At 42.3% G+C, this 72089-nt stretch overlaps 1 long non-coding RNA gene across 1 annotated transcript; it reads left to right on the top strand.

The window, feature by feature from the left end:
* The first annotated feature begins 17596 nt into the window (after positions 1-17596).
* LOC112448000 (uncharacterized) lies at positions 17597-44376 on the top strand. Its single transcript, XR_003036220.2, has 3 exons — positions 17597-18026; positions 38424-38522; positions 39132-44376. It is a non-coding gene; the product is annotated as an uncharacterized lncRNA (long non-coding RNA).
* Positions 44377-72089: the final 27713 nt, after the last annotated feature.

The following is a 72089-nucleotide window of genomic DNA, read 5'->3' as shown; positions in this document are numbered from 1 at the left end:
TTTTCCAATGAGTCAACTCTTTGCATGAGGTGGCCAAAATATTGGAGTTTCAGCTTCAGCATCAGTCCCTCCAATGAACACCCAGGACTGATATCCTTTAGGATGGACTGGTTGGATCTCCTTGGAGTCCAAGGGACTCTCAAGAGTCTTCTCGAACACCACAGTTCAAAAACATCAATTCTTTGATGCTCAGCTCAGTATACATATATCTCCTGCCTTTTGAACCTCCCTCCCATCTCCCTCCCCATCCAACCCCTCTAGGTTGATACAGAGTCCCTGTATGAGATTCCTGATCCATACAGCAAATTCCTGTTGGCTATCTATTTTACATATGGCAATGTAAGTTTCCATTTTAATCTCTCCTTACATCTCACCCTCTCCACCCCTCTCCCCATGTCCATAAGTCTATTCTCTGCGTCTGTTTCTCCATTGCTGCTCTGTAAATAAATTCTTCAGTACTATTTTTCTAGATTCCATGTATATGCATTAGAATACAATATTTATCTTTCTCTTTCTGACTCACTTCACTCTGTATAATAGGTTCTAGGTTCATCCATCTCATTAGAACTGACTCAAATGCGGTCCTTTTAATGGCTGAGTAATATTCCATTGTGTGTAGGTACCACAACTTCTTTATCCATTCGTCTGTTGATGGACATCTAGGTTGCTTCCATGTTCTAGCTATTGTAAATAGTGCTTCAATGAACAATGGGATACATGTGTCTTTTTCAGTTTTTGTTCCCTCAAGGTATAGAGGAGTGGGATTTCTGGGTCATATGGTGGTTTTATTCCTAGTTTTTTAAGGAATCTCCATACCATCTTCCATAGTGGCTGTATCAGTTTATACTCCTACCAACAGTGAAAGAGCATTCCCTTTTTCCACACCCTCTCCAGTATTTGTTGTTCATAGACTTTTTCATGATTGCCATTCTGACTGGTATGATGTGATATCTCATGGTAGTTTTGATCTGCATTTCTCTAATAATGAGCGATGCTGAGCATCTTTTCAATGTTTGTTTGTCATCTGTATGTCTTCTTTGGAGAAATGACTATTTAGGTCTTTTCCCCACTTTTTGATTGGGTTATTTGTTTTTCTGGCATTGAGTTGTATGAGCTGCTTGTATATTTTGGAAATTAACCCTTTGTCAATTGTATCATTTACTATTACTTTCTGCCATTCTGAGGGTTGTCTTTTCACCTTGCTTATAGTTTCCTTTGTTGTCCAAAAGGTTTTAAGTTTAATCAGGTCCCACTTGTTTACTTTTGTTATTATTTCTGTTACTGTAGGAGGTAGGTCATAGAGGATCTTGCTTTGATTTATGTAATCGAGTGTTCTACTTATGTTTTCCTCTAAGAGTTTTATGGTTTCTGGTCTTACATTTAGGTCTTTAGTCCATTTTGAGTTTATCTTTGTGTATGGTATTAGGAAATGTTCTAATTTAATTCTTTTACATGTAGCTGTCCAGTTTTCCCAGCACCATTTATTGAAGAATCTGTCTTTGCCCCATTGTATATTCTTGCCTCCTTTGTCAAAAATAAGGTACCCATAGGTGCATGGGTTTATTTCTGGGCTTTCTGTCTTGTTCCATTTGTCTATAGTTCTGTTTTTGTGCCGGTACCATACTCTCTTGATGACTGTAGCTTTGTAGTATAATCTGAAGTCAGGAAGGTTGATTTTTCCAGGTCCATTCTTCTTTCTCTAGACTGTTTTGGCTATTCAGGGTCTTTTGTGTTTCCATATGAATTGTGAAATTTTTTGTTTTGTTCTGTGAAAAATGCCATTGGTAATTTGACAGGGATCACATTGAATCTATAGATTGTGTTTGGTAGTATAGTCATTTTCACAATATTGATTCTTCCTACCCAGGAACATGAAATATCTCTCCATCTGTTTATGTTGCCTTTGATTTCTTTCACTAGTGTCATAATTTTCTGTGTATAGCAGCTCTTTTGTCTCCTTAGGTAAGTTTATCTTAGACATTTAATTCTTTTTGTTGTGATGGTTAATGGGATTGATTCCTTAATTTCTCTTTCTGATTTTTCATTGTTGGTATATAGAAGTGCAAATGATTTCCATGCATTGATTTTGTATCCTGCAACTTTGCTAAATTCACAAATTAGCTCTAGTAATTTTCTGATGCCATCTTTAGGGTTTTCTATGTACAGTATCATGTCATCTGCAAACAGTGATGCACATTTCTTGTTTTCTTTTTCTGGTGTATCAATTGAACATATGCTACACCTTTCAAATTGTCTCACCATTTGCGGATGCTCTGCTTCCCCCCCCCTCCCCCGCCAAATGTTTTTCTCTCTGTATTTCAGTTTAAGAAGCTTTTATTTACCTGTCTTCAAGTTCACTAGTACCTTTGCTATGTAGCACCAATGGATGAGCCCATCAAAATGGCTTTAATATCTCTTACGGTGCTCTGAATTTCTATCATTTTTCTTTTGATTCTTTCTTAGGGTTTCCAACTCTGCTCGCATTACTAATCTTTTCTTACTTGTCTCCCATTTCTCTTAGAGACATTAACATAGGAGTCATAGTTATTTTAAATTTGTGGTCTGACAGTTCCAACATTTATGTCATATATAGTTATTCTTTGGTATCCATTGTGTGCCAAAGTTGTTCTTTGGTATCCAAAAGGCTCCACAGATACCAAAATCTCTGGGTGCTCACTTCCTTATATATTGGGCTGGCCAAAAGTTCATTTGGATTATTAGTAAGATGTTATGGAAAAAATCCAAACGGAATTTTTGGCCAACCCTAGAAAATGGTATAATACTGTAAATACAGTTGGTCCTTTATATTCACGGGTTTGGAATCCGCAGACGCAGAGGGCCAACTATACACCTCTGGTTGTGATGCTTGCTTTGTCTTTTCAGGTTTTGCTTTTTCATGCTTTTTTGAATGCTTTGCAATTTTTTGTTGAAGGCTGGATGTTCCCAGTCAACAGGAACTATAGTAAACAGGACTATGATGCTGGGTTTTGCATTCATCTGGGCAGAAGTTAGATGATACTTGCTCTTGCTGTCAGGGCCAGAGGCTTCCTATTCCTTCTGCATCATTTGTTTTCTTCTCCCCTGTTGTCTTTGGATACCTGTACCCCCACCACACATATAAAATCTGCATTCCGCACCTCTTTTAGCTGTAATCCAGTGATTTTCATACTAGAGCACTGGTGGTAATGAGGGGGAAAGTGTAAGTCATTCAGCCATGTCCAACTCTTTGCAACCGCTTAGATTGTAGCCTGCCAGGCTCCTCTGTCCATGGATTTCTCCAGGCAAGAATCAACTGGACTGGGTTACCATTCCCTTCTCCAGGTGATCTTCCCAACCCAGGGATCAAACCTCGGTCTCCTGCAATGCAGGTGGATTCTTACCATCTGAACCAGCAGGGAAGCCCAGTGAAGAGGAAGGGGAAGCATTTTATTACCTTGTGATTAACTCTCAGTGTTTTAGTGAGTCATGTCTCAGGCTGTGAACTTCACAAAAGTTTTTGCATTAGCTTAGCTTTTTTGTTGTTAGCTTAGTTGTTCTTGCTTCCCACTCTCTTCCTTGTATGAAGCATTGCTAACTACTTCTTTGAAGCTTTGACCCCTGATAAGGGCATCGTTTTCCCCATAGATGAGACTGGAAGTGTACATGAGACTTAATTAGATGGATTGGCCTTTCTGCTGCTGGGATAAGGTTCTGGGAAGTTCTTCTGTACTGGAGAGTAGCCCTCTGCTGTGGAGAAGAGACTTACTGTATTTCACAATGACTGATGCTGAAGCTGAAGCTGAAGCTCCAGCACTTCGGCCACCTGATGTGAAGAACTGACTCATTAGAGATGACCCTGATGCTGGGAAAATTTGAAGGCAGGAGGAGAAGGGGACAACAGAGGACAAGATGACTGGATGGCATCACCAACTCAATGGACATGAATTTGAGCAAACTCCAGGAGATGGTGAATGACTGGGACCCTGGTGTGCTGCAGTCCATGGGGTCACAAAGAGTCAGGCATGACTGAGTGACTGAACAACAGCAACCTTTCCCCTGCCAGAGCTGGGAACACTTTCCTCAAATCCTCACCACAGTAATGACTTGTGATTTCTAGAAGCAAAGCCCATGAGTGTCTGGGGCCTCCTTCTGGAGTTTCTCATTCTTGTGCTGGCTTACACTGAAGCCTCTAGCAATTTATTAGAATTCACATTTAAACTTCTTAGCAGTTTAGGGCTCTGGTGGCTTCTGCCCCAGATAAGCAGATATTAACAATGATTCTCTGTATTTGGCTGTTTCTCCAAATTCTGTGGTGATGTTTTATCCTGTGACCTCAATTTTCTGAGACATTCAAGTAAATTTATTAATTTTTACTATGTTCAGATTTTTCCCAGACTTCCAAGCTCTTTACATGTGAGAGCTGAAATCAAACACCTCTAATTTTTAAATAACCTGTTTTTGGTTATTGATCAAAATAGATGTTTAATGATATTTTTATATATCCCAGGCTTTGCATATAAATAAATCAAATGGTCTAGATAAAATTTTTCATCAGTGAGGGTCTCCTCTCTCTTGTGGTCATATAGGATGAGGGGCTGATCACCTCAATCCAACTGAGATTATCTTGGTCTGCATGGGTGCTCAGCCATGTCTGACTCTTTGTGACCCCAGGGACTGTAGCCCACCTGGCTCCTCTGTCCATGGTGTTTCCCAGGAAAGAATACTGGAGAGGGCTGCTGTTTCGTCCTCAGGAGATCTTCCCAACCCAGGAATCAACCTGAGTCTCTTTTGTCTCCTGCATTGGGAGGTGGGTTCTTTACCACTAGCCACCAAGGAAGCCTATCTTGGTCTCTGAATTTCAATTTTAGCAAGATTTGTTTTGCATGTGGTAATTCCGTTTTTTAGTGTGAATATCCTAGAGTTTTGCTTTGTCTCTTCATGCCAGAATGTTCTGTTCTTCAGAGTGTGAGTTTACTTCTTGTGTATTTCACTTTAAGTGAAGTCACTCAGTCATGTCCGACTCTTTGCGACCCCATGGACTGTAGCCTACCAGGCTCCTCTGTCCATGGGATTTTCTAGGCAAGAGTACTGGAGTGGGTTGCCATTTCCTTCTCCAGGGGATCTTCCTGACCCAGGGATCGAACCCAGTTCTCCCACATTGCAGGCAAACGCTTTACCATCTGAGCCACCAGGGAAGCCCTATTTCACTTTATACAAGGTCAAAACACTACCTATTGTTTTGACCTATCATTGGGGCTTAACAGGTGATGCTAGCGGCAAAGAACCCACCTGCCAATGCAAGAGGTTTAAGAGATGTCTGTTCAACCCCTGGGTTGGGAATATCCCCTAGAGGAGGGCATGGCAACCCACTCCAGTATTCTTGCCTGGAGAAGGCCATGAACAGAGGAGCCTGTCAGGCTACATTCATGGAGCCACAGAGAGTCAGACACTACGGAAGCAACTTAGCATGCACACACATCTTTTTGCAGGCCTCCTCCTTCTCATAGGATGTTGTCTCCTAAGGGAGCCTCAGGGAGAATTCATTCTGCGTTAATGCCAAGCTCCCTTATCAGGTATGCCTTTCTTAGATGTGTAACTGGGAACTCTCTGTTTTCTCAGCTCTGGATGCTTTGCTCTTCAGAGTTTTTGAGCATAACCCTCCTCTTGCCCAGGTTGAAACATGGTTAATGCCTTGAGAGAGATACTAGATTTGTGTTCGTTTCAAAGCTTCCCTTCCTTGGACTTCTCTGGGGGTTCAGTGGTTAAGAATCTGCCTGCCAATGAAGAGAATGCATTTGATCCCTGATCCAGGCAGATCCCACAGGAGCAACTAAGCCTATGTGGCACAACTACTGAGCTGGAGCTTTAGAGCCTGGGAGCTACAACTGCTGAAGCCTGTGTGCTTAGAGCCCATACTCTGCAACAAGAGAAGCCACTGCATAGAGAAGCCTGAGCACAGCAACTAGAGAGTAGCCCTTGCTTGCCGCAACTAGAGAAAGCCCGAGGGCAACAACCAAGACCCAGCACAACCAGAAATAGATAAATAAAAGACTTTTTTTTTTAAAGCTTCTCCTTCTAATGGGACTTGGGTCTCTTGAGCATATACGCAACTTATATGAAGTTGAAGCCTGTCTCTGTGTCTAGGTTCCCCAGTTTCCAGCAGAGTTCAGCAAATGTCTTATGGGGAAGATGTTCTTGTTTGAAATTTCTCCTATATTCGAATCCATCATTCCATCCCCAAGTGACTTTCTAAAGTCTACCAGTAACATCCCTCAATTTGGGCCAAGCCTGATCCTCAACTCATGTCTAGAACTGGCAAATAGGCAAAGAGATGCTAGAGTCAGTAATAACCATCTTATCAAGGAAGAACTATGCCTCTGGTGGGACTTTACTTCTTTTAGTCTTCAGTACTTCCTTAGCTCAGTTCAGTTCACTTCAGTTTCTCAGTCGTGTCCAACTCTTTGCGACCCCATGGACTGCAGCACATCCGGCCTCCCTGTCCATTACCAACTCCCGGAATCTACCCAAACTCATGTTCATTGAGTCGGTGATGCCATCCAATCAGCTCATCCTCTGGCGTCCCCTTCTCCTCCTGCCCTCAATCCCTCCCAGCATCAGGGTCTTTTCCAATGAGTCATCTCTTTGAATCAGGTGGCCAAAGTATTGGGGTTTCAGCTTCAGCATCAGTCCTTCCAATGAACACCTAGGACTGATCTCCTTTAGAATGGACTGGTTGTATCTCCTTGCAGTCCAAGGGACCCTCAAGAGTCTTCTACAACACCACAGTTCAAAAGCATCAATTCTTTGTTGCTCAGCTTTCTTTATGGTTCAACTCTCACATCCATACATGACTACTGGAAAAACCATAGCCTTGACTAGATGGACCTTTGTTGGCAAAGTAATGTCTCTACTTTTTAATATGCTGTCTAGGTGGGTCATAACTTTCCTTCCAAAGAGCAAGCATCTTTTAATTTCATGGCTGCAGTCACCCTCTGCAGTGATTTTGGAGCCCAAAAATATAAAGTCTGACACTGTTTCCGCAGTTTCCCCATCTATTTCCCATTAAGTGATGGGATGGGATGCCATGATCTTAGTTTTCTGAATGTTGAGCTTTAAACCAACATTCTCACTCTTCTCTTTCACTTTTATCAAGAGGCTCTTTAGTTCTTCACTTTCTGCCATAAGCGTGGTGTCATCTGCATATCTGAGGTTATTGAGATTTCTCCCAGCAATCTTGATTCCACCTTGTGCTTCATCCAGCGCAGTATTTCTCATGATGTACTCTGCATATAAGTTAAATAAGCAGGGTGACAATACACAGCCTTGACGTGCTCCTTTCCCAATTTGGAATCAGTCTGTTGTTCCATGTCTGGTTCTAACTGTTGTTTCTTGACTTGCATACAGATTTCTCAGAAGCCAGGTCAGGTTGTTTGGTACTCCCATCTCTTGAAAAATATTCCACAGTTTCTTGTGATCCACACAGTCAAAGGCTTGGGCATAGTCAATAAAGCAGAAATAGAGGGTTTTTTGTTTGTTTGTTTGTTTGTTTGTTTTCTGGAACTCTCTTGCTTTTTCGATGATACAGTAAATGTTGGCAATTTGATCTCTGGTTCCTCTGCCTTTTCTAAAACCAACTTGAACATCTGGAAGTTCACAGTTCATGTATTATTGAAGCCTGGCTTAGAGAATTTTGAGCATTACTTTCCTAGCGGGTGAGATGAGTACAATTGTGTGGTAGGTTGAGCATTCTTTGGCATTGCCTTTCTTTGGTATTGGAATGAAAACTGACCTTTTCCAGTCCTGTAGCCACTGCTGAGTTTTCCAAATCTGCTGGCATATTGAGTGCAGCACTTTCACAACATCATTTTTTAGGATTTGAAATAGCTCAACTAGAATTCCATCACTTGACTTCACACTCCAGGATGTCTGGCTCTAGGTGAGTGATCACATCTTCGTGATTATCTGGGTTGTGAAGATCGTTTTTGTACAGTTCTTCTGTGTATTCTTGCCACCTCTTCTAAATATCTTCTGCTTCTGTTAGGTCCATACCATTTCTGTCCTTTATTGCTTAGCTCACTGATCCCTTAAAAATATAAGCTGGATAACTTATCTAGCTTTAAAAAATTGTATTGGTAGTATAGTTCCATCATGTCTCACTATATTTACCTAGAATCAGAAGCCATAGAACGTCACTTTTAACAAGAACAATTAGAGTTCTTTTATTTTGCCTTTGCCTGCAATGTATCATCTCTAGTAGAAGATCTCAGAAAAGCTGATGAATCCTCAGCTATTGGCTCATCAGGTTAGCAGGGGATACACAATTATCCCACATGTTTGGTGTTGGATTGTCAAAAAAAGAGGAATCCAATATTTGTGTTTCAAACTTTGAAAAATTTAATAAACATCCACATGGCTATGGTTCTTATGGGCATTTAAGGAGACACAGTAGAGGGGAATTTGGCATCCATAAAGAGGAGAAGGAAACATGACAGAAAAAATTACACAATATAACATGGAGCAGAAGAAAACTGGGGTATCCTGTGGGGTGCTTTAATTAGAGCCCAGAAAATTGCAATTTCTTTAGAAACAACACAGAGAACAGAAAGCATCCAGGGTAGATTCACGAAGGACCACTTAGAGGTATGCCAAAAATGTTATACTGGAAATGGTAAACAGGGGAGAGAAACAAAAAATAAAAGGAAAAAGAAAAATTTACTTCAAAGAAAAAACCCTCAAAATATTTTAACTTTCAATAATGCCAATTAGGTCAGCATGCTGCAGAAGACCCAGAAGACCATCACACTAATTTCTCAACATCTGTGGCAAGGATGTGAATTGTCAGGGACTTGTGAAAACAGAAACAGTCTGTGTGGATTCAGCTTGGTTGGATGATAAGTTAGATAGTGAGGGAGGGGATGGGGAAGGATGGTAGGAGTCTTTGACTGCAAACAGATCTTTGTGCATTTTGGGTTGAACTGACTGCCTCTTCAAAATATGGAGGTGTGTTATACACATGCATTTGTGGGGTGTGTGTGTGTGTGTGCGTGCACTAAGGCAAAGGCTAAAGAATTGTGTGCCACTAAGTGTTACCTGTAGATACAGAAACTGTCTTTCCAAACACAAATGAGAACAGATCATCTGACATATGTGTTTGTATATTAAGGGGTCCCAAGGGACAGAGCATCTGAAGTCAACAAAGTCCTGGAAAAGTCAAGGCATGGGGGCTGCCATGTTGGAACAGTATAGAGAAAGTGGATTCTGATATCAGAAGTGAAAGTGTTAGTTGCTCAGTTGTGTCTGACTCTTTGCAACCCCATGGACTGTAGCCTGCCCGCCCCCCCACCATGACACCTCCTCCCAGGGTCCTCTGTCCATGGGTTTCTCCAGGCAAGAATGCTGGAGTGGGTAGACATTCCCTTCTTCAGGGGATCTTCTTGACCCAGGGATGGAACCTGGGTCTCCTGCATTGACAGGTAGATTCTTTACCATCTGAACCACCAGAGAAGGCCTTGTGGGTTCATATTCAGACACCACACTTAACTGATGGATAAACATGAGGATGTACCTAACCTTTCTGAGATGCAGCCTCCTTGTGTGTAGAGTGAAGATAACATCCTCACTTGTCTGCAAAACAGAAACAGGCTCATAGGCATAAAGAATAGACCTGTGGCCAACAAGGAGTGGATTGGGGAGGAAAGGATGGGAGAGAGGAATTAGCTGGTGTAAACCATTATATATAAAATGGATAAACAGCAAGGTCCTACTGTATAGCCCAAGGAATTGTATTCAATATCCTGTGATAAACTGTAATGGAAAATAAGATAAAAAAGAATGTATATATGTGTATAACTGAGTTACTTTGCTGTACAGCAGAGATTGGCACAACCTTTTAAGTCAACTATGCTTCAGTGAAAAAAATGAAATAAAAAAAAACAATTTATGATGTCTTGGTGCAGTGGCAAATATTCTACCTGCAGGAGATACAGAAGATGCAGGTTCAATTCCTGGATCAGGAAGATCCCCTGGAGTAGAAAAGGGCAACTCACTCCAGTACTCTTGCCTGGAACATTCCATGGACAGAGGAGCCTGGCGAGTCCATGGGGTCATAAAGAGTCAGACATGACTGAGTAACTGAACACACACACACATACAAGTTAAAGAAATATCTAATAATTTGTTTAAAGAAAAAAAGTAAGGAGAAAAGTGCAAAAATGTAACATGCAAAGAGGAGGCAAAACAAATAACAAATGACTACAGTGGGAATAAGAAGAAAACAAAGCAGAAGTTATAGTGGGCCACCAACTAGACACACATCCTCATTCAAGGGCTTGCTAAGGAACAGACAGTAACGGGGGATGGGGGGTGGGGAGATGCAGCAATTCCAATTTGTGCAATAAGGTTAAATAACTCTCTTGGCAGAGTGGAATGGGGGTGGGCAGTGAGGGTCAGGAGGAAATGACATTAGCTTAGAACCCAGTGCTTCCAGGAAGTGAGAAACGTGGCTACTTCCTCCTTGACAAAGGTCACTGTGCAGAGAGGTTTAGAAAGTAACTCACATTTGCTTCTATGCTTGGAAGGCTTCTTTCTCCTTCATTTTTAAGCCTTTTGCCCCAGCATGATTTGGCTTGCTGAGTATCTAACCTCTTAATTCATTTTACCTGATGAAGGAGACATTGTGTGGTTAGTCAAACAGTGGATGAGGACAGAATTGGGAAGCACATAGGTGAGATGGAACAAAGCTACTTCTCCTGAGGTCAGAAAAGAATTCCAAGGAGAATCCAAAAGAAATTAGTGTGGACGAGGGAAGGACTGACCTTCAGATTGTCTGTAGTAGAAGGTTCTGGATGTGACGTGCACAAATATTAAGTTAAGGGCTTTGGGTTCTGCTCAGGGATGGAAAAGTGAGGAGTCAGTGTGATCCTGGGTTTCCTGACACTGAAAGTTATAGTGCAACAAAATTTATAATGCAGCATTGTAATTCACAGTCTCTGAAGTGGTTGGACTTTATTCCCCTCATCCCAGTATCATTCTGTAAGTCAAAGTGATGGTTTTGTTGTTGTTTAGTCATTCAGTCTTGTCTGACTGTTTTGCAACCCCATGGACTGTAGCCAGCCAGGTTCCTCTGTCCATAGTATTTCCCAGGCAAGAGTACTGGAATGGGCTGTCATTTCCTTCTCCAGAGGATCTTCCTGACCTGTGTCTCCTGAATTGGCAGACAGATTCTTTACCACCGAGTCACCAGAAAAGCCCTATAGGTCTGTATGGTCAAAGTCATGGTTTTTCCAGCAATCATGTATAGATGTGAGTTGGTCCATAAAGAAGGCTGAGCACCAAAGAATTCATGCTTTTGAACTGTGGTGCTAGAGAAGACTCTTAAGAGTCTCTTTGACTGCAAGGAGATCAAACTAGTCAATCCTAAAGGAAATCAACCCTGAATATTCATTGGAAGGACTGATACTGGAGCTAAAGCTCCAATACTTTGGCCACCTGATGCAAATAGCCTACTCATTGGAAAAGACTCTAACACTGGGAAATACTGAAGGCAGGAGGAGAAGAGGGTGACAAGGGATGAGATGATTAGGAAGCATCACCAAGTAACTCAATGGACAAGAATTTGAGCAACCTCAGTGAGATAGTGGATGACAGAGGAGCCTGGCACGGCTACAGTCCATGGGTTCTCAAAGAGCTGGACATGAGTTAGCAACTCAGCAACAACAACATGGTGAATGATGAGATGCTATTCCCTCCCATGAGAGCACTAATGCAGGGTAACCTGCTACATAGAAAAGCAGAGGGCTATCCTGCAGTTCACTTTTTTCTCCTTAGCATTTCCTTCAATGGTGAATAATCAGAATTGCTGCAAGGTGATGGTAACAGCCTCCCCTTTGAACAGTTGCAGGGGAGCCATGCAGGGGAGAAACACTGAGTCTTCTCTATCTTATTCTCTCCTGCAGTGGACAGATCCTAAGGAGATCCCCTGTGATCCCTGTCTCCTGGGGTTCATGCCTTTGTGAAATCTGCTCCTGTTGAGTTTGGTCAGGATCTATGACTTGCTCTTCACCAGAAGTACATGGTTCCTATGGTTGATTCATGTTAAGGTTTGACAGAAAACAGCAAAATTCTATAAAGCAACTATCCTTCAATAAAAAAATTAATTAAAAAAAACTACATGAAATGCTGGGGAAAAAAGTACATGGTAAAGGTGTTAAGCTATCTCTCCTGTGATTACATTGTATCAGACTTTATTTGACTAGTGACTGACCCTCACTCTCCTGCAGGTCATTTTGGAGAAACAATATGCCATGTTGTGCACAGGTTAGGAGAAAGGCTCCTTGGTGGGAATCTGTGAGCATCTGTAGGAGCTGTGGACAGCCTTCAGTCTACAGCTATCAGGAATTCTGTGGAAGCTTCAAAGTGAATTCCTCCTCAGTCTAGCTTCCAGATGAGAACATAGCCCAGCTGACCGCTTGATGTCAGCTTTGTGAGATCCCTGAGCAGGGAACTCAGGTAAGTTGTGCTTGGAAATCCTTGAAAAAACAACAGAAACTGAGATAATGAATGGGTATGGTTTTAAGCCACTAAATTGTTAACTTGTTATGCAACCTAGAAAACCATCACACGTCCCCAGGCCATATTCTGCTTGGGGATTTTGACACCTTTGAGGTGAGAACCCTTGAAACCTTGGATAATGATATCCAGCTCTGCATCTTTCAGGCTGTCTACAGTGGCAGGGATGAGCCACCATCCATGATGGTACGATCTTCTTCTGAAACACATCTTTAATCTTGAAACACAGCTAAAATCAGTGCAGATACAGTGGACAAAGCTTAATGAACAGAGGATGAGATGGTGGATGGTATCACTGACTCAATGGACACGAGTTTGAGCAAACTCTTGGAGATACTGAAGAACAGGGAAGCCTGGGGTGCTGCAGTCCTTGGGGTCACAAAGAATTGGACATGACTGAGTGACTGAACAATAAACACAGTGCTTTCTTTCTGCATGGATTCACCTGGAATCCAGTGGAGGAGAGGAGTATTTAGATAAAGGCATATTTAGATAAAGGCACCTCAATTTAAGGCACATCTGCGGTCTACGAATGAAACAAATTGAAGAAAATATGAGATGCTTTTGTATTCATTCCTCTCTAAGCATCTTCTTGATGGTTTTGACCTCACTTTCTAAGGAACCAGGCTTCTGGCCCTTCCATACTCACATGCCCTCTCTTGAGCTGACTTCTCTGACCATTCCCCGATGTTCTAAAATAAGAATCATAAATTGATCTAATTTTCTATGCCAAAGCTGGTTGGTTTTTACGGCATTCTTAAACGCTGTGCATTCTGCTTTCTAAATGTTTTGATACCCAGGGGTGCTCATTCTGCAAAATTTTGTGTTCAATTAATCTAGGTGTGGGTGGCATCTATTTCCTTTTCCTATCACAGTGGTCTTCCTTTTCCATTCAGGAATCTGATGCCTTCTTCTCTATCAAATGCTGAACTCAAGAAAAGCATCTGCATGCCAGCCACTTGTCTCATGTGCTCTTTCAGGTCAACCTACATATCTGTGCTAATGTTCCCAGGGGTATTGGTAGATGAAGTTTCGTCACTGTAGATTGAAAGACTTGGTTACCATTTACATGCGTAACTTATGGAAATGTCTAGGAAGACTTCTTCAGACTAGAAAGAAATACTCCAATTTGCTGATTGCCTAGTCACTCAATCGACTCTTTGCAACTTTTTTTGGGGCTGCAAAATCACTGCAGATGGTGACTGCAGCCATGAAATTAAAAGACGCTTGCTCCTTGGAAGAAAAGTTATGACCAACCTAGATAGCATATTAAAAAGCAGAGACATTACCTTGCCAACAAAGGTCCATCTAGTCAAAGCTATGGTTTTTCCAGTAGTCATGTAGGGATGTAAGAGGTGAAACATAAAGTTGGCTGGCAATGAAGAATTGGTGCTTTTGAATTGTGGTGTTGGAGAAGACTCTTGAGAGTACCTGGGACAGCAAAGAGATCAAGCCAGTCAATCCTAAAGGAAAACAGTTCTGAAGATCATTGGAAAGACTGATGCTGGAGCTGAAGCTCCAATGCTTCGTCCACCTGATTCAGAGTCAACTCAATGGAAAAGACCCTGATGCTTGGAAAGACTGAAGGCAAAAGTAGAAAGGGGCAGCAGAGGATGACATGGTTAGATAGCATCACCTACTCAATGGACATGGATTTGAGCAAATTACAGAACATATGGAGGACAGGGCCTGGACTGGTGTGTTATAGTCCATGGGGTTGCAAAGAGTTAGATATGACTGAGTGACTAACAACAACAACTGTTAGCAGTGCTAAGGTTGAGAATCTCTGATCTAACAGACTCATATTCAACTCCATATATTTGGCAAAGAAAACAGCAATGATAACAAAAATTGATAAAGTGAGAATTCTCTCCATATATCCCATTCTTTTCCTTCAAGCCAGTGAAGCTCAAAGAGAAATAAAGTTTGCTGTTTTTCCTTTTGAATTGCTGTTAGGTTTTAATATTCATTTTTATTAACTTTATCCTGAATATCCACACAAGGTTCTCTGGATTAGTGACAGATGATCATTATTTCTGAAAGCAAAAAATGACCTCACCTCAATTCTTATCCCTGGGGTGTTGTGATGAGAGCCAGGCCAAATGTCCTACACATACACATTTCTAAGTCTGTATCTAAGTGATGAGTGAATTTTCTCTCCTCCTATACAGGAGAAAGAGGCAGTTGCCTCCCCTTCTCTCCTAAAGGAGGGAGGGAAAAATCTTTGCTGCTTGAAGATGGGAGAGAAAGGGCCTTTGGTTCTCATTCTAACCTTTTGGAGTGTAAACACATCCCTTCCAGGGTCAGGTGAGCCCTGGTGTCCAACTTTTACGACCTGGAGATGTTTCCAAGTTCCAAGGCTTCATTTCTTCCTTGAAAGTTTCTCTCAAGTCTCTCTTGAGCTGTGAATTAACTTCCCAAGTCTTACTCTAAATGCAGGGCCCCAAACTTGCAGACAAATTAATACAGAACGCCCCAAAACTGCATGTACATGCTCAGTTATGTCTGACTCTATGTGCAGTCCCATGGACTGTAGCTCACCTGTCTGGAATTTTCCAGGCAAGAATACTAGAGTGGTTGCCATTTCCACCTCCAGGGGATCTTCCTGACTCAGGGGTGGAACCCGCATTTCCTGCATTGCAGGCAGATTCTTTACCACTGAGCCACCTTGGAAGCCCTCCTACCATCATATAGATGGTATATTTACAGGTTAGAAGGAGCCTGGTAGAGTTCAATATCCACACCCAAAAGATTATGTCAGGGTGGAAATCTGTTCCTACAGGTAGCTAGTGGTAGGTACACTTGTAAGTGCCCCTGGAATCAGTCTCAAAAGGAGCTACCACTTGCACCCGAGAGACTGGCATCTGTGTGTTCCCATCAAGACAGCCCCAACCAGGGAGGATGTCTCCTTTTCCTGGATGCTTTGTGCCTTTGCTGTACACACAGCCAGCTGCTCTGTTCTTCCTGGCAGTCAAAGACAGTCGTAGTATGCTCTTTGCATTCAGAGATTACTAAAAGCAGTGTTAAAATTAAGGCAAAGTTTTTCTTTGATTCCTTCCAACTGCACAATTTGGGGGTCAATGTGTTCTAAATTATTTCCCAAGGGGGAAAAATAGAGCTGTAAGTCACTAGTAAATCCATAGAATAGAAGAGACTGAATACCAGATACCAGGAAGCAGGTGTTTATAATTTATGAAATAAAGCTTGAAGGTGAAACATATTAAATGTATGACTCATACCCTGTTTCAGACATTTAAGCATTCACTGGCGAGAATTGATTAGAAGAAATCAGAAGCTGAGCTTGGATTCTGAGCTTGGATTCTCATCCACACTGAGCATCCCCAGTGAGAAGGGCCATTCGGTCTGAGACCATTTTTCAGGAGGTTGGTAATAAGCAGGTTGTCAGAGTCTAACCTTAATGCCAAGTCCCCTAATGGCAGTAAATTGTAAAGATTAGTTACCAACCACTCTATCTTGTGATTTTATCATGCAACAAGAAACACATTCTGGATGTTTTAAAGCAATTGTTGCTGTTGTTCAGTTGCTAAGTCATGTCTGACTCTTTGCAGCCCCATGGATTTCACAGCACACCAGGCTCCTCTGTCCTCCACTTTCTCCCAAAGTTTGCTTAAATTCATGTCCATTGAGTAGGCTATGGTATCCAATCATCTCATCCTCTGCTACCTCCTTCTCATCCTGTCTTCAATCTTTCCCAGAATCAGGGTGTTTTCCAATGAGTTGGCTCTTTGCATCGGGTGGCCAAAGTATTGGAGCTTCAGCTTCAGCATCATTCCTTCCAATGAAAATTCAGGGTTGATTTCCTTTAGGATTGACTGTTTTGATCTCTTTGCCATCCAAGGGACTCTCAAGAGTCTTCTCCAACACCACAGTTTGAAAGCATCAATTTTTCTGCACTCAAACCTTCTTTATGGTCCAACTCTCACATCTGTACATGACTACTGGAAAAACCATGGTTTGACTATGTGGACTTTTGTTGACAAAGTAATGTCTCTGTTTTATAATATAGTGTCTAGTTTCATCATAGCTTTCCTTTCAAGGAGCAATTTAATTTAAAGCAATAAGTAGATATTTTTTGAGTGGGTTCCATTTACCCTGAAGCACAGCTGTCATCCAAAGGTGTCCATTGAGTTTGTAATTGTCCTCTGACTACATGAGTTAATACAACCCTGTCCTGCCTCCTGGGAGCTTCCAATCTATAACAGGCAGAAAAACTACTGAAAGAAATTGATGCGTCTGTCTTGGGATTTATTTTCAACCAGAGAACTTTCATTGTTTTAGGATGGAGGGTGAGATGTATTCTCTGAAAACTAGTAGACTAACGTTTCTGTTTCTATAAGAGCAGCTCAGACATGGCCTAATCTGACGTCACTGTTGGGTGAGATGCCCTCAAGATTCTTAGATTCTACCAAGATAAACTAACGGCACTTGGGACTCAGGCTGGAAGATTGCCAAGGCAGGCAGCCAAGGAAGCTCCTCTGTGGAATGGTCACTGGTCTTCTCTCAAAGTCCCCAGGGTAAAACCAAGCCATGTTTGCAACAGTTGAGTATATGGTAGACTTGGGAAAAGTCTACAAAAGGGTAGACTGTCCTCTTTGGTCTCAGGAGAGACTGACCACTTGCATGTAAATATGCTTAAATGTTTTCAGTGACATTCTCTGAGCTCACTGACTGAGTAATCGTCAGGGAAGGTTGACCAGATGGCTCTGGGAATGAGCCCATGGATAAGACAGATACAGTGTCTCTCTCACAGAGTTTATAATTGAATGGAGAAAAAAGAACCTGAAAGATGATGGCAGCCACAGTGAGTCATGTGCATGTAAGGGAAGGGCTCAGCTAGCTTCAGGGTTCACGGACAGTCTTCCCAAGCAAGCACTGTCAGGACAGAAATAGCAGGATGGAGAAAGCTGGCCAAGCAGACAGCCTTCAGGGCAGCTGCTGCTCAGGGACCCATTCGGCACAGTGAGGGACACAGAGCCATGAGGGGCTTTTCAAGTAAAATAGCTGAGGATTTATTCTTTTGTTCCCTACAGTCAGGGAAACCATGACACCACTCCCACTGCAACCATGGAGACCAGTTTATGGGAGGCAGTGTTTGTTGTTGTTTTTAATTTCCCCTCCTTCCCTCCCTCCCTCCCTTCTTCCTCTCTTTCCCACCTTCTTTCTTCTCTCCCTCCTTCTCTTCCTTCCTTCCTCCCTCTCCCCCTCCATCTTTCTCTTCCTCCTTCCCTCCCTCCTTTTTTCTTCCTCCCTCCTTTTCTTCCTTCCTTCCCTCCCTCCCTTCTTTCACCTTTTTTTGTAGAAAACATCAGCCTAACCCATTCCCACCTGTCAGGAATCATCCCCTGGCCTTTCAGCTCCTTCCCAGAACTATTTGGCAACTGGACATCCTGCAGGAGAATCAGAGGTGGGAAAGCAAAGAGACTGAACATCTGTTACCTAAGGAAGAAGCCAGCAGTCAGGTAAGAGAGATTGATAGTTTCCCACCAGAAACACACTCCAGTTGTACATGTATTTTTTATCTGCTTTTGGAAAACTATTTTTATTATCGATCCTTGATGTCTATTTGACCCTTGTCTACTAATTCTTGTGCACTTTGTAAAGCCTGATGACTCAGCCCTTTCTGCTCATAAAGGATGAAATCTGGAACTGCTGAGCTGGTGTGGGAGCCACTGAGCTGGTGTCTAGGGAGGCAAAGCTGCCCTTGTTACAAAATGGTACCTGGATGGGAGAGTACAGCCTGGTTCTCTTTCCATTACATGCCCCCAACACAGGTTTACTGGGAAGAGAACATGAGGTAAGATGGCTTTGCTCCTCCTCTTTCTCTGAGATGCTTTGGTTTGTGGACATGGAGCCTGGCTAGTCTCGGTGCCCATCTGCAGATAAGGGGGGAAGACTTGCAGCCCTGGTAAAGACAGCAGGACATCTCTGGAGGCACTCAGTGCAGAGGGTCAGGTGAAACCAGCTATGGCCCCACTTCACAATGACTCATTAATTAGGGGGTGAAAAATAGGTCAGATTTCCATTTCAAAGTAGAGTGGCGTGCAGAAATTCAATACTATGCAAATCAGAATTTTGTATGACAAAACAGTATCTTTCCATGTAAGTTTGGTTGGACAGTTGTGGTAATATAAATGCTATTAGTGAGTACACTGTCTTAGCCCTGGGGTATGACTTAATGGTCCCAGGTACACAAAATTTCTATCAGTCATTTAGTGATTTTTTTTTTTTTAAGAAAAGCAAATGTGGACCATTACTGCTATGGCCCTACATTCATGCTGACATGCTTTGCAAGAAATCTCATTGCATTATTTATTTCAGAGTCAGAGTGCTTACTTTATGGAGAAGGTAAAATTTCACCTGTAGGAAAATTGGCACAATTTCTTATTTTAACATCCTCAGTGCCAAGCATTAAAAAAGGCCCTTTCTGTTTGGGTAATTTTCCGCAGCAGGAACTTTAAATTATTTACAGCTTCTCTTATCTGAAACCAGAGGAAACACACCGTTTTCCATGCCACGATTTATACTGTGAACTGTTTGTAGGAAAAAAAAGTGGGGGCGGGGAGTAAATTACAGATGTGAGCAAGAATCAGAGACAGAGCAAAGGATTGTCACAAAACCATGGTGTCTTTCTCTTGTGGAAGCTGAGGTGGGTCTAAGGGACCCTGGGAGGGCAGGGAACATCAAGATGGTTAGAAATTGCCTTGTTTTGGGGAGCTTCTGCAGTGGTTCCCAAATAAGCAACAGTGAATGACCAAAAGCTGGAATGAAATGAGCAAAACCTGGGTGGGTAATTGGAGGCACTGCTAGACAGAGACCTTGATCCCCGGGTCAAGAAGATCCCCTGGAGTAGGAAATGTCAACAGTTCCATGAACAGAGGAGCCTAGTGGGCTATAGTCAGTCACAAAGAGTCTGACATGACCAAGCACGAGTTCTAGCTAGCTAGACAGAGACCAGGGCTGGTGGCTCAGGTTGTAGCAATAAGGCTTGGCTGTGTCTTATGGGAAGTGTCAGCGAAGTATACTGGTGGACAGAGCATCTGTGTTCCTGGAGAGGCCAGAGGCATTTTCCCTTCCTCCCTTCTCAGCCTTTAGCCTTCCTCAGCCTTATTATCACACTCCCTTCCTACTGAATTGCGCTATCCTGAGGCATCCTCTGATTAGTGTTGCCAGATGTTCCTGGTCTTGGTCCCCTCCTCTGATTAAGAATTTCACATCTTGGTTTTGAACTGATCTCCTGTCAGTTTAATTAGTGAGGGTGAGTCTGTTGAGCCTGATTTTCTGGACCTGTACGGTCAGAATCACACCTAAAAACTGAGAGAGCAGACTCTTTGCAGTTCTCCTGTGCCCTCCTTCTGCTTCTATTAATTGACTCAGTTCAACTAAATACAACAGTAACAACAGGGGTTTATACTGATTAAGCTGCATTATGATGAGTATCAAAAGGGTTGTCTCCCTTGATTCTTAGCTCAATGAAATACATAGACTAACACACATTTTGCAGCTAGAGAAATTGAAACTCACACAGGTAGGGAGAGGTGTTGGCAGGATTCACACGAGCCACCTGCCTGCAGAAAACAACTTCCCACCTCAGAAACCACCTGTGATGCTGAGGAGCAAGTGAGCCCTCCTCACTGGACCTCATCATGTGATGTCGTTCAGGAGGCTCTGCCTCACCATCCGTTTAACCTACTATTACCAACTGTGATACTGTTGTTAATAACAGAACATGTATTACTGTGTTGTGCTCAGTCATGTCTGATTCTGTGATCCCATGGACTGTAGCCTGCCAGGCTCCTCTGTCCATGGAATTTCCCAGGAAAGAATACTGGAGTAGGTGTCCATTTCCTCCTCCAGGGGATTTCTCGACTCAGGGATCAAACCCATGTCTCCTGTATCTCCTGCTTTGGCAGGTGGATTCTTTACCACTGAGCCACTTGGGAAACCTGAACATTTATTGAGTATGTTATAATTTTCAAAACGTTTCCTCATCATGCTCTCTTTTGAACCTCACAACAGGTACAGGACAAATGTTTTCACCTTCTTTTATGGTAGAATAGCATAACTCAGGAGTGTATGCCTAAGGTTACCAGCCAAATGAGCAAAGAATGAAACAGAGCCCTCTGATCATGAGGCCTGACCATGTTGCCCTCCCTCATAAGCCCACCATACCTCTCCTGTTCCAAGACTTCTGTTTCCAATCACAACAGTCATTCATTAAATTTTGGCAACAATGAGTGTCAGGGTGTCAGGGCTTCAGGTGAGGGGACCACAATGATGGGCAGCCAGGGAGCAGAAGGGGTCATATTATCTTTTCATTTCTGTGGCAGTCTACACCCCAACCAGGAGACATGCTAGGGCTCAGGGCAAGGAAGGTTTGAGTCTTGAAAAAAGTTGCCCCTGAGAAGGCTGGGCACAATTTCCTAGCGATTGTGCTGGGGGAGAACAGAGAGATTCTTTAATCAGAGAAGGACTGATACAGAAGACCCATCCCATTAAGTCAAAGGCAGTGTAGAGACTGGCAAGTGGTGAGGAGAAGCACAAAGCAAACTGGAGATAAGTGCCACGTGCTTGAGCAACAGGAGCTTCATTGTGATTGCTGTTGTGATAAGAGAGTCTTTGTCTAAATAACAGCTGTTTAGACATAGGGTGGAATGAAGAAACAGCTTGGGAGGCCTTGGAGGTCCTGCCAACAGTGAACTTTGGAGTCATCAGAATTCTACTGCATTACATACTGGATCTGTAATCTGGACCAAGGAGCTTATCCCTCTTTGCTCCAAGTTGTCCAACTGAAAAACAGGAATAACACTTCATTCATGACAATGTTCTGAGAATTAAATGTGATGACATACACAGACAGCCTCACAGAGGATCTGGCACACACTGGAGCATCAGTCCATGCTATTTCCTGTCTTTCTTGTCTCTTCTTCCACACCGTGAATGAGGACCATGGCTCCATCTCATGGGATAAATGACTTAGTCCAAACCCAACAGTTGGCACGTTCAGAAATCTGCCTAGTAGTGATCCAGTCCAGGCAAGGAGAAATATATCTTTCCTTTGAGAAGCTTCTGGTCTTCATTGGGTGGGGAGAAGCATATGCTAAAATAACTAAGCCACATTCAATCCACAGGGTGACAAAGAGTCAGACATGACTGAGCGATTCACACGTTCAAATATAAACTGAATCACTTTGTTGTACACCTGAAACTAACACAATTTTATAAATTAACTATACTTCAATAAACAAATGGAATAAAATAGAAAGCCCAGAGATAAATCCACGCACATATGGACACCTTATCTTTGACAAAGGAGGCAAGAATATACAATGGATTAAAGACAATCTCTTTAACAAGTGGTGCTGGGAAATCTGGTCAACCACTTATAAAAGAATGAAACTAGACCACTTTCTAACACCATACACAAAAATAAACTCAAAATGGATTAAAGATCTAAACGTAAGACCAGAAACTATAAAACTCCTAGAGGAGAACATAGGCAAAACACTCTCTGACACACATCACAGCAGGATCCTCTATGACCCACCTCCCAGAATATTGGAAATAAAAGCAAAAATAAACAAATGGGACCTAATTAACCTTAAAAGCTTCTGCACATCAAAGGAAACTATTAGCAAGGTGAAAAGACAGCCTTCAGAATGGGAGAAAATAATAGCAAATGAAGCAACTGTCAAACAACTCATCTCAAAAATATACAAGCAACTCCTACAGCTCAACTCCAGAAAAATAAACGACCCAATCAAAAAATGGGCCAAAGAACTAAATAGATATTTCTCCAAAGAAGACATACAGATGGCTAACAAACACATGAAAAGATGCTCAACATCACTCATTATCAGAGAAATGCAAATCAAAACCACTATGAGGTACCATTTCACGCCAGTCAGAATGGCTGTGATCCAAAAGTCTACAAATAATAAATGCTGGAGAGGGTGTGGAGAAAAGGGAACCCTCTTACACTGTTGGTGGGAATGCAAACTAGTACAGCCACTATGGAGAACAGTGTGGAGATTCCTTAAAAAACTGGAAATAGAACTGCCTTATGATCCAGCAATCCTACTGCTGGGCATACACACTGAGGAAACCAGAAGGGAAAGAGACACATGTACCCCAATGTTCATCGCAGCACTGTTTATAATAGCCAGGACATGGAAGCAACCTAGATGTCCATCAGCAGATGAATGGATAAGAAAGCTATGGTACATATATACAATGGAGTATTACTCAACCATTAAAAAGAATACATTTGAATCAGTTCTAATGAGGTGGATGAAACTGGAGCCTATTATACAGAGTGAAGTAAGCCAGAAGGAAAAACATAAATACAGTATACTAATGCATATATATGGAATTTAGAAAGATGGTAACAATAACCCGGTGTACGAGACAGCAAAAGAGACACTGATGTATAGAACAGTCTTATGGACTCTGTGGGAGAGGGAGAGGGTGGGAAGATTTGGGAGAATGACATTGAAACATGTAAAATATCATGTAAGAAACGAGTTGCCAGTCCAGGTTCGATACACAATACTGGATGCTTGGGGAGGGAGGAGGGAGGAGGGTTCAGGATGGGGAACACATGTATACCTGTGGTGGATTCATATTGATATTTGGCAAAACTAATAAATTATGTAAAGTTTAAAAATAAAATAAAATTTAAAAAAAATAAAAAGAATTCAGGTTATTCTAGATAACTAATCAATAATAAACTACCATAAAAGCACTTTAAGAAAAAAGCAAGAAAAAATGTCAGGTCAGGAGCACTCAGCAGAAGAAAGTTGTCACAGAACAGATCAAAATTGAGGCTGAGCCCATTTTTAGCAAGATGGAGATACTGATAATATTAATTTAGTTATGAAATGTTGATATTAATTTAGTTATCAGTATCTAGCAATGTAGGGCTTCCCAGTTGGTGCTGTGGTAAAGAACCCAACTGGCAATGCAGGTAGTTCTAAGAGACATGAGTTCGATCCCTGAGTTGGGAAGATCCTCTAGAGGAGGGCACAGCAACCCACTCTAGTGTTCTTGCATGGAGAATCCCACGGACAGAAGAGCCTGGCGGGGCTACACTGTCCATGGGGTCACAAAGAGTCAGACACGACTGAAGCAACTTAGCAGGCACACGTGCACATTAAGCAATGTAAAGTAAAATAAACAAACAAACAAAAAAATGAGACATATAAGAGCTCAGGAAAAGATAGCAAGAGAGAAGGTGAAACATGAGAGTGACGCAGTGTGGAGCGTAAACCGAACTTACGCTGTTTCCAGGGTTTACAGGTGTTACCAGCAGGAGACCTGGCTTGCTGGGGGAATACATCACCACAGTGGAAGCAGAACTGCCTCCAACCGCTCTTTAAATTACATCGGAGCATAGATAAACAAGAAAATCTTACTTTTTAAAAAACCGAAACAAACATAACTTTGTCATCAAAGGTAAAAATAAAAAGAATAGTATGCAAAACAAAAACCATAGGCAAATCTCACTGAGTGACATTAAACAACACATTGGAAAAAATAATACCATGAGAGTTCTATTTGCATAATATAAAATATCTTCAATATTAGGGAATCTTTCAGTAATAATTCACTACATTAATAGACCGAAAGAGAAAAGGTTTATAACCCTCTTCTTGGATGCTGAAAAAACAGTAGATAAATTCAACATCTAAATTATTAACAAGAAAAAATACACCTCCTCATCAGTCTGAAATATATCCAACTTAAGATATAGCAGCCAAAAGCAGTTTGTGATCTCTGATTATTTCTTGCCACAAAAGCAATTTGGGGATCAATTGGACATATTTGAAAATGAACTAGCTATTATCATGATTAATTTTACTTTGGATAATGATTTGTGTCTATGTAGAGAAATCTTAATTTTTTTGACAAGCCATGATTTCTGTAATTTATTTTTTAATTAAAAAATTGAAAATATATCTTTATTTTTCTGGTCATACCACACGGCATGTGGGATCTTAGTTCCCAAACCAGGGATCAAACCCATACCCCCAACAGTGGAAGCATGGAGTCTTAAGCACTGGACTGTCAGGAAAGTTCCTGTAATTTACTCTAAATCATTCAGATACAGATAGATATAGACAATGTGTGGGTATGTGTGTGAGGCAATTCAGATAGAATGGTAACAACTGTTGAATCTAGGTTCTTGCATTTATGATGTTTATTGTACCATACTTTGTAAATTTCTGTATGTTTTAAAATTTTTTATGATAAAATATTTTTAAAATACTCATCTCAATCCAAAAGATATTCAGTGCTTCACAGGGAAATGTTGGGAGCATTCCCATATAATCAGTAATAAGACAAAAGAATGTTAAATATTACCACTCATTTATTTTAATCTGGAGCTAATGGTCAATGAAATTAGAAGGGAGAAAGAAATAAGGATGGATCAAGTAACACTTTTACTATGGGAAAAATTGGAAAGCCAAGAGGAAACAGTTGAAAAGCAATAAATAAAATCAGATAATCCAGAAAATGTCAGAATAGAGCTGTTAATATTCAAGTATCAATTGCTATCTTATAAAACAGCATAGAGAGGTTACAGTGGAAGAAAAAGACCATTCATGACATTAACATGACATAATTGGGGATAAGCTTACTAAGAAATGGTGACCATCATGATGAAGAAAATGCTAAAACATTGTGAAAGAACAAGACAGACAACAGAAAAATATACTCTGTGCTGAGACAGAACTCAGCTTTATAGAGTTGTCTATTCTCCCTTAGTTAATCTACACATTTAGTATCATCAGAAAAAAAAAACAACTTAGTAGCAATTTTTAAAAGGGAGGAATAAACAATCTTTCTGAAAAAGAACTTTCAAATAAAATTGCAATATTAAATCAATGTGATGCTCATATTAAAAAAGATAGATAATTGAAAAGAACCTCATGCATGCTCGCATGCTCAGTCGTGTCCAACTATCTGCAACCCTCTGAACTGTAGCCCACCAGGCTCCTCTATCCATGGGGTTTCCCAGGCAAGAATACTGGACTGGGTTGCCATTTCCTCTTCCAGGGGATCTTTCTGACCCAGGGATTGAACCTGTCTCCTGTCATCTCCTGCACTGGCAGGCAGATTCTTTACCACTGAGCCACCGGGGAAGCACAAAGAACCTCATGTTCAGTGGCTCAGTCACGTCTGACTCTTTGCAACCCCATGCACTGCAGCACGCCAGGCTTCCCTGTCTTTCACCATCTCCCAGAGTTTGCTCAAACTCATGTCCATTGAGTTGGTGATATCATCCATCATCTCGTCCTCTGCCATCCCCTTTTCCTCCTGCCTTCAATCATTCCCATCATCAGAGTCTTTTCCAATGAGTCCATTCTACATATCAGGTGGCTGAAGTATTAGACCTTAAGCTTCAGCATCAGCCCTTCAAATGAATATTCAGGATTGATTTCCTTTAGGATTGACCTGTTTGATCTCCTTTCAGTTCAAGGGACTTTCAAGAGTCTTCTCCAACGCCACATCTCAAAGGCATCATTTCTTCAGTGCTCATCCTTCCTTATGGTCCAACTCTCATATCCATACATGGCTACTGGAAAAACCATAGCTTTGACTATACGCACCCTTGTCAGTAAAGTAGTGTCTTTGTTTTTTAACATGCTGTCTAGGTCTGTGATTGGTTTTCTTCCAAAGAGCAAGGGTCTTTTTATTTCATAGCTGCAGTCACCATCTGCAGTGATTGCGGAACCCAAGAAAATAAAATCTGCTACTGTTTCCATTGTTTCCCCATCTACTTGCTATGAAGTGATGGGACTGGATGCCATGACCTTACTTTTTGAATGTTGAGTTTTATGCCAGCTATTTCACTCTCCTCTTTCAGTTTCATAAAGAGGCTCTTCAGTTCCTCTTGGCTTTCTGCCATAAGGGTGGTGTCATCTGCGTATCTGAGGTTATTGATATTTCTTCCGGCAATCTTGATTCCAGCTTGTGCTTCATCCAACCTGATTTTGCATGATGTACTCTGCATATAAGTTAAATAAAGCAGGGTGGCAATATACAGCCTTGATGTACTCCTTTCCCAATTTGGAACCAGTCTTTTATTCCATGTCCAGTTCTCACTGTTGCTTCTTGACCTGGATACAGGTTTCTCAGGAGGCAGATCAGGTGGTCTGGTATTCCCATCCCTTGAAGAATTTTCCACAGTTTGTTGTGATCCACACAGTCAAAGCATAGTCAATAAAGTAGAAGTAGATATTTTTCTGGAACCCTCTTGCTTTTTTCTATGATCCAACAGATGTTGGCAGTTTGATCTCTGGTTCCTCTGCCTTTTCTAAATCCAGCTTGAACTTCTGGAAGTTCTTGGTTCATACTTACACGAAATTAGATATAAGAATTTAAAGATGATGTTTTAAGTTAGAGAGGAAAATGTTAATTAATAAGTAAGGACTATGGAAATAACTGTATCATTTTCAGAAAAATAATTTGTAGAAAGAAAATTTTAAATAGCTCAACTATGAACATACAAAAAGGAAACAATGAAAACACTAAAAGAAAATGAAAATAAGGAACTTCTCTATAAGTATTACACATGATCTAGTTTGGTAAATTTGACTACAAAAAGCCCCTAATTGGGAAACACTTAAAAAACAAATCAAAAACCAAATGGAAATCTTGAAAAAAATTTTGCAATTTTTATCATGATCAAAGTGTTAATTATTCTAACAAACCAATGAAAAAATGCCTACCATAAAATAGACACTGCATAAGGGATATATACAGAGAGTTTCCACCCTTCCTCCCAACACAAATATAAACCTCTGAACATGTGGAAATATATTTCTTCTCACTTTAAGAGTGCTGCAAATTGAAACTATATCCCAATTCTGTTGTTCATCAACCAAATTGACACAGATCTTCCAACTGTGGTTCTAGAGAAGACTCTTGAGAGTCCCTTAGACAGCAAGGAGATCAAACCAGTCAATGGTAAGGGAAGTCAACCCTGAATACTCAGTTCTTCCAATGAACTGAGGCTGAAGCTGAAGTTTCAATCCTTTGGTCATCTGATGTGAAGAACCGACTCACTGGAAAAGACCCTGATGCAGGGTAAGCTTGAGGGCAAGAGGAGAAGAGGGGCAACAGAGGATGAGACAGTTGGAGGTCATCACAGACTCTATGGACATGAGCTTGAGCAAACTCCGGGAGATGGTGATGGACGTGGAAGCTTGGTGTGCTGAAATCCATGGGGTTGCAAAGAGTTGGACATGACTTAGCAACTGAAAAAGAACAACAAAAGCAATACCACTTATTGGGGAAAAATAGAAGGAAAGACACAGGCTCTCTTTTCTCTGGGAATTATCGCTTGGCACATCTTCTGAAGCAAATTTGGTAATATTGATAACAAATTTTAATTGTTTAATTATGTTTACTATATATCAATAATATTACTAATAATATTTTACTGTTATATATTTATAATATTTACTATAAAATAGAAATACAGTTTTCCTTTGACTCGGAAATTTCCTCTTCTAGTCTTCATCACAGATATTTTCACACATACATAAATTCCTTGTAAGGCCTTGTAAGATTTTTTTATAGAAAGCTGGTAAGAAAAATAAGAAACAAACAAACCCTAGATATTTTATTCAGGAAACAGGTAAATTAGGTGACACATTCATTTAGTGCCAGCAGTTAAAAAGGAAGAGGTAAGTCTTTGATACTGACATTGAAACATCTCCAAAATAAATATAACGTGGGAAAAAAATCAAGAATACCATGTTCAGGAGGCTTTTCTGTGTAGAATTTTCTTTCTCATGATTTTTTTTTTTTTTTTTTGCATAAAGCACAGATAAATTCCATTTCTGTGAGGATGAGCCTATAGCTGGTAACGATGCTTGCCTCTGGAGTAAGGCTGTGAAAAGGTGGTTGAGGAGAAACTTACATCCTCCTGTATAACGTTTTTATCTGAAGTTGTTTTAATCATTTGCACATATTTTTTTATCCCTGGTGGCTCACCAGGTAAAGAATCTGCCTGCAATGCAGGAGCCCTGCGTTTGATCCGTAGGTCAGGAAGATGCCCTGGAGAAGGGAATGACAACCCATTCCAGTATTCTTGCCTGGAGAATCGTATGGATAGAGGAGCCTGGTGGGCTACAGTTCATGAGGTCGCAAAGACTCAGCCATGACTGAATGACTAACACTGTCATTTTCATTTTTTTATCCAAATTGTGAACGTAATGTTGACAATTGTAACTATGAGAGCAGACACAAGCGTTTACCACATGCTGGGCATGGCTCTAATTGCTTCAGAGACATCAGCTCATGCCATCCTCACCACAGCCTCAGGAGATAGAAACGTTATAGATGCTGAAACACACTGCAAGGAGCACAGCTTGGTAAGTGAGCAGCAGCACTGGATACCTTCCAGCCATTTGCCTCCAAGTTTCCATCTTATCAATGTTTCTGGAGGAAACCCCTGCAGAATGGGAGTTCTTCTATGGCTGATGATACAAATAAGAAAGAGGGTACAGATTATGGAATGGAAGTGTTTAAGAGGTGTGAGGAGTTGGGGTCCAGGACCAAGGCAGAGATGGATCTGGTTCAGGAGGAAGGACCCCTCTCCTTGGAGAAGGATCTGGTAGAGACTGGGGCTGTCAGCATATGATTTAATGCTGACGTCAGATGTTTCAATGTCAGTACCAGAGACTTACCTCATCCTTTAAACTGCTCCCACTAGATGAATGTGTCCTAATGGATTTACAAGTTTCTTAATGTAAGTATTTAGGGTTTGCTTATTTTTCTATTTTGTTATATTTTTACTACATTTTATGTATTATACATCACAATCCTAAAGAAAAACTGTCCTGAATATTCATTGGAAGGACTGATGCTGAAACTGAAGCTCCAATACTTTGGCCACCTGATGTGAGGAGTCAATTCATTGGAAAAGACCCTCATGCTGGGAAAGATTGAGGGCAGGGGAAGAAGGAGGTGACAGAGGATGAGATGGTTGGATGGCCTCATCAACTCAATAGATATGAATTTGAGCAAACTCCAGGAGATAGTGAAGGACAGGGGAGCATGGCGTGCTGTAATCCATGGGGTCACAAAGAGTCGGACACGACTTAGCAACTGAACAACAACAACAAATATTTTTATTTATATTTTGCATAATATGTAATCATATAATTCATATTGATGTGATTGCATGGAATCAGTAGTAAAAGAGGTGGTTCAAAAACTTGAAGACTTGCCCTGCAAATCAAAATCACATGAGATAATCAGGATGGCTAGAATCCAAAAGACAGACAGCAACAGGTATTGGTCAGGATGTAGAAAAATTGTAGCCCTCATTCACTGCAGGTGGGAATGTAAACTGCAGTCACTTTGAAAACAATCTGTCAACTCTTTAAGTGCCTAAATGAAGTTACCATGTGCATGCTTAGTGACTAAGTGCTAAGTGACTTCAGTGGTATCCTACTCTTTGCAATCCTATGGACTATAGCCTTCCAGTCTTCTCTGTCCTTGAGACTCTCCAGGCAAGCATACTGGAGTTGGTTGCCATGCCTTCCTCCAGGAGATCTTCCCAACCCAGGGATCAAACCTGAGTCTCTTACATCTCCTGCATTGACAGGTGGGTTCTTTACCACTAGCCCCACCTGGGAAGCCCCACAGTTATTACACGACCCAGCAATTCCATTCTTAGGTATACACCCAAGACAAAAATATATGTCCACGTGTAAATCTGTGCAAGAATGTTTATAACAGCTCCTCCTCCCCCCATAATAGCCAAAAAAGTAAAACAAGGCAAATATCCATCACTATTTCTTTGGAAGGAATGGTGCTAAGGCTGAAACTCCAGTACTTTGGCCACCTCATGCGAAGAGTTGACTCATTGGAAAAGACTCTGATGCTGGGAGGGATTGGGGGCAGGAGGAGAAGGGGACGACAGAGGATGAGATGGCTGGATGGCATCACTGACTCGATGGATGTGAGTCTGAGTGAACTCCAGGAGTTGGTGATGGACAGGGAGGCCTGGCGTGCTGTGATTCATGGGGTCGCAAAGAGTCAGACGTGACTGAGTGACTGAACTGAACTGAACTGAATACATGGATAAATAAAATGTGGTTTATTCATACCATGGAATATTATTCTGCCATTAAAAGGGAAGACATACTGACACATGGTATAAAATGGATGAATTTTGAAAGCATTCTGCCAAGTGAAAAGAGTCATAAATGCTGCATATATATGATCTCACTATTATGAAGTGTCCAGAATAGGCAAATATTTAAATACTTAACATAGATTCTTGGTGGCCTAGGCTGTGGATGGGATAAGGGGTAAATGGGGAGTGGGTGCTTAATGGGTCCAAGGTTTCTTTTCAGGGAGATGAAAATGTTCTATGATGGACTGAGGTGATGGTTGCCCATGCCCAATTCTGTGAACATACTAAAACCACTGAACTGCATACTTCCAAGGACAAATTGGAACTGCATGTGAACTGCATCTCCGTAAGCAACTCTGGTTTCTTTGTAAAACGGATGGTGAGGTTGTCTCCTAGAACCCAAGGTAGGCAGTAGGGAGCTGCTTCAAGTGAAAAGTGAAAGTGAAGTCGCTTCAGTCATGTTTGACTCTTTGTGACACCATGAACTGTAGCCCACCAGGCTCCTCTGTTTATGACATTTTCCAGGCAAGAATACTGGAGTGGGTGGTCATTTCCTTCTCCAGGGGATCTTCCCAACCCAGGGATAGAACCTGGTTCTCCCGCATTACAGCCAGAATCTTAAGATTCTGGCCACCAGGAGCAGCCTTAAGGAGACAGGCAAAGGTGTGAAACAGCTGCTATGGGGCTAAGCGATGCCTGAGAAGGACCCCAGGGCTGCTGGCTGTGGGCTCAGATGACATTAGCATCCCAGAGCTCGTGGCCACAGCAATTATTGCAGGTATGCTGTTTCTCCAGCATTCAAGGTACAGGTGCGCCCTCCTAGACAAAACTCCAACAACGCAGGTTTCCTCTTCACTTGCTGAACATTAGGCAAGGACAATTGGGTGGAGTCCGGCCTGGGGCACCACACCCTGAGGACACAGTCGTCGCCATTCCCAGTGTCCCCTAGGATGGCGCACCCCCGACTCTGCCCCTCAGCTCAATCTTTCCCAGTGGAAATCACCATAGTTAAAAAAATACACTGTGCCCTGATTTTGCTCCTGGAACTGTGCAGCCAGTGTGCTTAGATCCCTTTAAATTTCCACAGCAGGAGGAGTGTTGTTACAGTCACTGTATGGATGATGGACCGAGACTCAGGCATGGGTGACCTGCTCAGACCCCTGCACCTGCAGTCTGGGGTGGAGGGCAAGTTTGGTCTTGCTCCTGGTTGGTAGGGTTTCCATGGTTCCGTGCCCCCTCTTCATGATTTCAGTGGGTACTTACTGACCACCCCCACCACGTGCCATGCTCCTGCCTGGGAGGTGAGAATGTAGAGACGGCCTCAAGGAACTTGCAAGCCAGACAGGAGCCCTGGTCCTCCCACATGGCACCCATCATGACAGGCCGTCTGCACAGGAAGCAAGACAGTTTCACGTGGCTGTTTGACTTGGAGAATGTTTGGACACACGCGTTTTGATGTCACAGTTTGACATGAGTTGGGTACAATGCCCCTGTCAACGTGTGAAGACTACTTGCAACAGGTGTTCCTGGACCTGACTATATCCCTGACCCTGCCCTTGCTAACAGGTTTTTCCACTTTCTATAGCAGCATTTCTATAGCCTGCCATTCTTTTTTCCCTGGAAGGTATTGCTTTTATGATCAGAAGAGTAATAAAGATTTTTTAAAACTTTATTAGAACTAGACTCACTTCTAAGGCATGTCAGCCTAGTCGCCCCAAATCATCCTTTTTAAAGGAATTTATGATATTAAATTCATTACCAAGAGTATAGAAAGGACATTTGATTGTTTTTGAGGATTTCCTGCCACATCTAGACTCAGAGTAAAGAATAATTTTGTGGCACAAATTTTGTTTCCTTCTTATTCTCCAGGCTCAGTGGCTAATGAGTCAGTGTTTAGTCAGTTAAAAAAAAAAAAAGTGAGCACAGTTGTGAAGCCAAGGCAAAGCAAGGTTTACAGTGTGGATAATTGATTTTTTCTGCTTTTAATAACATTTGTTTTTAGATGCTACATTTTTAAATTTTTAGATGATTCATTTTACAATGCCTGTAAAATGCAGAAGAGAATGTGAGATTTCCTCCAGATCTGTCCTCCAGCTCACTTCCCTTGAGGCAGCTGTGCTGTGCTCAGACTTTCAGTTGTGTCTGACTCCTTATGACCCCATGGACTGTAGCCTGCCAGGCTCTTCTGTCCATGGGATTCTCTAGGCAAGAATGCTAGAGTGGGTTGCCGTTGGTTAGGCAGCTGAGGTTACCAGGATCCTGCCAAAGTTGTTATACACATATACAAACAAGAGATTAGATGTGAACATATATACATATATATATATATATACATACATATATGTATGTGTATACATATATATTGCAAAGTTTCATGCTTTGCTTTCATTTTTTATCCTGACTCCTGTTATAATGAATGATCTTCCTACAAACTGTCATAAACTAAGATGCTTTAATAATAAGACACCCTATTATTTAATGTGCCATTTTATGTGTTTTTAACAAAGAAAAGATACAGCAGCATTGATTATAAAACTCATTTCAATTTCCAAGATGCATCTTCAAAAATTGATAAAATACATCATATTGTCACTCAAAGCTGTAGGATAAACTCCCAGGAGTGGAACTGCAAGTTTAAAGTGTACGCTTATTTGTAACTTTTAAAAACCTAATTGGACGACCCAGAGGGATGGTACGGGGAGGGAGGAGGGAGCAGGGTTCAGGATGGGGAACACGTGTATACCTGTGGCGGATTCACGTTGATACACGGCAAAACCAATACAATATTGTAAAGTTAAAAAATAAAATTAAAAAAAAACTAAAATAAATAAATAAAAATAAATAAGAGTTTTAAAAAGTAGGAAAAAAAAAAAAAAAAAAACTAATCGTGCCCACCAAGGCACTCCCTGTCCATTTACAACTGAATAACTCAGTAAATGAAAATGCACCATTTCCTCAAATTCAGTGTTGTAAACAAAGGCAAAAAATTTCCTCAAATTCAGTGTGTTGTAAACAAAGGCAAAAAATCATTTTCAACCTAATAGAGCAAAAAATGGTATATAAGCATAGTTTCATTTGGCCTTTTTTTTTTTTTTTATAAGCGGTGATATATTTCACTGAGGAGCTGACGCTGGAGATTTTGTTTTGTTTTGTTTTCTGAGAACTTTTATAATCTTGGCTCATTTTCCCATTGATTTGTGGCTTTTCATTTGGCTTTATAGTGTTTTTTCTATTTTTAGGAATTTGGTCCTTTGTGATATGAGCTGCAAATTTTAAGAATTTTCGGAGAAGGAAATGGCAACCCACTCCAGTGTTCTTGCCTGGAGAATCCCAGGGACGGGGGAGCCTGATGGGCTGCCGTCTACGGGGTCACATAGAGTCGGACACGACTGAAGCGACTTAACAGCAATAAAAGGTCATAATAAACTTTGTGAATGAAACAATTACAAGCATTGAACTCAATTTGTATGGAAAAGTTACAGCATTGAGTAAGGCTGTGTAAGTTAGGCTTAGTCCTAAGCTAAATAAAAAGTCTAAAATTTTTTATTTGGGAAGTCTGCAAACACAAAACTAGTGTTTCCCCTATGTATTATTCACCCAGCTTCAGCATTTAGCAACATCTTTTCAATTCTGTTTCATCTATGTCTTCTACTGTTTTATTTTTTTAATTACTAGAATATATTTTAAAAGAAACCTAAGAGCTGTGTCATGTAATCTGTAAATATGTTGTTATGCATCTCTGATAGACTTTTTAAAGCTTTTTTTCAGGTAATTACAGATTGAGAGGATGTTACCCCCCCTCCAAAAAAAAATGTTTACCAGGGAGGTTACTGGTAGCATCTCAAGTAACTAATATGAAACCCAAGAAAATGACATTGGTACAATCCACAGAGCTTATCCAGATTTCACCTTTGTGTGTGTCTGTAATTCTATATAATTATGTTGTATAAATTCACAGTCAAGATATCGAACATTGGGGAGCAGGCAGGGATAAACTGGGAGGTTGGAGTTGACATATGGACTACTACAGATAAAAAAGAGGACTTCCCTGGTGGTATAGTGGATAAGAATCCACCTGCCAACGCAGAGGGTGCGGGTTTGGTCCCTGGTCTGGGAAGTATCCACAGGCAGAGAAGCAACTAAGCCCATGTGCCAGAAAAAGAGTAGCCTGAGCTCTGGAGCGTGCCCAACTGCTGAGCCCACGTGCTGCAGCTGCTGAACCCTGTGCACCCAGAGCCTGTGCTCGGCGACGAGAAGCCGCGGCAGTGAGAAGCTCGTGCACAGCAACGAAGATAGCCCCCGTTCACCGTAACTAGAGAAATCCTGCATGCAGCGACGAAGACCCAGTGAAACCAAAAAAAAAAAAATCACCATCAAAGTTATAGATAACTAGTAAGGACCTACTCTATAGCACAGGGAACTCTACTCAATACAGTGACCTATATGAGAAAAGAATCTAAAAAAGTGGAGATATGTATATGTATAACCGATTCACTTTGTTGTATAGCAGAAACTAACACGACATTGTAAATCAACTTGCCCCAATAAAGTTGTTTTTAAAAATTCAAAAAAAAAAAAAAGAATTTTCTATTTTGATTATGGTGTTTTGTTGGCAGATAAAAAAATCTTCATCTTCTCTCTCTCTCTCTTTTTTTTTTTTTTACTTTTGGCCGGAGTCATTTTCTGACTCCCAAACGCCTTTTATTTATTTATTTATTTAATTTTATTTTATTTTTAAACTTTACAATATTGTATTAGTTTTGCCCAACATCGAAATGAATCCGCCACAGGTATACCTGTGCTCCCCAAATTCTAGATTTATTATCTTACTTACAGAAGCCTTTGAACTTTGAGATAATTCAATTCATCCATACTTACGATACTTCTATCATTTCTATTTTTTTAAATATAGAATTTGTTTTGATTTATGGTTTTAACTATAGATTCATATTTTTATTTCCTGAATGGCTATAAGGTTCCCCCTGTGATATGAAATGTCCACTTTAAACATATAATAAAGTCCCACATGTGTTTGGATCTATTCTTGGAATCCTCTCAGGTTCTTATTTGCATTCTCCCTGGAATCTTATATCTTTCTACTGGATTCTATCCACTGGATTTTGGAATCAAACAGTGGTTTGTTTTTGTTTTTGTTTTCCCGTAAAATAATACCCTTCTTCAACCCTACACTGCCCCGCATCTGAGACTACCCATTTTCACCTTTGTATTACCAAACTTCTAGAAAGAAGAAAATTGCATTTTCTTTTTCCTGACTTTTGGTTGGCTCTTCAGTTCTCTGCAACCTGGATCCTACTCAACATTGCAGTGAAATAGTTATTAAAACCATCAATGGGGTTTCCAGGTGGCTCTAGTGGTAAAGAACCCACAGGAGACATAAGAACCACGGGTTTGATCCCTGGTTCACGAAGATCCCCTGGAGGAGGGCATGGCAACCCACTCCAGTGTTCTTACCTGGAGAATCCCATGGACAAAGGAGCCTGGGGGCTACAGTCCATAGGGTCAGGCAGAGTTGGACTCAACTGAAGCAACTCAGCACACACACACACAAAGCCATCAAAAACCTCAAGTTCTCATCTTCTATCTCCTGGCAACTTTCAGTGTTGCTGACTTTCTTCTGCAGCATCTGTTCTCAGCCTCTTTAGCACGATATCTGGGTTTCCTCTCATCCCTTGGGTGAACCACCTTCCATTTAATTTGTAGGCTTGTCCTTATCTAGCCATTGAAGGTAGCATTTCAAGGTTTGGACCTAGCTCTTCTTTTTTCAGTGTATACTCTTTCCCTAGGGAAGCTCTCCTACATCCGCAGCTGCTTTTCATCTAGAAACCAATGACTCACGACTTTATTTCTCCATCCCTGCCTTTCCTCTGTGCTCCAGATGCATGTATCCAATTATTAACTAGGCATCTCCACTTGGATGTTTTGTTGACATGTCTGATACTAATTTCATGAGCCCAACCCTTTCCTCCCCATCCATGCTGGAGTGATTCTCTGCTGTGCTTCTTTTCTGAGCCACAGACCATCTACCTATGCAACCCAAGCTTCTAGCATCGTTGCTGTAAGCATTCTTTCTATGCTATTTGTGTGGCAGTGTTGACTTGTATTGACTTGTGACAGCTGATGGCTAGATTTTTGAGAATTTTGTGAGCTGATTGTTAAGTACCAAATTATAAAAACTTAATGATTAAAAATTAAATGATATTAATGTACAAGTAAATAAATAAAACTAAGCAAAGGTAATAAATAGTCAAAACCATAATTTCTGATTTTCCTATACTTTACTATTACCTATGTCCTTGAGATTACTGTGGTTCACCTGTAGTGCCTGCATGGAAACCCTATCCAGCCTGTATCCCTTCCCCACACTGCCTACAGTGATGTCACATTGGATCTTGAAAGCCACCATGGTGAGGATAGCTTAGCCATGGAAATTGGCAAATGTTACCAGTTGGACCTTGATTAAGCTTGACTCTTCCTCCTCTCCATGCTGGAGTGATTCTCTAAGATTAAGAGAGAACTGGGGGAAATGTGTTAACATTTAAACTTGATAGTGTGTCCTATCTTTAGCCATGATGGTGAGAATAACTTAAAATTTTGAAAAGGTAGTCTCTGTTCAAAATTATTAACCCATTCAGCAAAGAAATAGGTCAGGTCATTGACCAATGAGTGAATTCTTGCACACATCTTCATTATCTCACTTTGTTTCTCTTATAAACCAATATTCAGGTCAGAAATTTTATCAGTTAGAACGCAGTGTCTCTCTATATATAAGAGTTCTACCAAAATAGATAAAAACATATTGTAAGAATCAACTTGCTATGTGGAATGTAAAACCCATTTGCTATGTGGAATTAACAATAAGGAATATTTATATGTTACAATTATTTGTAAATTGTGTCCTTTTTTTCCTTTATGAGAGGAAAATTCACTACTTTAGTCTAATCATCACCATTCTCAAACAGGTTACTGTGTTAAACCAACCTCCACTCTTACTGCCCCCCCCCAATCTTTTTAAAGTCCAAATGTGATCACCAGTTAATACTTTATACAGGAATTCATGGGCTTGCCTGGTGGCTCAGACAGTGAAGAATCTGCCTGCAATTCAAGAGACCAGGGTTTGATCCCTGGGTCAGGAAGATCCCCTGGAGGAGGAAATGGCAACCCACTCCAGTATTCTTGCCTGGGAAATCCTGTGGACAGAGGAGCCTGGTGGGCTTCAGTCCATGGGGTCGGAAAGAGTTGTACACAAGTCAGCAACGAGACATGCGTACACACACACATTTAGTTACATATCATTGCTCCAGGAACCTGCTCTAGCTCTGCCCTGCTGTCACCTCTGACGCCAGCTGCTCCATCCTGCTTGATCTTGGCCATAGGTCTCCCCAACTCCAGCTTTCCCTGTTCTCTCTTCCCAGTTCCCACTGAGACACTGAGAACCCAGCCCGGGTGAAAGCCTCTGGCTTATCGTTGGCTTGGGAAAGGAATTTTAATAAAACGCTGGAGCCTTATTCTTATTTCAAGTAAAAAGTGTTACCCAACAGTAATTGCTGGAGGGGAAATATCTCGCGTGAACAAAAATGTCATTGAAAGTGCACATATTTTAAACTAAGGAGGTGACATTATCTTGTGCTGTACGATGACTGTGTCATAAGTTGTGTCTCATGCAAGTGAGCTTCTTTTTCAGGCTGTTCCTCTTGCTGCCGGAGGAGGAACCAAGGCCGGCAAACCGGGGATTGTCTTGTCTGGTGAGAAGTGGGGCCTTTTCTCCACGGTGGCTGAGAAGGTATCTTCTTTTTCTATTGCTGCTGTAACAAATTACAATAGAAAATTAACAAATTACCATACACTCAGCAGCTTATGACTGAGTGTAAAATAGCGAATCTATTTTACAATAAATCCCCTACATATGAATGAGTTCCATTGCAAGAGCATATTGGTAAGTCCAGTTTGCTCCTAAGTCCAACAAACAGCCTAGTTACCCAACTAACACATCAGCTACATAGTACTGTACTGTAATAGGTTTATAAAACTTTTCATACAAATAAAGACAAACACAAAAGATAAAGAGAACATTTTTAATCTTATAATACAGTGCCTTGAAAAGTCCAGTAGTCTAGTACAACAGCTGGTATACAGGGGTTGGCATCGAATGAACAGGCAAGAAGAGGTACTGATTGGAGGAGGGAGGAGAAGTGGGAGATGGTAGAGCTACAGGGTCATCAGCAATAGGAGACAGAGGGCAAGCTGCAGTTTCACTCATGCTTGACATTGATGGAACGCAAGTTTGAATTTTTGAAAGTTCTCAACTTGAAGGCTTGTGTATAGGGGACTTACTGTAATTCACATTTCTATGGATCAGAAGTCCATAGCATGGCTGGATTCTCTTTTTCAGGCTCCACAAAGCCAAAATCAGGATGTTGGCCAGACTGGGTTTATATCTGAAGTCTGTGTGGAAGAGGGAAAGGAGTGCGACAAGGCTGTATATTGTCATCCTGCTTATTTAACTTCTATGCCGAACACATCATGTGAAATGCCAAGTTGGATGAATCACAAGCTGGAATCAAGATTGCTGGGAGAAGTATCAATAATCTCAGATATTCAGATAATACCACTGTAATGTAGAAAGTGAAGAAAAACTAAAGAACTTCTTGATCAGGGTGAAAGACAAGAGTGATAAAGCTGGCTTAAAACTCATCATTAAAAAAACTAAGATCATGGCATCTGGTCCCATCACTTCATGGCAAATAGAAGGGGAAAAAGTGGAAGCAGTTTCAGATTTTATCTTCTTGGGCTCCAAAATCACTGAGGATGGTGAATGCATCCATGAAATTAAGACACTTGCTCCTTGGAAGAAAAGCTATGACAAACCTAGACAGTGTATTAAAAAGCAGAGACATCACTTTGCCAACAAAGGTCTGTATAGACAAAACAATGGTTTTTCCAGTAGTCATATGAATGTGAGGCTGAGTGAGTGTGAAGAACTGATGCTTTCAAATGTAGTGCTGGAGAAGGCTCTTGAGAGTCTCTTGACTGCAAGGAGATCAAACTAGTCAGTCCTAAAGGAAATCAACCCTGAATATTCATTGCAAGGACTGAGGCCGAAACTGAAGCTCCAATATTTTGGCCACCTGATGTGAACAGTTGACTCATTGGAAAAGACTCTGATGCTGGGAAAGACTGAAGACAAAAGGAGAAAGGAGTGGCAGGGAATGAGATGCTTGGATAGTATCACTGACTCAATGGACATTAATTTGAGCAAGCTCCAGGAGAAAGTGAAAACAGGAATGTGGTGTGCTATAGTCCACGGGGTTGCAGAGTTGGACATGACTGAGTGACTGAACAACAACAACTGTGAAAGAATCCTCTTCTAGGTTTACTCAAATAGGAGAATTCTATTTTATGCATTTGTAGGACAGAAGTCCCCATTTTCTCACTGGCTGGTGGTCAGAAGTCTTTCTTAATTTCTAGAGGCTCTTCTAGAGGCTCATGTCTCCTCCCTGTTCATAGCCAGCAGTGGCCTATTGAATATGTCTCATGTTTCAAGTATCTCCACCTTCCCCTTCTGGCTTTTTAAAGAGCTCCTGTGATTACCCAGATAGCCCAGCATAATCTCTCTATCTTGCTGCTGCTGCTAAGTCGCTTCAGTCATGTCCGACTGTGCGACCCCATAGACGGCAGCCCACCAGGCTTCCCCATCCCTGGGATTCTCCAGGCAAGAACACTGGAGTGGGTTGCCATTTCCTTCTCCAATGCATGAAAATGAAAAGTGAAAGTGAAAGTGAAGTCGCTCAGTTGTGTCCGACTCTAGCGACCCCATGGACTGCAGCCTACCAGGCTCCTCCGTCCATGGGATTTTCCAGGTGAGAATACTGGAGTGGGGTGCCATTGCCTTCTCTGAGGTCACTTTATTAGTAGCCTTAATTCCATCTGAAAAGTATATAACATATTCAGTCATAACACCAGGGGTCAAAGTCATGGGGACCAAAATTCTGCTTATCACCGTCTGCCCTCTGGTTTCCAAAATCCATGCCCATCCCTCATGCTTCCAAAAGCCCCCGAGGGCTCATCTGGTCACAGCATCAACTCAAAGTCCCCAGATCTCATCTAAATCTCATCCTTTCTAAAGTACCAGAGCTCACCGTCTGAAGCAAGTACAGATGAGTAGCCCATTAAGGGCACAATTCCTCCCAACTTACAGATCTGTGCGTCTTGTCCCCAAGATAGAGCCAAGGGACAGGTGTATGTTACCAGTTTTTCTAAGACATCTAAGACATCAGTTGTTCTAAGTGGTGGGAAATGGAGGGTTAGAATAAGCCATCAATCGAAAGCAGTTTTAAAATTCAGCCAGACAAACTCAATTAGATTTCAAGGATTCAGAATAATTTTCCATGACTTTCAGTTCTGCCTCTGGACTCTCAGTTTTATTCTGGGCCATCTCTTCTTTCTCAAGAAAGGTGGCATCACTTTCAGATGAACTGTTTTATTAACCTGCTTCCTGCCAGTAAGATTGGGGGTGGAGGGTGGGGATGGGGATGGGAGTGGGCAGGACAGGAAGGCTGCCCAATAGCCTCCTTTTATTTCATCCCCTGTCCCTTTTGTTCCAAACTGGTAGTGCTTCCACTCATGAAATTAGTCAGAATGTTGTGGGCCTCCTGGGAATGTCACGGGTGTTCACTCCAGTGGACAAAAGATCAGTTCACAAATCCCTCATCCTAAAAATGCTATTATCGTCATAAAATTATTATCATTGAATTTGCTATTTAGGATGTTTTCCTTTCTTTAGAAAAATTTTAGTCCTTAAGTCACGAAGTGAGATGAGAGCACAGGTGTTCATTTGTCATAAGCAAACTTGATCTCTGGAAATCTGATTTAAGGAGAATAATAGAAGGGAAGTAATGTGATTCCCTTTACTCTTGTGGCTTACAGAATCTGGGTACTATTGAAGCCTCAGCCTCTGCAGAAGATTTGCCATTTGTTTTCTACAACCAGAAGTCATTTCATGTTATGAAAAACAATTTTATAAAATATCACTCACAATTCCACTTTGAGAGCCACTGGTCGAAGATAAATAATAAAATATTACATATGTAAATGAGATAGACAGGAAGTATATGCATTCCTGGTTGGCTCTTGAATGGATATTCTGAAATTTAAATTGAGTAACCACTGAGCCATTCATTCAAACACAGACGATCATAAATGACAAACCGCAAACTGAAAGTGACTTAATGTCAAAGAAATACACAGCTATACTAAACATAAAGTGTCACTGGAAAAGACCCTGATGCTGGGAAAGACTGAGGGCAGGAAGAGAAGGGGGCAACAGAGGATGAGATGGTTGGATGGCATCACTGATTCAGTGGACATGAGTTTGAGCAAGCTCTGGGAGACAGAGAAGGACAGGGAAGCCTGGCATGCTGCTCTTCATGGGGTCATAAAGAGTCAGACACGACTTAGTGACTGAACAACAGCAAAAATTTAACAGAGGAATTAATAGAAAATCAAGACGTTTAAGAGGAAAACAAAAAGATTACAGAAACATTTTGTTTGGAGGTACCAAACATAAGGGCCACTGTTAAAGGCAATGTTTTAGAGAGAGTCTAACCTTCTGTCTGTGATCTTTAATCAGAATTTTTGAGGGTGAAGAAGATTTGAGAAGAAAATAATTGGAAGATTAATAAAATATAAACCAAATATAGGAAAACTGCAAAAATAAGCGGAGAAGGCAATGGCAACCCACTCCAATACTCTTGCCTGGAAAATCTCAGGACGGAGGAGCCTGGTAGGCTGCAGTCCATGGGGTCACGAAGAGTCAGACACGACTGAACGACTTCACTTTCACGCATTGGAGAAGGAACTGGCAACCCACTCCAGTGTTCTTGCCTGGAGAATCCCAAGGACGGGGGAGCCTGGTGGGCTGCCATCTATGGGGTCGCACAGAGTCAGACACTACTGAAGCGATTTAGCAGCAGTAGCAGCAGCAAGAATAAGTGTTAGGATAACAAACTAGAAACTGTATTTATGTGTGTGCACGCACATGTGTACATACAAATATACATGTGTGAAATGAAATGTTTTCTGTTTTATGCTCTACCAGTAAATAAGCCTTTTCCAAATGCAAATTTCTGAGCTGAGGTGAAACAAAGTCAGCTATTTAGAAGCCATCAGCTATTTCTTCCCCTGCAAGCTCCAAGGAGGGCTTCCCTGGTGGCTCAAATGGTAAAGAATCCGCCTGCAATATGGGAGACTTGGGTTCGATCCCTGGCTTGGGAAGATCCCCTGGAGGAGGGCATGGTAACCCATTCCAGTATTCTCACCTAGACAATCCCCGTGGACAGGGGAGCCTGGCAGGCTACAGTCCATGGGGTAGCAAAGACTTGGACACAACTGAGCAACTAAGCACAGCACACATGCACACACACGTGTAGGCACACATACGTGCAACCTCCACATGTTTCATTCTGCCATTGTTCTCGTGTACTTGAACTGAAATCTGAATGCAGCCACAAAAGAGTAACAAAAGTCCATCATTTATCAAGTTGGATGTTTATCATTACATTTCAAGAAGCAGAGAAGGCTTTCAATTAAAGCCCAAGGACCAAAGGGTGAGATGAATGGGGAGAGTACCGTGGAAGCATATACACGAACATATGTAAATAGATAGCCGATGGGAATTTGCTGTATGACTCAGGAAACTCAAACTGGGGCTCTGTGATAACCCAGGGGGGTGGGAATGGGTAGGAGGTGGGAGGGAGAGTCAAGAAGGAGGGGACATATGTACACCTATGGTTAATTCACATTGGTGTATGACAGAAATCAAACCACTACTGTAAAGCAATCATCAATCTCCTAAAAATAAATAAATATTAAAAAAAAGAAAATAAGGAAGATACACTTAAGGATCTCACTCACATCATTTAATCCTAAAATCCATAGCTATTTTCATAAAGAACTAACTACCCAATTTTCAGAGTGCAATGCAAAATTAAAATACAAGACTTCTTATTCAAATTATTAAGAATTTCAAAATGGCATTAATCTAATTTCAGGGTCCTTCTAAACTTGGAACCCTTTGTAGCCTCACAGATCACACACACGATTTGTATAATAACTGAACTTAATGGATTGTGTCTTTTACTACCCTCAATTCACAAATGAGGAAGTATAAATCCAGAAAGCTTAAGTGGTTCACCAATGATCACAGAAGGTTTGGAGATGGGACATCCTAGGTTTCAAACTTCAAAATAAAATTTGTGTTGCTTTTTCTTAAAATATTTGTGGTGACATCCTATAACTAAATAAATTTTGTAACTAAAAACAGAAAAGGAAACATAACTGAAAGGTTTTCAAAAATTGTTGATAATATCTAAAATATGTAACAGAGTTATTAATTATCCAATGATTAGTGTAATTTTTACATAACATTGTGAATGTGCTTTCAGTTCAGTTCAGTCGCTCAGTCGTGTCCGACTCTTTGCGACCCCATGAATCGCAGCATGCCAGGCCTCCCTGTCCATCACCAACTCCCAGAGTTCACTCAGACTCATGTCCATCGAGTCAGTGAATGTACTTAATGCCATCAATTGTACACTTAAAAATGTAGATTTTATGCTATGTATGTTTTAACATAATAAATTTCTCTGTATGTATGTAACTCAATGAACATTTTGCCCAACGCTGTGTGTGTGTGTGTGTGTGTGTGTATAATCTACATATAGCCTAGTTATGTTTCTCTGGAGAACTTCAACTATAACACCCCAGGATATCTATATTTAAAATAACAATAATAAAATCAACTTTCAAGACCAAAAAAAAAAAAAAAGCCCCCAGGACCATCCCAAAGGTGAGAACTCCTGAGATCCTGATTCACAATTAGAGGTTCCCAGCCTTGGTGACAGACAACCTTGAAAAGTACTGTGTCAGTTGGACTGGGGCATGAATATTTCTTGTCAGCATAAGAAAAGATAACTTTTCTGAATTACTTATTTATCAGTTTATGTGCGGAAAAAAATGCTGTTGACAGAGTGAAATGGGTCTCCAGCACCTTTCCTTCCCCCAGCCTGCTGGGGAGATTTCTTTTTAAGTCTACTGGGGGGAGGGCCAATCATCAGGGGTCCAGATGCTCTGCATCACTTCACACAGGACAGAGAAAGGAATTAGTTGGCATAGAGGACAAGGAGAAAGAGCAAAGGGGCAAGTGGGCTGTGTTAAGAGGATTGAGGGGAGTTGGTGGAGACAAATCAGAAACATTGTACTGCTGAATATCTGAGAGATACCATGTGTCTGGAGCCCATGGTGACCCCCAAAAGATATGTCGAACAGAAACCTGGAGATGTGCACTTATTTGGAAAAAAAACATCTTTGAGCATGTAATTAAGAATCTCAGATGAGATCATGCTGGTTTGGAGTGGACCTAAATGAATGACAAGGGTCATTATCAGAGAAGAGAAGGGAAGAAAAGAGATAAGGAGAAGATGATGGTGAAGATGGTATGAAGAAGGGGTGGAAATCAGGGTGATTTGACTATAAATAAAAGAACACCAAGGATTAACACAGCCACAAGAAACTAGGAGATGGGTAAGGAATGACTTCTCCCTCAGAACCCGGAAGGAACCAACTCTGGGATACCCTGATTTCGGACCTCTGGCCTGGAGACTTGTGAGAAAATATGTTCCTCCTGTTGTAAGCCACCAGGTTTGTGGTAAGTTATCACTGTGGCTGCAGGAAACTCATAAATCATGAAGCATGGGGTCAGGGGGAGGGGAGAGTGAAAGAGAAAGACAAAGAAGGGAGGGAGAAGAAGCAAAGGATTGAAAACGAGGTTTTCTCCTTTAAAGGGTTTTAGTAAATACATCTCCCTTCAATATTTTTAATTCATTTAATACAAATTTCTTAAGTTCCTACTCTGCGCTTGGGATCACTCCAGATTCTTAGGATTCCAGAACTGATGAAAGAGTTACCAAAACCCTTGGTCCCACTGAAGTTACACTTTATTTGAATATCACGTTGTCCTAAAGTGAGGACCAAAACACACATCTCTGTATGAGCTAGACATGTTCCTGCCCTGCTGTCCTCTGACTCGCCATCAGCCTCGATTCTGGCAGTGTTCAAAGTCTTCCTTAGAGATTTCAACTGCATATGGTAACTGTTTTTAGTGTCTTAAGGAGCCTCCATCCTATTCTCTTTAAAAAGTTAAAAGTAGAATCACCATATTATCCACCAATCCTACTCCTTGGTATATATTTTAAAAAGATGAAATACAGGCGCCTCAGTGTTCATAGCAGCACTGTTTGCAATGGCCAAGACATGGAAGCAACCTAAGTTTCCATCAACAGATGAATGGGTAAAGAAGATGTTGTACATATATATACAATGGAATGCTACTCAGGCATACGTAAGAATGAAATTTTGCTATTTGCAGTATCATGGATGGAACTAGAGATTATACTAAGTGAAATAAGTCAGATAAAGATAAACACTGTATGATATTACTTATATGTGGATCTAAAAATGATACAAATGAACATATTTACAAAGCAGAAATAGGCTCACAGACATAGAACACAAATTTATGGTTACTAAAGGTGAAAAGTGGGGAGGGATGAATTGGGAGTTTGGGATTGGCAGATACAAACTACCATATATAAAATAGATAAACAACAGGGACTAACTGTATAGCACAGGGAACTAGATTCAGTATCTTGTAATAACCAGAAAAGAATCTGAAAAAGTATATATATACATATATATATATATATATATATATATATATATATATATATACATAACTGAGGAGAAGACAATGGCAACCCACTCCAGTACTCTTGCCTGGAAAATCCCATGGACAGAGGAGCCTGGTGGGCTGCAGTCCATGGAGTCGCGAAGAGTCGGACACAACTGAGTGACTTCACTTTCACTTTTCACTTTCACTTTTCACTTTCATGTATTGGAGAAGGAGATGGCAACCCACTCCAGTGTTCTTGCCTGGAGAATCCCAGGGACGGGGGAGCCTGGTGGGCTGCCCTCTGTGGGGTCGCTCAGGGTTGGGCATGATTGAAGCGACTTGGCAGCAGCAGCAGCAGCAGCAGCATACATAACTGAATCACTTTGTTGTACACCTGAAACATTGTAAATCAAGTATACTTCAATTAGAAATTTTTCAAAGATGTAAATTGCCTTCCAATAATTTTCTGGATGGTAGGATGGCATCACTGACTCAGTGGACATGAGTTTGAGCAAACTATGGGAGATAGTGAAGGACAAGGAAGCCTGGCATGCTGCAGTCCATGACATCGCAAAGAATTTCACACAACTTAGCAACTGAACAACCATTTTTCTGGTAACAAGCCTGGGGAGTCTTTGATGTTGTCATCATGTACAGATGGTCCTTCAGGCAGAAACAAGAGGGTCTGGTTTTAGATGCTGTATATTCAGCTACTTTTGGTGCAGACCTACAACAACTTGCCCTCCACATAGGCTAGTATTCAATAAACCCTGTGTTGTTTTGTGTCTATACCCCATAAGGCAGAAAGTGTTCAAAGGAACCAACAGGCGTTGCCCCATCACCTGGGGAATCTGAATCATAACAACTGAGATAATACAATAAGATTCCAATGCTGAGTCATTTATCTCTGTGCATCTCATGCTACAACTCTCTTCATCTGTAGAAACAGATTTTCTGTAAGAATCAAGCTTACAGTCCTCTGCTTTCCCCTGGTGGACATCCATGTTTAGAGGATTCTGATTCTCTTTTAGAAATGCTCTTCAGTAAATCTGATTCACCCTAGAGCAGAGGGCACCTGCCTGCCCTAGGAAGCCTTAACTCGCCTCGCAAAGAGGAGAGCCACATCTTTGAGAGTTTCAGTGACAGCACAGATGATACACTCAAGGTAAGGCCATCATCACATGTGGTATGAAACTGGAGTATTACATAATTTATTGGGCAGTCTTATTTTATATTTTTTCTCTGTAAAAGCAGATACTGCATGCAAGAATATTAATTAAAATTTTATCCCATGGATAAATGATTCTTTATATCTTCCAGTTTTAATTGAGTTTATTTTTCATTCATTCAGCAATTATTTCTTAAATTCCTACTCTGCACCAAACTTGTCTGAGCTGGTGGATCAGATCTTCCCTGTAGTTCATATGGTAAAGAATCTACCTACAATGCAGGAGACCTGGGTTCAATCCCTGGGTCAGGAAAAACCTCTGGAGAAGGGAATGACAATCCACTCCATGGAGAATCCCATGGACAGAGGAGCCTGGCAGGTTACAGTTCGTGGGGTCGCGAAGAGTAGGACATGACTAAGCGACTAGCACTACTATTACTTCTTTTTCTGGCTTGATTTGTGTGTCGGAACTCATTGTTTCTCTTTTTCTTTTTTGGTAGATGGCCTCATTTGGTTTTCTGTTTATTGAGAACTGTATTGTTAACATCTGAATTCACCTCTTCCACTTTGCTAGAGCAACGTCAGTAATGATTGTGAGTCTAAGAGGTCAAGCTGATTCAATCTATTAAAATGTTAGCTTGCTTGCCAATTTCAGTGCCAACAGATTTTAAATCACTCATATAAAAAGGGTTAAATGTGACAAGAAAAATAGAAAACCCAGGTACATTGTGCCCATCAATGACCTTGGGAACCTGTTATGAAATCTTTTCAATTTTGAAAGGATAAAATAAATGGTTGGAAAGAGACATTTAAAAATTATATGCAGTTCTAACAATACAGTCAGCCAACTAATTGGGGCCTGTTTGTGGTAATGATCTAAAGTGACATCCATCTCCAAGGCATCCGTCAGCTTTAACAATGGTGACATTGTGTGCTCACGGGACCCGCAAGGTTGTGATGTGAAAATTATCCTTCATTTGGCTCCTTCAGCCCCGATTCCAAAATGAACCCTTCGAGAAATATTTGCTTAAGACTGAGCTTTCAAAATAAAGCAAATGTGCTTTTAAAAAAATCAAAAGAAGTTAGAGACGATGGTTTTGCCAGAGCAAATGAATTAGGTAGAGTTAGGTGTAATTTTAGACAAAACAAGGTTAGTTTCAGGAGAGTCACCAACAGGAGTTTTAAAAAGTTAAACAAAGCTCACTAATGCCATGGAATTCCACACTGGCTGCCCAGGGATGAAATGAAGGTACAGGCTCAGAGAGGACCAGCTCAGAACGGTGAAAAATGACTTATTAAGGCCAAGGGAAATGAAAAGACTCAGAGTACACTTACAGTTTTTAAAGCAATTTCATGGGTTTTGACCAAAATTGCTTAATATCACTAGAAAAAGCTAAATTTTCATAAGGTCTTCTAAAGGAAGGAAATCAAGAACTGGAAAATATAGGTCAAGGGGAGCACCTCTCTGAAGTAAAAACAAAAGTTTTACCTGTGGAGAAATGTCTATTTGGATCTTCTGCCCGTTTTTTGATCCCTGGTGGCTCAGATGGTAAATAATCTGCCTGCAATGCAGGAGACCAGGTTCAATTCTGGGTGGGGAATATCCCCTGGAGAAGGGAATGGCAACCCACTCCAGTATTCTGGTCTGGAGAATTCCATGGACAGAGGAGCCTGGTGGGCTATAGTTCATGGGGTCACAAAGAGTTGGAGTCCACTGAGTGACTAACACTTTCACTTTAATATTGAATCTTATACATTGTTTGTACATTTTGAAGATTAATCCATTGCTGGTCCCGTTGTTTAAGATTTTGCTGTAATTTATGTCAAAGAGTGTTCTGCCTGTGTTTTCCCCTAGGAATTTTAGAGTGTTTGGTCTTACATTTAGGTCTTTAATCCAATCCACTTTGAGTTTATTTTTGTGTATGATGTTAGAGTGTTCTAATTTCATTCTTTTACACATAGCTATCCAGTTTTTCCAGCACCAATTATTGAGGAGACTGTCTTTTCTCCATTGCATGTTCTTACCTCTTTTGTCATAGATTAATTGACCATAGGTTTATTTCTGGGCTTTCCAACCTATTCCATTGATCTATGTTTTTGTTTTTGTGCCAGTATTATTTTGATTTCTCTAACTTTAATATCAAAGCAAAAACAGAAATTGGTTTGCCCAAGGTATCGGGATTAACCAGTATCACTGGGTGTTGGCCTCATCACACACAACAGCTGGCTGGATCTTCATGGCAGTACTATTTTTGCAAGTTCAGTCTGAGCATGTAGTATTTTCTTAATAGCCACACAAAAGCCATGCTCTTCAACCAGGAATTCAAAGACTCCTCAGTCTAGCCTCATGTTACCTGTGATCCTGTATTCTTCTAGCATCTACACTACTGATTGATGAGTCCTTTCCTCTTTCCTTTCCTTCCTTTTTGCTGTCCTGTCTTTTCTCACGACCCCCCAACCCCCACAGTCATTAAGACCATGAGCCCTTGGCTTATATTAAGCCTGTAATCCCTTCTAGCTTCCCTTTTGTTAAAGGCCTCTACTGGTTTCCCCATGGCTTAAATTCATGGCTTAAAAGAGCAAAAAATAGGAACATATATACAATGGAATATTACTAAGTCATTAAAAAGAATGAAATAATGCCATCTGCAGGAACATGGATGGATCTAGAGACTGTCATAATGAGTGAAGTAAGTCAGACAGAAAAGGAGAAATATCATATGACACCCCTTATATGTGGAATCTAAAAAGAAACTATGCAAATGAACTTATTTACAAAACATAAACAGACTCACAGACTTAGAGAACAAACTTATGGTTGCCAGGTTGGGGGGCTGAGAAGAGATAGTTAGGGAGTTTGGGATGGACGTGTACACACCTCTACATTTAAGCAACATAATCAACAAGGACCTCCTGTATAGCACAGGGAAGTCTGCTCAACTTTATGTGGCCGTCTGCAAGAAAGGCCAGTTTGAGGGAGAATGGATACATGTATATGTATGGCTGAGTCCCTTTACTTTCACCTGAAACCATCACAACATTGCTGATCGTCTATCCCCCATTGCAAAATAAAAAGCTAAAAATAAATTTCAAAAATATAAAATATATCCAGGTCTTTTAAAAAAAGCACAAAATACATTCTCCTGTGACTCTGGAGGTCAGAAGTCCGAAGTGGGTCTCACAGAGCTAAACTCAAGGGCTGGTTCATTTTGGAGATGCCTGGGAAGAATCTGTTCATTTGCTGTTATGGATTGAATGCTTGTGTCCCCCCCAAAATTCATATGCTGAAATCAGTCCCCGGTGTGACAGTTGTTTGGAGGTAGGGCTTTGGAGGTAATTAGTTTATGCAGATGGAGCCCTCATGAATTGGATCAGTGGCCTTACAAAAGGGACCACAGAGAGCTCTCTAGTTCTTTCTGCCAGCTGAGAACTCCTGGAAGTCCACCATCTGCAGCTTGAAACTGACCAAACTGGCAGACTGGTTTCAAACTTCCTGCTTCCGGGACTGTGAGAAATAAATGCCTGTTGTTGAAGCCACTGGGTCTGTGGTATCTTGTTGTAGAAGCTTAGACTAAGTCACTTGCCTTTCTCAGCTCCTAGAAGTTGCCCACAGTCTTTGGCTTGAGGCCCCTTCTTGGAACACCCTGACCTCTGCTTGTCATCATGCCCTCCACTGTCCCCCCGGTGTCCTTCCCCTGACTTTCCTAGAGACCCTCATGTTTATACTGGACTCATCCAGATAATCCAGGTGGTCTCCGCATTACAAGATCTTGAACTTATCCAACTTGCACATTCTTTCATCATGAAAGGAAACATCAACCAGCTCTGGGGATAGGATGTTCCATTCTGCCCACAGCAGGGCTCACTAAATTCTCTATCATTGGGTCTGTCCTATCTCCTGAAGCCCAGCACTGCCCCCCTCACTGCTGGGCTCCTCCAGCTGTCGTGATCAGATGGTTTTAGTCATTGACTTGTTTGAGGTTTGCAGCACTCACAATGTGCTGGACCCCACCCCCCAATACTCTGCTCTCAGGTTCACTCCTTCGACCTTCTAATCTCTGCTCCTTAACATGGTGAGGCTGACCTCATCACCAGGCTTCCAGGACTGTCAGCTGGCTTCAGGATGAGTTCCTGTAGTGGAAGGAAAGGGGAAGCCAGGGCGATTCCCACCTCCTCTCTGGGTTGGAAGAGCTCCAGGCATCATCTGCATACCCTCCGTGGTTTCTCTCCTGCTACTGCCCCACTTCCTCTTCTCTTTCCCCTCCTAGTCCCTCCAGCCCCTCTGGTGCCTGGGGCTTCCTTGTGCTGCTCATTCCTGAGTTGCCTCACTTCTCTCTCCTTCTTGCAATTTTTCCAAACATCTCTGCATTTAATTCAATGAATTATATCCCCTCTATTTAATTATCTGATAGGGATTTTGCTTTCCCGGCGAGTCTCTGACAGATAAGCCATTTTAGCAGTGTGAGGGAGGTGGAGATGAGACACCACTGTATCTGTGCTCTCAGAGGTTGATGACATAGCTGATGATGCATGGGAACAAGTGGCATCCTGTGATACAGGATGATGCATTCACAAGATCCTGGGGACACAGAGATAGGTTCTTCTGGAGACTTTAAGCTTAATGTCAATTTGGTTTGGAAGGATGTGGAGAATGTAGAACAATAAGGACAGGAAAGGACATTTCAGGAGGGGTAGAGGAATTTGAAGAAGAGACTTAAAACGTACACAGCCTAAAAGTTAAGAGTTACGTGCTATTCACAGGAATGCTTAGGACTTTAAGCCCGGTAGACAGCATCTCAAATGACCCTGAGAGAACTGCTCCAAGGAGGTGAGGGGAGGAGCCAGGTCATATAGATGTTTTGCAACAAAGGGCAAGTAATCTGAACATCAAAAATTATTGTTTATTAAAGAAAACCAGATAACCCAAGTTAAGGGATTTAGTGCTTTTCCATGTATGGGAAGATGCAAGAGTCTGGGCTCACTGAAATCATTCCTTTGATATGCATCTCAGATATCTTGGAGAAGGAAATGGCAGCCCACTCCAATATCCTTGCCGGGAAAATCTCATGGACAGAGGAGCCTGGTGGACTGCAGTCCATGGAGTCACAAAGAGTTGGGCACAACTGAGCGACTAACACATTTCAGCTATCTGGGGCCAGTATCCTGTTTTCACTTTCTGAGCTTTTTCAGGGCTCACCATAGGGAGTGGCTGCAGTCTTATGGCTGCTAGATTACAGCTTCTTTCCTTCCTGAGTTCCCTTAGGACACACAGACTCACCTTAGGGGCTGTTGGTTGCTGATGACTATGACATGCTTGTTCACAGGTATGACAGGAAATATTCCATTTCCCATGGAGTAAGGGGCATCTGGAGGTGGAGAGTAGCCCAGTGTGGCTTGCAGTTGGGGGGGGGGGAGGGTACACACACACTCCCTAGGGAGGGAGGGGAAAGGAAAGGACAGAGAAAGGTGGGTGGGACTGGGTACCAGTTTCCACAAACCAGATTGCTTAAGACAACAGAAGTGTATTGTGTCTCATCTCTGAATGCTGCAGAAACCCTATCAAGGTGTCAGCAGCGCTGTGCCATCTGAAAGCTCTTTCATCTTCTGATGTTTTTCCCAACCATCCTTACCTCATGGCCTGTACATGCATCACTCCAGTCTCTGCCTATTGTCTCATAGCATCTCCCAGTGTGTATCTCTGTCTTTGCCCAAATTTTCCCCTTTTTATAAGGATTTTTTGTTGTTGTTCAGTTGCTAAGTCATGTCTGGCTCTTTGTGATCCCATGGATGGCATCATACCAGGCTTCCCTGTCCTTCACTATCTCCCCAAGTTTGCTCAAACTCATGTCCATTGAGTAAGTGATGCTATCCAACAATCTCAACCTCTGGCATCCCCTTCTTCATTCCCTTCTCCTGCCTTCAATCTTTCCCAGCATCAGGGTCTTTTCCAGTGAGTCAGCTCTTTGCATCAGGCGGCCAAAGCATTGGAGCTTCAGCATCAGTCATTCCAACGAATATTCAGGGTTTATTCCTTTTAGGACTGACTGGTTTGATCACCTTGCTGTCCATGGGACTCTCTAGAGTCTTCTCTAGCACCACAGTTCGAAGACATCAATTCTTGGTGCTCATCATTTTTTATTGTCTAGCTCTCACATCTACACATGACTAGTGGGAAAACTATAGCTATGACTATGCAGACCTTTGTTGGCAAAGTGATGTCTCTGCTTTTTAATATTCTGTCTAAATTTGTTATAGCTTTTCTTCCAAGGAGCAAGAGTCTTTTAATTTCATGGCTGCAGGCACAACCTGCAGTGATTTTGGAGCCCAAGATAAGGATTTAGGGTCCACCCTAATCCAGTCTGATGTGAATAGATGACTCATCAGAAAAGTCCCTGAAGCTGGAAAAGATTGAGGGCAGAAGGAAGAGAAGGCATCAGAGGACGATATGGCTGGACAGCAACACTGATGCAATGAACATGAACTTGGGCAAATTCAGGAGATGGTGAGGGACAGGGAGGCCTGGTGTGCTGCAGTCCATGGGGTCACAAAGAGTTGGGTACTACTGGGCAGCTGAACAACAATGACAACTAATCCAGTCCAACCTCATCCTAATTTGATGACATCTTCAAAGACCCTATTTCCAATAACACTTTCAAGTATGAGGGTTAGGGCTTTATGTATTTGGAAGGAACCTGACAGCCCATCACAGGCTGGTTTATGGAGAGCCCTCAGTGCAACGCTGAGGTGTGTATGTTTGGTGACCTGCTGAGATTTCACCTGGAGAGTGATACAAGGGGACTCCCATAACTAGTACATTTTCATGAGCATTTACACTAAACCCATGCTCCTCTTTATTAACAAAAGCAAAAGAAAACAGCAATGTGCCCAAACCCACATTTCCATGTGTTTCTTTTCCCCTTAGGAGAGAAGTGACCCACACCTGCTATCCTCCTTTCCCCACCCCATCCTCTCTCCAACCTGCTGAAATATAGATTCTGTTCCCACCTCTCCCACCAGCTCTCTGTGCCACCCTCATCATTTTCCCATCTACTTACTGACGGCACTGGGTGCTGAGGGCTTCCTAGGTGGCACTAGTAGTAAAGAACCTGCCTGTCAATGCAGGAGAAATAAGACGCGAGTTTAATCCCATGGGTTGGGAAGATCCCATGGAGAAGGGCCTGGCAACCCATACCTGTATTCTAGTCTGAGAATCCCATGGACAGAGGAGCCTGGCAGGTTACGGTCCATAGGGTCACAAGGAATCAGACATGACTGAAGTGACTTAACATGCTCAAGGAAATGGCACCACTCACCTGTCCTGCAACGCAATGTCTCCAAAACAGACTATTTGCCTCTCCAGCCTGTTCCTCATCTCCAGTCCCCTTGGGCAATGACCCCCAAGGCCTCCAGCTTTCAAACCAGCTTGAGAGTTACCCTTTTTGCCTTCCTCTCACTCATGCAACATCGCCACCATTCCACCATCCCGTCCAGATTGTAGCAATTGTTCCTAAATGATTCCCAGACCCTAAAATGCTCATAGCAGCCACAGCAATCATCGGACTGTGAATCTGTCATGTGATTCTTCTACTTGAACCTCTGCTTGCCTCCAGCTGCCTACAAGATACACACTGACTCCTAGGGCTGTAAGCAGACCCCATGGGGCCTGGACCTGGCTGTTTTTATTTCTCACCAGGTAGGAAGTATGTTACCAAGTGTCGGCATACATAAATACTATGTTATTCACATTGTTGTTGCTGTCATTACTCTTTAGTTGCCTCAGTCACGTCTGACTCTTTGCAGCTCTATGAACTGTAACCCTGCCAGGCTCCTCTGTCCATGGGATTTCCCAGGCAAGAATACTGGTGCTCGTCACTCAGTCATGGCCAACTCTTTCCAACCCCATGGACTGTAGCCCACCACGCTCCTCTGTCCATGGAATTTTCCAGGCAAGAATATTGGAGTGGGTTGCCATTTCTTCTTCAGGAGATCTTCCCAACCCAGGAATTGAACCCATGTCTCCTGAATCGGCAGGTGGATTCTTTACCACTGAGCCACCTGGGAAGCCCCACCATAGTCACATTTCTGTCCCATAAAATATGCTGCTTTCTTCTCCTCCTACCAGGTCTTTGTGCAACAGAGAAATTCTTCTTCCCTGTTCACCTAGCCAGTGCCTGCACATTCCATTTTAATGAGGCCTTAAGCAGAGAGAGCACGTGAACAGCAGAATACTGTAATTATCTTTCCATAACTGCCTACTCCCCCTCCCTCCAATTCTCTTCACTTAGGACAAGACCCAGGTGGCTCCTCTCCCAACATCACAGGACCAAGCAGACATGAATGCAAAGTCAGCAGCTGGTCTACCTCCATCACGCACCCTGAGAGGCCTTTTCTTCAGTGATAAGAGCATTTCAGACTCTTGTCAGACCCTAAATGTAGGGGGCAGAATTGGCAGTTCAAATAACTCTTTGATTTCCAAGCCAAGAAGATATAATTTACATAAATGACAGAAAACACAGGCTCCTTTACATCAAAGTCCGGTGCATGGATCTGACCATCTGTGGAGGGTTTGTTTAAACAGAATCCACTCCTAAGGGCACATCCCACTAAAATTCATTAATTTATATTCGGGGGAGACCAATAGTATCAGTGCTTCCCAGGTGGTGCAGTGGTAAAGAATGTGCTTGCCGATGCAGGAGATCCAGGGGACACTGGTTTGATCCTTGGGTTGGGAAGATCCTCTGGAGGAGGAAATGGCAACCCACTCCAGTATTCTTGCCTGGGAAATCCCATGGACAGAGGAACTTGGCGTGATACATTCCACGGGGTCACAAAGAGTCGAATATGACTGAACATGTATGCACATAAATACATAATAGCATCAATGCTGAGAAGGGTCATCACCTGGTGCAACCACTCTACGCTCTGCAGATGAAAACAGATGGGAGAAAGAAGGGAGATGCCTCACCCAAGGTGGTCTGGCTCCACAAAGGACTGGAGACACAGCCCTGCTGGTCTGAAGCCCCATTCCAGCATTTCTTTCACAGGCACCTGGTCTCCCTGATGACACTCCCCACTCTCAGCATAGTCTAATGAAGAAAAAGTCAAAGGAGATTGAGATGTGGACCTGATGAGCTGCTCACCAGCTATGAGATCCTGGGGAAGATGCTTGTCTAAGATGCCAGGTTTCCGTTCTGTATCATGCCTAGGCATCTCTTTCCCAACCATCTCAAGTGGTCTGTGCATTCAGTCATTATTCATCTGTCCTGATATTTATGCATCCTCTTGCCGAGCCTTGGGCACTGTGCTGTGTGCAGTAATGCTGGGCCAAAAAAGAATGTGGTCTCAACCTGAGTCCCCAGCATAGCGTTTCTCTAACTTTGCCCCTCACGGCTCTATGATACCTCAGAATCTCTTGACACCCATAGAAGTGCTGTGGGCAGGGGTTGCTGTCACTGCTGCTGGTAGGGAGAGGCCAGCCTGGGCTCTGACATCAGGTCTTGCTGCATGGGCTTCCAGGTGTCTCTGGCCCCCACTGCTGTGATACTAGGTATCTTGGTCTGTTGCTGTTCAGTTTCCCAGTTGTGTTCAACTCTTTGTGAACCCACTGTCTACTGGGGCTTAAAAAGCAGACATTTACTTTATCAGAGGGCTGGAGGATGGAAATCCAAGATCAAAATTCAGGCGGACTAGGCTTCTGGTGAGGCCTCTCTTCCTGGTTTACCGACAGCCACCCATGTCCTCATGTGACCTTTTCTCCATTCATCTGAGCACCTGGTGTCTCTTCTTATATGGACATTAATCCTATTTGTATGGGCTTTCCCGGTGGTTCAGCGGTAAAGAACCTGCCTGCAAGGTAGGAGATGTGCAGACATGGGCTCCCTCTCCGGAAAGATCTCCTTGAGAAGGGAATGGCTATCCAATCCAGTATTCTTGCCTGGAGAATTCCATGGGCAGAGGAGCCTGGCTACAGTCCATGGAGTTGAAAAGACTCAGACACAACTAAAGACATGACTTAGCAACTAAACAACAACTACTTAGGAACTAAACAACAACAACAACAAATCTTAGCTCGTCAAAGACACTCCGTGACATTGTTTATCCTTAATTACTTTCTCTGAGGCCCCATATGCAAATACAGCCACACTGGGGGTTAGGACTTCAATATATGAATTTGGGGAGCGCTTCACAAACCAAAGGTCAGTGGTGGACTCTATTTGATGTTGTTAATGTTCCTTCACTGCCCAGTTTGCTTGGTAATGCACATCCTGTATTTTTGACATTCCCAGAAAAATAAATAGCTCTTTTAGGCTTTATTTTTTATTTGTTCAGATGAGTGGGAAATCAATCTTTAACACATTGATTTTTCTTTTTGAAACGAATGTTAATGCTTGAATAATAGAGTGGGGGGCCCTTCCCTTCTCCAAGGGATCTTCCCAACACAGAATTCAAACTGGGGTTTCCTGCAATGAAGGTGATTCTTTACCAACTGAGCTATCAGGGAAGCCCATTCAGTTCAGTTCAGTTGCTCAATGTGGCCGACTCTTTGCGACCCCATGAATCACAGCATGCCAGGCCTCCCTGTCCATCACCAACTCCCGGAGTTCACTCAAACTCACGTCAGTGAATGGCAGTGATGCCATTCAGCCATCTCTTCTTCTGTCATCCCCTTCTTCTCCTGCCCCCAATTCCTACCAGCATCAGAATCTTTTCTGATGAGTCAACTCTTCACATGAGGTGGCCAAAGTACTGGAGTTTCAGCTTTAGCATCAGTCCTTCCAATGAACACCCAGGATCGATCTCCTTTAGAATGGACTGGTTGGATCTCCTTGCAGTCCAAGGAACTCTCAAGAGTCTTCTCCAACACCATAGTTCAAAAGCATCAATTCTTCGGCGCTCAGCTTTCTTTATAGTCCAACTCTCACATCCATACATGACCACTGGAAAAACCATAGCCTTGACTAGATGGTCCTTTGTTGGCAAAGTAATGTCTCTGCTTTTCAATATGCTATCTAGGTTGGTCAGAACTTTCCTTCCAAGAAGTAAGCGTCTTTTAATTTCATGGCTGCAGTCACCATCTGCAGTAATTTTGGAGCCCCAGAAAATAAAGTCTGACACTGTTTCCACTGTTTCCCCATCTATTTCCCATGAAGTGGTGGGACCAGATGCCATGATCTTCATTTTCTGGATGTTGAGCTTTAAGCCAACTTTTTCACTCTCCACTTTCACTTTCATCAAGAGGCTTTTGAGTTCCTCTTCACTTTCTGCCATAAGGGTGGTGTCATCTGCATATCTGAGATTATTGATATTTCTCCCGGCAATCTTGATTCCAGTTTGTGCTTCTTCCAGCCCAGTGTTTCTCATGATGTACTCTGCATATACATTAAATAAGCAGGGTGACAATATAGCCTTGACCCTAACCAGTAACTCTGAAGAAGCTGAAGTTGAACGGTTCTATGAAAACATACAAGACCTTTTAGAACTAACACCCAAAAAAGATGTCCTTTTCATTATAGGGGACTAGAATGCAAAAGTAGGAAGTCAAGAAACACCTGGAGTAACAGGCAAATTTGGCCTTGGAATATGGAATGAAGCAGGGCAAAGGCTAATAGAGTTTTGCCAAGAGAATGCACTGGTCATAGCAAACACCCTCTTCCAACAATACAAGAGAAGACTCTATACATGGACATCACCAGATGGTCAACACTGAAATCAGATTGATTATATTCTTTGCAGCCAAAGATGGAGAAGCTCTATACAGTCAGCAAAAACAAGACAGGGAGCTGACTGTGGCTCTGATCATGAACTCCTTATTGCCAGATTCAGACTTAAACTGAAGAAAGTAGGGAAAACCACTAGACCATTCAGGTATGACCTAAATCAAATCCCTTATGATTATACAGTGTAAGTGAGAAATAGATTTAAGGGACTAGATCTGATAGATAGAGTGCCTGACGAACTATATGAACTATACGATGGAGGTTCGTGACATTGTACAGGAGACAGGGATCAAGACCATCCCCATGGAAAAGAAATGCAAAAGAGCAAAATGGCTGTCTGGGGAGTCCTTACAAATAGCTGTGAAAAGGGAAGCCCATTACTGCCCTTCAATTCACTAAATCAACATGGGTCAGGGCTGTGACAGCATGACTGGTTACCTACTGACATCCTCCTCTTCCTCTGAGCTGTAGGAACTTCAGGTTAGTTGGGCCCATCCTGCCCTGATGAAAGTCTCCATTTTTCAGTTTGCCTTGCAGAGTGGAAGTGCTGACTCCCACTGCAGATCCTGGCTGAAAGTTCAACTACAAAACATACTTTGGCAAATCAAAAGTGGACCAGGAGGGAGGGAATGAAAAATGATGGTGATCACAGATAGGGATCAGTTCAGTTCAGTTCAGTTCAGGCCCTCAGTCATGTCCGACTCTTTGCGACCCCATGAATCACAGCACGCCAGGCCTCCCTGTCCATCACCAACTCCCGGAGTTCACTCAGACTCACACCCATCGAGTCAGTGATGCCATCCAGCCATCTCATCCTCTGTCATCCCCTTCTTCTCCTGTCCCCAATCCCTCCCAGAATCAGAGTCTTTTCCAATGAGTCAACTCTTCACATGAAGTGGCCAAAGTACTGGAGTTTCAGCTTTAGCATCATTCCTTCCAAAGAAATCCCAGGGCTGATCTCCTTCAGAATGGACTGTTTGGATCTCCTTGCAGTCCAAGGGACTCTGAAGAGTCGGACCTTGCTTCTATCACCAGTCACATCCACAGCTGGGTATTGTTTTTCCTTTGGCTCCATCCCTTCATTCTTTCTGGATTTATTTCTCCACTGATCTCCAGTAGCATATGGGCACCTACTGACCTGGGAGTTCCTCTTTCAGTATCCTATCATTTTGCCTTTTCATACAGTTCATGGGGTCTCAAGGCAAGAATACTGAAGTGGTTTGCCATTCCCTTCTCCAGTGGACCACATTCTGTCAGATCTCTCCACCATGACCCACCCGTCTTGGGTGGCCCCACGGGCATGGCTTAGTTTCATTGAGTTAGACAAGGCTGTGGTCCTAATGTGATTAGATTGACTAGTTTCCTGTGAGTATGGTTTCAGTGTGTCTGCCCTCTGATGCCCTCTTGCAACACCTACCGTCTTACTTTGGTTTCTCTTACCTTGGGTGTGGGGTATCTCTTCATGGCTGCTCCAGCAAAGTGCAGCTGCTGCTCCTTACCTTGGATGAGGGGTATCCTCACCGCCGCCCTTCCTGACCTTCAACATGGGATAGCTCCTCTAGGCCCTCCTGCGCCTGTGCAGCCACCGCTCCTTGATAAAACATGCTTACAAAGTGAAATTCACAATGAACTATATAAATAACTAGTTTTTAATGTCCATTCATGTGGATTTAAAACTAGACAGCAATTGTAAGCCAAAATCACTGTGAATGATGACTGCAGGGTGCTGGAGAAGACTCTTAAAGTCCTTTGGACTGCAAGGAGGTCAAACCTGTCAATCCTAAGGAAAATCAACTCAGAATACTCATTGAAAGGACTGTTGCTGAAGCTGAACCTCCAGTCCCTTGGCCACCTGATGCGAAGAGGTGACTCATTGGAAAAGACCCAGATGCTGGGAAAAATTGAGGGCAGGAGGAGAAGGGAGTGACAGAGGATGAGATGGTTGGATGGCATCATCAACTCAATGGACATGAGTTTGAGCAAACTCTAGGAGATGGTGAAGGATAGGGAAGCCTGGCGTGCTTCTGTTCATGGGGTCGCAAAGAGTCGAGCAGGACTTAGAGACTGAACAACAACAATGGTCAGAAAAAAGTATCTTCATCTCATTAAGGGATTTGCTAGATCTACTGAGATAGGAAAAGCTTTATTTTCTGCTAGAGTTATAATCAAGTTTGTACGTTAACAATTTAAGATTAAAAACAAAAGCACAAAAAATAATTTATAATTTCCTAACCAATGGAATTAAGTACTGGTGAAGAAAAATAAAGAAATCAATTCAACCAAAAGCAGGAATGGAGAAAAAGTAAAGCCAAGGAAAAATGCATGATTACAGAAAATAAGATGGCAGTAATAAATCAAAATATGTCACAGTAAACGTTAGGTTGAATGAGATGGGCTTGGTAGTGTTTAGGTAAGAATATTTGCATATTGGTAATTACATGCAGTTTAACTTTTTATAAGCAGGATTGTATTTCCTTATTAAATGACAACAAATAAGGGGATGGACTTTTGAAAAATCAACTACATGAATGGTGAAAAGGGGCAGACTTAAAACAGAATGTGGGAGAAAGACTGAAAGCAATGCTGAATAAAATATGCAACAGTACGGAGGATTCTTTACTGACTGAGCCAGCAGGGTAGCCCTTCTACAACAGTTAATATGAACCAAAAGAAGCGATGTAGCTGGAGTTACATCCCCCAAATAGAATTTAAGGTGAAAAGCACCAGTAGGGATGAAGAGAGATGCACTAAGGCTAAACCAAACATTTTCCTCCCGAGAACATGCAACGATTACAAACCTGTACATGTCTGAAAAACATCCGGCTTCCAATGTATGAAAAGAACAAACTATAAAACTGATTCACTCAATCATCTATCTTAAAAATTACAAAAGCAAGTTGACATATGAGCAATCTTAGGAAATTTAGCACAACTCTGTCAGAAACCAGTAGAATAAACAGAAACAATTGCAATATTATTAAATATAAAAATATCATTTACACAGTGGCTGAATATTTGCTGAAGCTGAAGCTCCAATACTTTGGCCACCCTGATGAGAAGAGCTGATTCTTTGGAAAAGAATCTGATGTGGGAAAATTTGAAGGCAAAGGGGAAGGGGTTGGCAGAGGATGAGATGGTTAGATAGCATCACTGACTCAATGGACATGAATTTGAGCAAACTTTGGGAGATAGTGAAGGACAGAGGAGATGGGCATGCTGCAGTCCATGGGGTCGTAAAGAGACAGACATGACTTAGCGACTGAACAGCAACAGCGACAAATAATCCTGTACTTAAAAACTGGAGAATATACATTCTTTTCAAGTTCATGTTGAACATTGACAAAAATAGTGATGTATTAGATCATAAAGAAAAGTCTTCAACAAATAACAAATAATTAATTGCACCTAGGTTATGATGGAATAAAATTAAATTAGTGGAATAGAAACTTTTTACAAAACAATATAGATACTTGATGCAACAATAGCTCCCAAGTACACTAGCTGGCAGTGCATTAGGAGGGAACACAGACCATATTAAGATGCTTGAACCTCACAGTTCATTAAACCAACCTGAATCACAGGAAAAATAGTTAGCAGATATGAGCAGTGAGCTCATATGGATTCTGAGCAGATATGAGCAGTAAGCTTCCTGATCCCTGGGCTCCTCGGTGTCCTGAGTCCTGTCTCTCTTCTGCCACATCAGCCTTCCCCGACAGCATGACCATGAGAGCTAAAGCTGAGGTCTGAGCATGAGGCTAACTCAATAGAAGGTTGCCTTGGTCACTGTCCCATCCCTGCTCCACTGACAGGACTAAGGAGGCCTGGCTTAGCCGTGGCTCACTAGTAGTCTGCTGAGAAGCTGTGATTTTCATGTTTCTTGGGCAGAGCACAGGGACCATAAAGAGTCCATAATGGGTGTCTCTGATGACTGGCTAGGTCTAGGGGAGACACAGTCACCAGCCCAGAGGTTACATGCCCATGACCTGTTTTCCATCCCTCTCCTTCTGTTAACTATGGTCTTCTTTATTACTTTATATTTTAAGGATTTGTCCTACCTAACCATGGACGTGAGTTTGAGTAAACTCCGGGAGATGGTGATGGACAGGGAGGCCTGGCGTGCTGAGATTCATGGGGTCTCAAAGAGTCAGACACGACTGAGCAACTGAACTGAACTGAACTGAACTGAACCATGACATGTCTTATAGGCTACTAATGTACTTTCTATATTTAAGGTATCTTATCAACTTTCCCTGTTTCACAAGCTTCTTCATTATCTACATTTAACCCACTCTGTGGTTTCACTGTATCTCATAAATAGCTTACTTGAGATCTATGCTTAATTATGTTTCATAAAAAGTTCTGTATGATCTCTACGGCACCTGAATTACCTTCTTCTTAAAAGCACTCAGAGTAAAACCTGAGCACAGACTTATGGGGGCTTCCCTGGTGGCCCTAGTGGAAAGAACCTGCTTGCCAATGCTGGAGATGTAGGAGGCGCAGGTTCGATCCCTAGGTCAGGAAGATCCCCTGAAGGAGGGCATGCCAACTCACTCTAGTATTCTTGCCTGGAGAATCCTAAGGTCAGAGGAGCCTGGCAGGCTACAGTCCATAGGGTCACAGAGAATCAGACACTAATGAAGTGACTTAGCACATACGCATGAACAGACTTATGGGACAGAATTACTTCTCAGAAAAACATACAGAGACTCAATATACTACTGGGGGAAAGAGTGACACTGGACAGTTTAGATGCTAAATCTGCATCTTTAAACACCATTGTTTTTCTTCCTAGTTCAGGTCATTTTGGTTGCTCATTGTGTCCAACTCTTTGTGACCCCATGGACCGCAGCACTCCAGGCTTCCCTGTCCATCACCAATTCCTGGAGCTTACTCAAACTCATGTCCATTGAGTCAGTGATGTCATCCAACCATTTCATCTTCTGTCATACCCTTCTCCTCCTGCCTTCAATCTTTCCCAGCATCAGGGACTTTCCCATTGAGTCAGTTCTTCACATCAAGTGGCCAAAGGATTGGAATTTCAGCTTCAGCATCAGTCCTTCCAATGAATAGTCAGGACTGATTTCCTTTAGAATGGACTGGTTGGATCTCCTTGCAGTCCAAGGGACCCTCAAGCATCTTCTCCAACCCCACAGTTCAAAAGCATCAAATCTTCGGCGCTCAGCTTTCTTTATAGTCCAACTCTCACATCCATACATGACTACTGGAAAAACCGTAGCTTTGACTAAATGGACTTTTGTTGGCAAAGTAATGTCTCTGCTTTTTAATATGCTATATAGGTTTGTCATAGCTTTTCTTCCAAGGAGCAAGCATCTTTTAGTTTCATGGCTGCAGTCACCATCAGCAGTGATTTTTGAGTCCAAAAAAATATAAAGTCTGTCACTGTTTCCATTATTTCCCCGTCTCTTTGCCATGAAGTGATGGGACCAGAGGCCATGGTCTTAGTTTTCTAAATGTTGAGTTTTAAGCCAACTTTTTTACTCTCCTCTTTCACTTTTATCAAGAGGCTCTTTAGTTTTTCTTTATTTTCTGCCATAAGGGTGGTATCATCTGCATATATGAGGTTATTGATATTTCTCTGGCAATCTTGATTCCAGCTTGTGCTTCCTCCAGACTGGCATTTTGCATGATGTACTCTGCATATAAATTAAATAAGCTGGGGGACAATATACAGCCTTGAGGTACTCCTTTCCCGATTTGGAACCAGTCTGTTGTTCTATGTTCAGTTTAACTGTTGTTTCTTGACCTGCATACGGATTTCTCAGGAGGCAAGTCAGGTGGTCTGGTATTCCCATCTCCTTAAGAATTTTCCACAGTTTGTTGTGATCTACACAGTCAAAGGCCTTGGCATAGTCGATAAAGCAGAAGTAGATGTTTTACTGGAATTCTCTTGCTTTTTCAATGATCCAGTGGATGTTGGCAATTTGATCTCTGGTTCCTCTGCCTTTTCTAAAACCAGCTTGAACATCAGGAAGTTCATCGTTCACATACTGTTGAAGCCTGGCTTGGAGAATTTTGAGCATTACTTTGCTAGCGTGTGAGATGAGTGCAATTATGTGGTAGTTTGAGCATTCTTTGGCATTGCCTTTCTTTGGGATTGGAATGAAAACTGACCTTTTCCAATCCTGTGGCCACTGCTGAGTTTTCCAAATTTGCTGGCATATTAAGTGCAGCACTTTCACAGCATCATCTTTTAGAATTTGAAATAACTCAACTGGAATTTCAGCACCTCCACTAACTTTGTTCATAGTGATGCTTCCTAAGGCCCACTTGACTTCGCATTCCAGGATGTCTGGCTCTAGGTGAGTGATCACACCATCATGGTTATCTGGATCATGAAGATCTTTTTTGTATCAGTTCAGTTCAGTCGCTCAGTCATGTCCGACTCTTTGCGACCCCATGAATCACAGCACGCCAGGCCTCCCTGTCCATCACCATCTCCCAGAGTTCGCTCAAACTCACGTCCATCGAGTCGGTGATGCCATCCAGCCATCTCATCCTCTGTCGTCCCCTTCTCCTCCTGCCCCCTATCCCTCCCAGCATCAGAGTCTTTTCCAATGTCAACTCTTCACATGAGGTGGCCATAGTACTGGAGTTTCAGCTTTAGCATCATTCCTTCCAATAGTTCTGTGTACTCTTGCCACCTCTTCTTAATATCTTCTGCTTCTGTTAGGTCCATACCATTTCTGTCCTTTATTGTGCCCATCTTTGCATGAAATGTTCCCTTTGTAGCTCCAATTTTCTTGAAGAGATCTCTAATCTTCCCCATTCTATTGTTTTCCTCTATTTCTTTGCATTAATCACTAAGGAAGGCTTTCTTATCTCTCCTTGCTCTTCTTTGGAACTCTGTATTCATATGGGCACATCTTTCCTTTTCTCCTTTGCTTAGCTTCTCTTCTATTCATAACTATTTGTAAAGCCTCCTCAGACAACCATTTTGTCTTTTTGCATTTCATTTTCTTGTGGATGGTCTTGATCCCTGCCTCCTGTACAATGTCCCGAACCTCCATCCATAGTTCTTCACGCACTGTGTCTATCATATCTAATCCCTTGAATCTATTTGTCACTTCCACTGTATAATCATAAGGGATTTGATTTAGGTCATACCTGAATGGTAGTGGTTTTCCCTACTTTCTTCAATTTCAGTCTGAATTTGTCAGTAAGGAGTTCATGATCTGAGACACAGTCAGCTCCTGGTCTTGTTTTTGCTGACTGTATAGAGTTTCTCCATCTTTGGTTGCAAAGAATATAATGAATCTGATTTCGGTATTGACCATCTGGTGATGTCCATGTGTAGAGTCGTCTTCTCTTGTGTTGTTGGAAGAGGGTGTTTGCTATGACCAGTGTGTTCGCTTGGCAAAACTCTGTTAGCCTTTGACCTGCTTCGTTTTGTACTCCAAGGTCAAATTTGCCTGTTACTCCAGGTATTTCTTGACTTTCCACTTTTGCATTCCAGTCCCCTATAATGAAAAGGACATCTTTTTTGAGTGTTAGTTCTAGAAGGTCTTGTAGGTATTGATAGAACCGTTCCACTTCAGCTTCTTCAGCATTACTGGTCAGGGCACAGACTTGGATTACTGTGATATTCAATGGTTTGCCTTGGAAAGGAACAGATATCATTCTGTCGTTTTTGAGATTGCATCCAAGTACTGCATTTCGGACTCTTGTTGACTATGATGGCCACTCCATTTCTTCTAAGGGATTCTTGCCCACAGTAGTAGATATAATGGTCATCTGAATTAAATTCTTCCATTCCAGTCCATTTTAGTTCATTGATTCCTAAAATGTTGACACTCTTGCCATCTCCTGTTTGACCACTTCCAATTTACCTTGATTCATGGACCTGACATTCCAGGTTCCTATGCAATATTGCTCTTTATAGCATCAAACATTGCTTCCATCACCAGTCACATCCACAACTGGGTGCTGCTTTTGCTTTGGCTCCATCTCTTCATTCTTTCTGGAGTTATTTCTCCACTCATCTCGAGGAGCATATTGGGCACCTACCGACCTGAGGAGTTCATTTTTCACTGTCGTATCTTTTCTCCTTTTCATACTGTTCATGGGGTTCTCAAGGCAAGAATACTTAGTGGTTTGCCATTCCCTTCTCCAGTGGACCACATTTTGTCAGAACACTCCACCTATCTTTTATTCCTAAGTAGGAATAATTAATTAATACTTATCATTCAATCTCAAAGTGCTCTTTTCATTTTGTTCTTTGAGCCAAACTAGGAAATTGGTTAAGAGTGCCTTTTTTATTTGGAGGGCAGAGGTCTGCTGGGGGGATGGGATGTTGGGCAAAAAACATAGCTACTACTTCCAACTTCAGGAGGTAATTCTTAACTGGTTAGAAGAACAAAATCTGTTTAAATCAAGAACTCCGACCATGCAGTGGAGAGAGATTGCATTTTCATAAGCCTTGTCCCCTGAAACGTATGTTAATCTTTTCGTATGTGGAGCATTTAGGATTTTCAGTAATTAAAAGAAAGCTCAGAGCAAGACATTTACTTGAGGATCCCTGAGAGATTTCAGCTCCAGGTTCCACTTAAACCCTGTGGCATTTGGTAACACCTGCAATATACTGGTTTAAACTGGGCATTCTGGATGCATTTGGTGGTAACCACTGGCAGCTTCAGTGCAATTGGAATGAATAAATAAAGACCCATGACAGGTGGGAAGGAAGAGGGATGGGCTGGCCTCAGGTACTCCCCCTCAGAGGAACGTGTTTCTCTAGGCTGTTTACTTGAGCAGCCAGTGGTCCTGGCAGGTCATGAACTCTGATGCTGCAGAGTCCAGCAGCATCTCTGCTCTGGTCTCAGTCAGCTCTCTGCTGCTGTGCCATTTCTCCACTCCAGCCTGTGTCATTCCCAGTGAGACCTGGAAGGCGCTCCCTGGTCCCACACAGGATGCCAGCCCTCAGTGCCTGCTGCCTCTCCTTCCAGCATCTGTGACCAAACAGCCTCTGTATCTTGCCACCTTCCTTTATTTCTCCTCCCGGGTTTGCTTTTTCCTAATGTTTCTAATAAACGAAATTTATGGGGTCACAATTCTCCAGGCTAAGTGGAAATTTCCTCCTCCTAACCCAACACCCCAACTGCAATTCACAGAATGTTTTCATTTGGCCTTGACGTTCCTGGCTCATCTGTCTTTCAAAGCCTTCTAGTGTGAAAGTGTGAAAGAGCACACATGGTTGTCAATTTAAAAAATGCACAACATGAGAGTTGCAAGTTAAGTTTTGTTGTTATTTCAGTCTTTCAGTCGTTAAGTCATGTCTGACTCTTTGAAACCCCATGAACTGCAGCATGCCAGGCTTTCCTGTCCTTCAGCATCTCCCAGAGCTTCCTCAAACTCATGTCCATCAAGTCAGTGATGCCATCCAACCATCTCATCCTCTTGGGGCAAAAGGATGACTATAGCATGTCAGATAGTGCTGAGAAACCACTCCAAATTGGAAGTGGGAAGTACACACAATCAAGCACATATTTTTGCAGAGTTTCTGCTAGTCTCCTGAAGCTTTCTACTAGTCACGAGGAGCAGCCATTGTCAAGAATTTTGGTGCTTTTCTAGGTTGGAAGAGATACAAGAATTGTGCTCATAAAATCGGCTTCTGAAAATATCTGTCTTAAGACCTGTTCTGAAAATTCCCCCCAGAGAACAGAGGGCCTGTTTTTTGTTCTCCACCCTGAACTCCTTTCAGGGGGTGTTGAAGGTCAGCAGCTGCAGCAGCTCATGATTTAATCTTTGTAGAGCTAGATGGCAAGCACCCATGGCAAGTGCCAATTTGTAGCTGTCTGGTAGTCACCCAGACACTCTCTGAAGCTAAAGGATGGAGTATGAATCAAAATGCTGTACAGCATCACTGCAAATAGGCGCCTCTCGTGGGCAGGGCCGTCCCAAGGTGACTGCACCACTGGTGATGAGCCAAGCTCCCCACTAGCAGCTGCACCGTGAGTTCATGATCACCCCTGGAGTCTCCTCGGATTCATAACAGGCTGAGTATTTATACAGAAAGGATTGGGTGACAAGCAAGCATGCTCCCTTCAAAGCTAACACTGTGCATGTCAGTTATACCTCTTCTCTCAGGAAACCGACAAGGTGAGCCATCATCAGCAGCTGGTCAGAACTCACAGACTGAGAGTGTCAGGCCATGGCAGCCACAGATCTCCTCCTTGGGTCCTCCTGACTGTCTAAATCTTTTCTTCCCAATGAACATTAAGTGAATCGCCCTCCTTACAGCAAAATGAGGCAATTGGTCTCTTTACTTGATACCAAAGGAAAATTGAGGCAAAGAGGGAAAAAATTAGAATGGCAAACACTCTTCAGAGCCCCAGAGCAAGAAACATATATACTTTTTGCATTTTCTGCTGCTGCTGCTGCTGCTAAGTCGCTTCAGTCATGTCCGACTCTGTGCCACCCCATAGACGGCAGCCCACCAGGCTCCCATCCCTGGGATTCTCCGGGCAAGAACACGGGAGTGGGTTGCCATTTCCTAGAGACATTCAAAGCCATTTCTGAACTTTAAAAATTGTGCATCCATTTGGAATAATTGAAACTGAAATGTGAGGGCCATTACATTCACTAATACAGTTACAATGGGATGAACTGCTTCTCAGAGGAACTGCCAATCGAGCTGCTGTATTTAATAACTTGAATACTGAAGTTTCCCCAGGCAAGGAGACAGTTTTGCCACCAACTGGGGGATTCTTTTCCCCCCTCTTACTCCTTTCTCCTGTGGTGGCTTGGCTGTGGTCCAAGCCCTCTGGAGATCTCAGCCAACAGGAGGAACCCCTGCTCAGCTGTTTCCCAGGACAGCCAGTCACTGAGTGTGGAGGAGACAAAAAGGACAGGAAGCCCTAGTCCCATTTTGTTCCCAAGCAGTGACAGCTCAATTTCTCATAATCCATGGGAATGAAATGTGCATGGCTGCTACACATGGAGAGCAGGATGAGGAGTCATTAGGTCTCGGTCTACAAATAGAATCATCAGGAAAAGGTCTGATCCCAGGTTCCCTGGGGTCATAGAAAGGTCACCATGATGACATATTTGGACCCACTTGGTTAACACAAAAGTTTCATTGAAGTGGGGAGGCAGATGAGAATGAGTCTGGAAATTAGGGCAAAACTGCTAATTCTAGGCTTCTCTGGTGGCTCAGTGGTAAAGAATCCACCTGCCAATGCAGAAAACACGGATTCAATACCTGATCCAAGAAGATCCCACATGCCAAGGAGCAACTAAGCCCATGCACCTCAACTATTAAGCCTGCTCGCTAGAGCCTGGGAGCTGCAACAAGAGAAGCTACTGCAGTGAGAAGCCTGTACACTGCAACTAGGGATTAGCCCCCACTCTCTGCAACTAGAGAAAGTCCACATGACAACAAAGACCCAGCACAGTCAAAAATTGAAACATGTATAATATCATATATGAAACGAGTCGCCAGTCCAAGTTCGATGCATGATACTGGATGCTTGGGGCTGGTGCACTGGGATGACCTAGAGGGATGGTATGAGGAGGGAGGAGGAAGGAGGGTTGAGGATGGGGAACACATGTATACCTGTGGCAGATTCATTTTGATATATGGCAAAACCAATACAATATTGTAAAATTAAAAAATAAATAAATAAATAAATAGCAAAAAAAAAAAACAACTACTAATTCCAACATGAGCAATGGGGTCTCCTCCTTGCTGTAGTCTGCTGGCTTTAGTAAGGATGATGGCCAGCCTACCCAAAGCCCAGGACCCATTAGCACCTCTGCCACAGTTTTATTTACAGAGTTGCAATCCAATATGCCTGCTGATCCATTAATTGGGGGTGACAGTGACCCAGGGCTTCAGCCACACATGAGGGGTGGTGCCTAATGGGAAAAGACATGCCTCTAGGGCAGTGTGAGTAGGACCCTCAGGGTCTGAAATGCTGAGCCAGGGCTGAGCTTGAGCTTCCATTTCATAAGAATCTTCTAAAGTCAGTGTCTTAACTCCTTTGGGCAGCTGTAATAAAATACCACAGACTGGGTATACACAGTGCTTATACACACAGACATTTAATGTTCATGGTTCCAAAGACCTGAAGCCAGAGAACAAGGTGACAGCAGGGTTGAGGGGGCCTCATCTGGGTCCCAGACATCTCACTGTGTCCTCACATAGTGGAATGGATGAGGGCACTCTTGGGGTCTCTTTTACAAGAGATCTGAGCCCATTTGTGAGGGCTCCACCCTTACAATCTCCTACATGTATGCGTGGTCAGTTGTTCAGTCATGTCCAACTCTTTTTGACTCTATGGAACGACTCTACAGAGCTGCCAGGCTCCTCTGTCCATGGGATTCACCAGGCAAGAATGCTGGAGTGTATTGCCATTTCCTTCTCCATGGGATCTTCCCGATCCAGGGATCGAACTCAAGTCTCTTATGTCTCCTGCATTGGCAGGTGGGTTCTTTACCACTAGGACCACCTGGCTATTATCTCCCAAAGGTCCCACCCCCTTAGACCATCACATTGGGTGTTCAGCTCAGTTCAGTCACTCAGTCGTGTCCGACTCTTTGTGACCCCATGAATCGCAGCATGCCAGGCCTCCCTGTCCATCACCAACTCCCGGAGTTCACTCAGACTCACGTCCATTGAGTCAGTGATGCCATCCAGCCATCTCATCCTCTGTCATCCCCTCTCCTCCTGCCCCCACTCCCTCCCAGCATCAGAGTCTTTTCCAATAAGTCAACTCTTCGCATGAG

Source organism: Bos taurus, chromosome 1 (assembly GCF_002263795.3).
Source record: "Bos taurus isolate L1 Dominette 01449 registration number 42190680 breed Hereford chromosome 1, ARS-UCD2.0, whole genome shotgun sequence".
In the NCBI taxonomy this organism is placed as follows: Eukaryota; Metazoa; Chordata; class Mammalia; order Artiodactyla; family Bovidae; genus Bos; species Bos taurus.
This window is presented reverse-complemented; position numbering and strand designations above follow the sequence as displayed.